The following is a 72,089-nucleotide window of genomic DNA, read 5'->3' as shown; positions in this document are numbered from 1 at the left end:
GACCATTCAGTCATCATGTTTCAGAACTCGCCCTAGCAGGTCCCAACATTTCAAATGGTTATGGTTGGGGCTAAACTTTTTTTTTTTTACTTAACTTTGCACCTCTGTGGTACATTAATTGCATGCCTGTTTTTACAGTGTAGTCAGTGTAATACATTTACCTTTGTTTTACAACAATAATATTTTTAAATAAAATATACATTCGAGAACTGCAGATTATTCAAAATTACCAACATGGTGGTTTCGTGGATGAAAAGATAAATGCTGATAGGGAGCCAGGTATATAATTTTTCAGAGACACATTGCCAGTCCCATGGCACTGAGAACTTAATGGGTCCTGTTCAATTTTCTTTCCTGTTCAGTTGGGACACAAAAAATATTATATTATTAATGCTGTTCACACCAATGAAGGTATTAATATGGACAGTGATACAGCAAAAGTAAATGATAATGTGCTTATTGTTTTATCTAATATGGTGGCCAGAAATAGAATAAATGTGTAAGATAACCATGTAGTTACACTCCTTAGTAACTTTTAAAGTATAGAAGGAATAGGATACACTCAACTAATTAATATTCTTGAAAAATAGGTTGTTTCATACTGTTAAATGACATTCACTTATATGGAAGTAGGTGCTGATCATATTTAATTATCATTTTGGTAACTATAACTCATTTTTGGAAAACCTGATGAATAATACCGAACACTTTGAAAGGTTATATAAATGATATATTTATGTCTCAATGTTTTTGGAATAAGTGAGGTACAGAAAAATTATAGCTGCAAAAGCTGTAAGCCTATCTGCCCACCAGTTGCAAGAAACAGCTGCGTAAATGAACCAGCATTACAACTACTTCATTATGCATTGTTGCCATTAATGAGACTACCAAAGCTTATATGAGTGGTATCATGGATGTTTTATGGATGCTTTATGTCAGTTAAAGGACACCAAGATTGAGTGTGCGGATTTGTTTGTTTTGGTAGACATTAATGCAAATAAATAAATGTTTATATAGATCTTCTGAAATAAGCATTATGGATCATTCCAGCATTATGCAGTAATAAAGCAAATGAATCACAATACATTATGGTTAATGTTATGGAGAAGATGTGCTTTATAGATTGAGCATGAAATCTGCATTGCTGCACTTTCTTCATCAGGAGCAAACATTGTCCCATAATATTTTACAATAAACACCACAACACTAAATGTTGATTTGCAGGATCATTTTAGAATATAGTATATTGTTTCTGTGCAGCGGTAGCATTGTTGCCTCACAGCAAGAGGTTCTCCCGTTCAGTTCTCAGCTGGAGTGCGGGGAGTGCCTTCTGTGTGGAGTCTGCATGTCCTCCCCACAGTTGGGTGGCATTCGAAAGACATGCGTAAATGGTCGTAGCTTGGTTGAGGGTTGGACGTCGAGCTGGCACCTCGGCATTCGTGAAAATCTACTGCCAATCATTAGCGGACCGGAGTTCCGCTGTGGCAACCCCTAACCGGGAAAAGCTGAAAGGCAAACAACAACATCATCATAAAATATAAACCAAAATGTCACAGCTCAGCTAGTAAAATTAGTTTTCCATTCATGTATTTATTAAGATATATTGCACAAAAGTAGTGGTACTGTTATTGTCTATTACACAAAAACAGGAAAAGAAATAAACATTCCAACACAGCTGTTGTCATTTCATACAGTCTGTGCACATGCTTTCTGCCCCTTCCAAATGAAGTATTGCAGAATAGCCCCTGCTATCAGAAAATTGTACTATGCTGTTAGGAATCATTGTCTTGCATTTTTATATTCAGCACTACAGTGCCAAATGTACTTTCTACAGTCCTTGTACAATGCTATTTGCTTAACTGAGGCTCGGGATGAAGCACATGCTTAAAACCTGTTAATATGTTATTAGATTACTTAAATAAAACAGAAATGGTTTAGTGGCAACACAAGGAGGAGATGCTGTTATCATTACAATTCCCATTTGTTGAAGCTCCCCTCTTGTTGTATGGCCCCCTCCTATCTAGTAATTGAGTTATACTGAGGAAAGAAATGGCTCTGACCTGCAGTACTATACTTGCTGGTCAAAGCTGTCTGCTCTCTCTCTGTAAAGTAAGTTTAGTGGTTTAAGTTACACTGCTCTTGAACTGATTATTATGTGTTGTGGATCTCCATATGAATTCAGATTTCAGAGTTGTCATATTAAACCCAGGCCCAGATCTGATTTTTCATTGTCCATCATTGCTATACCACCTTATTTTGTAAAGGTACTGTTTTAAAAGCTTTTTCATTACTGCAACATCAGAAACTGATCTGCACCTACTGTTTTGTTTATGAGATCACGCACTTAATAATATTGCTCAAGACCCAGAATGTTCAAAGTATGGAATTTCACAAGTAACTGGGCTTCCTTCTAAATGTATGTTCATGTAATCTAACTTATGAGAGGTAATGGAGACAGGGTGATTAATTGTCATAAAGCATCAGTATGTTTGTGTACAAAAAAATTTCAAAGCTAAAAACAGTTGCATTTATATAAGAACTATATTAAGAAATTTTATATTAAGTTTTCCAAACTTCTTTCTCTTCTGCCAATAAAATGGAAGAGAATATGCAATGGCTCTATCTTTTGCACCAGTCCAGAGTAACGGATACTGTCTGTCAGATATTGATTTCAACTCTCTTCCCATCTGCTGATGCTACGCCTGTTGTATAGCATTGCATAAGATGATTAATAATCATGTTCCAAGGTATTGTGTAACTGTTTTTTTGGTTAAACAAAACATTGCTAGAGATGAGATCACATTCCAGCTCTATTGTGGTGACTATACTTATGCAGCAAATGTTTAATTTAAGCAAAAACATACTTTTAAAATTAAATTTGCTTTCACTGTGAGACATACACTATTTCCATCTGCTTGCAATAATAGTGGAATAATCTTTTTATGATGTTAATTTGGTTGTAGATACAAAGAAACAATAGTGGGAACTGGGCAGTATCTGAAATTTACTGTAAGAGATAATATCTGCAGTATCTGCAATATTTGTGCACTGAGTTCATAGATCTTGTACTTTACCCTCATTGGGTTGCTCACTTTTCCTTGGACTGGTCCCAGATGCCTTGTGCTTTATTGTCATGGATAGACAGCTCTAATGTGTCATCACTTACCATACCTCTCATTACACTAGGATGTGCTTTCATCAGTGGATGGTTTCTGTGTATCTTTAGAATATGCATTGTGATTGATTTGTTTACATGATGTGTTTACATTTTACCACTGGTAGCCTTGGTATCTCTGATGTTTCTTAGTAACATCTCTTCACTGCAAAAAGAAGAGTGGAGCAGGCACGGTATCAGCAGTATTCCACTGCACTGCATGGCCTACCCTCCTCATAAAAAGGCAGTCCACCCATAATGACATCACTATAGCATACTTCTCAACCTCTTAATGCAAGAAATCTGGACAAAGTCTAAAATAATGTGGGAACAAAGGCCCAAAATAGGGACAGATTTTAAATCTTACGAACTTAGAACATTTCTAGAATAACCGGATTTGTATTAACTTGCATTTTCTGATTGATAAGAACTCTGAAATTAAAATGTATCTCTTTATTTACTGACTTCAGCCCGCAGTGATGTATTTATTTGTATTTTATTTATTTATTTATTTATTTGCAGTTTGTTTACTGGGAAAGTCCACTGGGCCATTCAGAACCCATTTGCAGCGGAGGCCCGGTGAGAAAAGATCCTCAGTACAATAATAATAAAAGTAGAATTCTGTACATTGGTAATATACAACTAACAAGCAATAGCTTACAATGTAAAAACATAGTTAGCAATACAGTGACAAGACAAACAGAAGTGACAATTTTTATCTTTCAAGCTAATTAGAGCATACAGGAGGGTTTTGGCAAACATGACATAAAAGTAGAAAAAGAATAACATTAGAATTTAGATATTCTAAGGAGGCTGAGTGCAAGTACAGCTTCAGATGGAAGACAGGTATTTATTTAGGGAAATTTTGAAACAGGCAAAATTCTGGGTTGTTCTAAAGGCTAAGGGTAGAGTGTTCAATTTTTGGCTAAAAAATAGGAGTAAGAATGGCCAGGAGGAAGATTTGGTTTGTAAACCTGCAGAAATTGCTGATTCTCAGATCTAAGGGGCCTCTTTAGAAGGTAGCAAGTGAATACTGAGCTAAGGGCAGGACAATCTGAAGGTTTAAAGACCAGTTTGTAAATTGTAATTAGTTGCAGATAAGTGAGGTAATATGGTAGTTCAAGGCAATTTAGGGAGTGTAGAGCAGTACAGTGGTGGGTGAAGTTTTTGGAATTTGCTGCGAATTTGGTCATTTTATTATAACCAGTCTTGATCTTGGCCTTTAGTGTAGTTTGAAGGTTGGTAAGTAGAGGGGAGCCATACATGACAGAAGGCAGTAGGTAAGTGGAGGCAAGGGTTTGTTTAGTGGGGGGACTGAGGAAGCTGTTGTGTCTATAGAGGATTCCTTGTTTGTGATGAGTTTTTCGGATGTTGTGTTGTAAGTGAATATCAAAATTTAGGTGTTCATCTAAGGTGACTCCTAGAAGTTTTGCGTGAGTGACAATTTCTATTTGTGCCTTACTTTGAGAGTAGATATTGAACTTGGTTTTATCTACCAGGGTTGATTTCTTAGGGGTGAATAACATGATCTTTGATTTGTTTTTAGTTTAAGAGCTAGATAGTTATTATAATTCCAGGATTTAGTAGTGGAGAAGGTTTTTTGAGTTTTCAGGTGAAGTTCAGAAATAGTCAGACGAACATACAATAGTTGAGTCATCTGCATATTGAATAAGAGATCTGTGGGTCACAGATGAATGGAAATTATTAATGAAAATGCTGAATAGGAGAGGAACAAGTATAGAGCCTTCAGGAACTCCACTAGAGGTGCTAAGATAAGGAGTGATAGAGTTTTGCCATTTGACAGCCTGTTGCCTGTCTTTTAAATAGCTTGAGAACCAGCTGAGTGGTGGGGAAAAGTCCAATGTTAGGGAGTTGTGATAGTAGTAAAGGGTGGGAAACAGTATCAAATGCCCTTGATAGGTCTATGAAAAGGGAGGATACTATTTCCCAGCATCATGTGCTCTGTTAACAGTATCCAAGAAAGATATGATCTACCAGAAAACCACAAATTTTGTGAGGAACAGACCAAAAAATATGAAGCAAAAATCTGGACATTCTGCAAAAATCTGGACAGTTAGAGAGGTATAAACTACACTGACAGGGATGTGCCTCACAGAAACACATCAGTCAAGCTACAAATGTTGCCAGTATAATTTATTTAAAAAGTCATTTTGTAATGTTTGCACATAAAAATTCAAATTCCATCCCTCTCAGTCATATCAAAACGCTGTCTGTTTTCATTTATTTTGTTATTTTGCTACTCTGAAGTGGAACAATGACTACATGATGTCTTCATCTACTAGATATTTACTTGGTACTCTTAGTGAAGCAGTTATTACATGTTATCCAGTTCAGAGTCTTGGGGGGGGGGGGCAAGAAGTTCTCCCAAAACTCAGCGGACTCAGGGCAGAAAAACGTAACCTGGATAGGATACAAGTATATGGTATGATGCACAAACACGCATGCAGATACTCTCTCTCTCTCACACACACACACACACACACACACACACACACACACACACACACACACACACATACAGTTTAGATTGTGGGGGTAGATACTAACAGTCATGCAGACTTTTTGACTAGCTTATCTAGATCATGGTGGGAAGTGTTCACATTTGTGTAGATTGTTCTTACTATGTGCTTTCACATATAATATTTTAGTGCATGTGCAAAAAAAATATAAAAGTATCCATCATTGTCTGCCACCTATCTTTTACGTCTTGTTCATTCTGTTGATGCAACTTTTTTATTTATTATGTCTAAGAAGTATGAATGCTCAAGGCCTATTCCTTCATCAGACAGATTTTTTTTTCCTGAGAAAGGTACATAATATTTCTAAAGTAACATTTGTGTTCCTTTCAAACACATATGTTTAAACATAGTACAGATTGGGGAGAGATTAACTGATTATGATTCTTTAAACCAATTCTGAAGGAACTGTCGTTGAGTCACAGAAAATCAATCAATTGCAGTCAACTGGAATCATTTGACTGCAACAAAAATAATAATAATAATATAATAATATAATAATAATAATAATAATAATAATAATAATAATAATAACACCCATTTGTTAACTGGGTTGTCAGATGGGACATACAGTCCTTTTTCAGGGTGGCCTGGGAGCAACTCTGAGTAACTTGCAAAAGGTCACTCAAAAAGCAAATGAGGGCAGAGGGAATCAAACCTATCGCACAGAAACTACAGCTGATCCACAGTCAAGGCTGCAAAACCATATTTCATATATATATATATATATATATATATATATATATATATTTGTATATATTTAGGGGGCAAGCCCTGGTGCCCTCACATGCCTATTACTTATATACAAACTCCAAAACTGCACTATTTTGTGCAAAAGAGGAATCTCTGCGATAGTGCAATCTTGATACTTATTGCACAGAACCCATACCTGCACACTAGTGACTAGCACTTAGTGCATCGACCACTACTGTATGGATATTAAGCCTGGTACCTATTCATTAAATATTCTGAATCTTTCCCTTCAATTTGGCCTTTTCCTATCAACTTTTTTCTGCGAGTTAAATATTTTAATATGCACATCCCTATTTTTGGTTCCCCGCTGGACCTGCTTGATGGCTGCAATACTTTCACCCATCTGGACCACTCGTTCCATCTTGAAGGTAAGAGACAGGCATCTCCAGGCTTGACCAGAGTCTTATGACATAGATGTTCCCTCCTGGGGTGCCTTATTATCCTATTCATCTCCCTCGTCATGGCAAGAGTCGGTGGTAGGGATTTGGCCAACTTACCAGTCCTGTGGGGCAGCCTGCTGTCACCCATTGGATCATTGCCCCCTTGCAGTGACTCACATGGCTTTGCTTCTGTGCTGCTGGTTGCAGGGTGTATTGATCCCACTGAACTCTCTAGGCATACAATCATGCATGCAGGCATTGCATTTTTATAGGCTAGTGTTCTGTGGGTGCTAGGTGTCACCCCAAATGGTAAGTCAGAACTGCCTCCCATCCTTTCCTGCCAGCTGCTGTAAGTGGACAAGCCACTGGTCAAACTCTGATCATCTGCATCATGGGACTTCTTTGCCACGGGGCTAAGTGAAAATCCCAGTTAATAATAGTTCTGACAGATTAAATGATGAAAAAAGGCTACTTTTAAATTGGATTCTGATAATAAATAGAAATGTTCTATTGAATCATGTGACTTTTATGTGCCTCAAGATAATGTTCAGAAGTAAGTTCTTGTTATAGGCTATTAATGACTTCTAGATTGAGAAGAGATGACTCTGAGTTTGTAGCTCTTCAACAATGAGGCACCTTTGAATAATGAATATTTTAAAATCTACTCAATTTTTATGTCACGTTTTAGGTATCAGGAGATCTGGCTCTGGAGAAAAAGACTGTATTTTTTAAATGGGAAAGCCTACTGGACAAATAAATAGTCCCTTACTCAAGGGTAACCTACTGGAAGCAATGTCTGCTTAAGAGACTTCCTCAGAATCACATAGTAGAATTTGCTTATATAGTGTAAAAAAAATCACCACTACCAGTTCTAAAGCCTATCACCTCTTGCCGGGTGTATATCACTTCATCAAAGTTTACTTACCTTGAACGGCTATTCACTGAACCGACACTATAGAACAGCCCTTCATCAAATGTTCACATCAGCGAATGTTTTTCTCATGTTAAGAAATCACTTGGCCAGCATACCCACCTACACACTTGCCACAGTAGATCAAACCCACCAATATGGTGGGCTACACTGCCCATACCCTCCAATGTGGGGGGCTGTGCCCCTCACCCCCCTACTTATATATACGAACTCTGAGATCACACTACATTGGGGAAAAGGACAAATTCTGCATGTTGGCCAAGTGACTTTCTTCCCTGGGAAAAACATTCACTGATGTGAACGTTCGATGAAGGGCTGTTCGATGATGTCAGTTCAATGAATAGCCGCTCGAGGTAAGTAAACTTCTAAGAAGTGATATAGACCCACTCTCACCTTTCTATCTCATTATTGTTAGGATCAAAGACGGCTACTCCATTTTCAGACCACAACAGGCAGTTATATTTATTTGTGTATTAGGCTGTGACATTTGGCTAGAATTGCTGTAATGAATGCAGGAAAAATTTTTCGGTACTTACATATTATCGCAACCAGATTTGCGAGGTGGCCATGTTTCAGTTCAACTGTGACTGTTAACTTTAAAAGGGTTGGCAGCACTGTTAAAAAGTCTTCTGGTATGTTGCTAATGGGTTTAGAAGAGGAATAAGGGGGCAAAATCAGGTTTTTGGATAGCGTGCTTTACTGACGTCACGTAATGAATACAGCGATCACAATGAGTACTGCTCGTTGTGACAGCAGAGATGAATGACCATTATTTTTTGGGTGTAACATCCTGGTAAATGCTTACTACTTACATTGGGAGCCAATTGTTCATACATCCAATGAAGTATGCAGACAAATGAACACACAGCAGTCCCAGTGATGGCAAGACATCATACCTTTTATTTGCTGACTGTTATCAGTAAAGCGATCACTCATTCTGTTACACTGCATCCAAAAGCCTGCAGTTCTTAGTCAGATGTTAAAAAAAGGGAAGGTCATGAGGAATAAATGTATTCAGTTTTACTCGCCAGTCATCATGACGATGAAAGTTGCAGCACTTCTGTTGTTGAGAACCTGTTCACTCTGCTTGCAGTTCCATTGACGCCCATTGTGAAGCAGCAGTCATGTATCTAATTCAGACAAGGGCACTCACTCCCTGCAAAGAGGAAATTTCAGATTATCCCTCTTCGTGTATGGCAAAAAATGGGTCCTAATAGTGTGTCACACTTCACAGTGCCCTTCTTCCATAAACACACATACTTTCCCGGAAAGCATTACACAGTACGCCACCTCACAAATCTGGTTGCGATAATACATAAGTACCCATTTTTCTTTCTTTCTTTTTTCCTGGTTGTCTTAAATTACTTTTAGGTTTGCCACCACCACATCTTCTCTCTCTTAGCTTCCAGGGTTTTGATTTTGCTTCATTTTACAAGAATATTTTAATTTAGTAAATAGACTTCCTCGAGCATTTTGGCAGTAATAGGAATAGGGCACAATCCAATCACTTACATCAGTCAAATGCTTGAACACCCATTTACCTTACAGCTTATGAGAGATCATTATGATGCAACTTCTAGTCTTTTTAGATAAAAGTTTGCTACTTTAATGAAGTTCAAAATGCCTAAAAGTTCTGCTATAACAATTGTAGTGAACTTTTACAAGAATATTTGCAAAGTGATTATCAGATAACTTAGAAAGTGTGTGGTCTTCTTCCAGAAAAATTATATAGAGTCCCTGCAGATTTTAGATTGCCATTCTGCAGCTGGTCCATTAAATACTGATGTTTTCCTTTCAAAAGGTAATAAACACCTGTTTCACTGGCTTCTAGCCATATGATCAATAGTATATATTTTTATAAATTTCCTCAAAAAAGTTCATGAGTCATCCTCCACTGATACTAAAGCAGCTACTTACTAAACTCAAATGCTCTCTTGCTTTTATGTTTTCTGCAAAGAAACTTGAGAAATGACAGTTCTCTTATGTAATACTTATTTAAGGAATAATTTGTTGTGAATACTTTGTACTGCATAAATGTCATGTCTCATGTTATAAGGCTGGCTCATCTTCTTGTGGTCTAGCTTCAACAGTCAGCAGTCATCAGAATGTATGCTTTACTATATCTCTAGCCTTTTTCTAACTATGGGATGCCAAAAGAATAGAAGTAGTATTGCTGAAGACCTCCATTATTCAGCAACACTATCATTTTTGATCAGCACACCTAACACTGCTTGATACTACTGCAATGTCTCGGATCAATGGCCTGCACTGTGTGCCAAGATGAAGTAACGAGATCTCTTTTCCTATACCTGGTATGAACTGTACTTTAATGAAAATGCTGCGTAGCTGCCAAAATCATCATAAATCAGCCTGCGCTTCAGGGCAATTAGCCTAATATTCACTTATGAACCTGTATCATGTGATAGTGCATTCGTGCATGCATTCTCATATCTGAAAATGGAAGAAGGAAAGGATGAGGGACTGCATTAATGAATCATGTCTGAAATCACACAGAAAACTATGTGCATGGAGGAGATGACTCATGAAAAACAATGGCTGTATTTATGCTCATTGGACTGCTAATCTCATGGCCTGCAGTACGTCTTGTCTGTAGGTCAGTACTGGTACTACAGACATAATACTTTAAAACAAAAAACAAAACAAAAAACATAATGCCTGCAGTACCAGTGATGGTCTATAGGTGCAGTCCTACCATTTAAATGTGCCTTACAGTTGCTAAATTTTACACCGGATGCCAGTACTACTACTTCTTTTCCCAGTTAGGGGTCACCACAGCAGATCACTTTGTCTGCTCATGATTGACAGTGGAGTTTTATAGTGTCAAGTTGCCAGCCCAGCACCCAACCTTCCACAGAAGCCACACACATCACACACTCACACCTAGGGCCAATTTAGAGTGTCCAATCAACCTACAGCATTGTCTTTGGAAGGAAACCAGAACAGCCAGAAGTAACCCATGCAACCACAGGGAGGACATGCAGACTCTGCACAGAAGGCACCACAGCTGAGGATTGAACCGGAGAACCTCTTGCTGTGAGGCAGCAACACTAACCACTGCACCACCGTGGCCATCCTACACTGAATGCCAGTACAAAATGTCTAAATCCTACTGCATAATGTGCATGACACTAGTTTTGGAAGAACCCTGTGATTTCTCACTAGGCTAAATGCTTTGAAGAATAATACACGACTAAAACAAAATAAAATAAAATGAAGAAACAATCAAAAGACCAGTAAGCCAGTAGAATCCAGAAGTATTTCATTCACTCTCTTCCCTTGAGAGTGAAGAGAGTGAATAAAATACTTCTGGATTATACTGGGTTACTGGTCTTTTGGTTGTTTCTTTAAATGCTTTGAAGAACCCTGGAACCCTTTTCTACCCATGTGTACCTTACTTTGGAGTCCAGTCTCATATCTGCATTTCTAGATTCTTCTCGGATTCCCAGTTTTAATATTTTCCTCATACAGAACATGAATATGAAGAAACAAACTAGAGCAGGAGTTAGATTATAGAAAAAATATTGTGAACACCATGTGCCCCCCTTACACAAAGTTTCTGAAGTACACAATAGCACATTTTTTTTAAATTGGGTTGCCTTATATTTGACCCTAGCTTCCCAGTATCACTGCTTATCACAGAACATAGATTTCTGAGCAGTGAAGAACATATTATCAAATGTTGCTTCCCAATAGCCTTTTTATTAGTGAAAACAGAACAAGCCATGACCTGCATATTTTTATGTCTACATATAAGAACCAAACCTGGCAAAAATATTGTGATATATTAGCAGTGGGTTAGAAAATGGAACCTAGAGTGAATTTCATCTCCTTTAAGGCTACATGGAAGTACATCGTTTGACAATTAATACACAGGAATAGTATAAAGGTTTTCAAACAAAAAATGCTGAGATGAGAATTCTCATTGATTTGGTACCAGTAACCTGCAAACTTAGTTACTTGCCATTTATTTACAGTTTTGTAATTTAATTCTTCCACTACATTATTGTTCGCTCATATAATACAACAATTTACTGAGTTTATCTGACTCTACCCTTTTTATTTTTCAAATCACCCCTAGCATTATTATGTAACCAGTAAAATCAAAATACTCCCAGATAATTCTGCATAATATGATTCATTCATTCATTCATTTATTCTCTAATTTCCTCCTTAAATGTATTTCAGAGTCTCAGAAGAGTTGGAGCCCATCCCAATACTTACTAGTTGCAAGGCATAGATGATTGCCCTGAAACAGGTGTTAAGCCATTACAGGGCACACACACACGCACGCACACACACACACAGTGTGCATATCCACAGACAATTTTGAGGAACACAGTTCATTTACTGCACATCTTCACATCTTTGGGATGTGTAAGAAATGGCAGAATACAGCAAAACTCCCACAAACCCGGAGAAGGCATCACAGTAGGAAATTAAAACTAGAAAACAAAGTACTATGAGTTAGCAATACTGTTTTACCACTGTACCACAACACACTATTATAACATTGCCTGTGCCAGGCAAGCACTTGTTTATTAAATACTGTGAATCTTTGCACTAGTTTTTTTAGGTAGTCTGACAGTCTGGGAGCATTTGGTCAACTTATAGTATTGCATAATATCCAGACAGTTGAAGAATGTGTCTGACCAGATAAATAATTTGCATAAACTCAGCTAGAACATTAAGATAGTTTTCTACATGCTCAAAGCCTTGGAAGCAACTCCAAACTGAGTATTTAGAATATTTGATAGTTGCTTACAGGATATGGAAACTTTCAAAAGGCTAAGAACCCTTAGGCTGGGAGTCAGATAATTGCTTTGTGGCTGTGCAACACTAAATAACCAGTTTCCTGTGGCACAATGTAGCCTGTAGCTATTCAGAAATATGTCAGGGCTTGTATTGTACCAGTCCTCTGAGAAAAGGACTAGACAGAACATTACTAAAAAGGCCATGACAAGGACATGTACTCTCAGTCTGGATGAAAGAAGGAATCATATTTACAAAATGCATGCAATTGCAGTGGCTAATGTCACAGGAAAGGCATGGTAACATGACTGAGTGTACTCAAGGTGATAGTTATTCATATACGCAGCAAAGTACGTCATTGTTGCCACATGCACAGTGTCCAATAATCCAAGAAGGAACAGCACAGCAAAGTATCAGATCAGCTCATCATATAACTGAGGAAAGAAATGTGAGACAGGACAAGTAGAAAATTGGGAATAGCGAGCATAGAAATACACACAAGGGTAGCTATAAGGAATGATACTTTGGGGAAGGACTGTATTTCTTTTTGTAGGAAAGTTCTCATTTGTCATAAACAGATGAAGTATAGCTGGAAAGATTGTGAGGAATGGTTGCAGGAGAGAAATAAGGAAAAGGAGAAGGTTGCAGGGTTGCTAGACTGGTCCAGAGGGTAAATCTCACAGGTCCCAGTCACCAATATATCTGATGACATTTGCAGGCTTTTCCTTAGGTGGTCCAATGGTTGGGGCCCGCTGGTCATAGAGCTCAACCAGCCATGAAAGGAGGTGTTTGATGACTATGAATCAGACATTCGGCTGATTGTGCACATCAGATAATATTGGTCTATGCAACACAAGGTAATTAACCACAAGGGATTCTTCTGGTACACTATATGCCAGGGAGAGCACCAGTGAGCCTTTCAGGTAATCTTCAGCAGAGAGGCGGATCTGGAGACCACTGAAACCCAATGCCAGATGTATTCTCAAAATGCAGGCTGATGTGAGGACTGCTATAACTGAACCTGCAGAAGGAAGAGGAAGTTTTAGTGAGCAGAAATGTCATACATAACATTACTGTAGTACACATGGAGTACTCACCATAACATTACAGTATTATACATGGAGTACTCACCATAACATTACAGTAGTACACATGGAGTACTCACCATAACATTACAGTAGTACACATGCAGTACATACCATATCATTACAGTAGTACACATGGAGTACTCACCATAACATTACAGCGGTACACAGGGAGTAATCACCCTAACATTCTTTCAGTACACATGCAGAACTCACCATAACATTACAGTAGTATACATGGTGTACTCACTATAATATTACAATGGTACACATGGAGTATTCACCATATCATTACAGTAGTACACATGGATTACTCATCATAACATTACAGTAGTACACATGGAGTACTCGCCATAACATTACAGTAGTACACATGGTATACTACCTGTAACGTTACAGTAGTACAAATGGAGTACTCACCATAACATTACAGTAGAATACATGGAGTACTCACCATAACATTACAGTAGTACACATGGAGTACTCACCATAACATTATAGCAATACACATGGAGTACTGACTGTAACCTTATAGTAGTACACATGGTGTACTCAGCATAACATTAAAGTAGTACTCATGGCGTGTATACCATATCATTATAGTACTACACATGGAGTGCTCAGCATAACATTACAATAGTACTCATGTAGTACTCACCATAGCATTACAATAGTACACATGGAGTACTCACCATAACATTACAGTATTACACACGCAGTACATACCATATCATTACAGTAGTACACATGGAGTACTCACCATAACATTGCAGTAGTACACATAGAGTACTCACCATAACATTACAGTAGTACACATGGAGTACTCACCATACATTACAGTAATATGCATGGAGTACTGACTGTAACCTTATAGTAGTACACATGGTGTAGTCACCATAAAATTACAGTAGGACACAGAGTGCATAGCATATCATTACAGTACTACACATGGAGTATTCATCATATCATTACAGTAGTACGCATGGAGTACATACCATATCATTACAGTAGTGCACATGGATTACTCACTATAACATTACAGTAGTACACATGGAGTGCTCACCATAACATTACAGTAATGCACATGGAGTATTGACTGTATCCTTATAGTAGTACACATAGTGTATTCTCCATAACATTACAGTAGTGCACATGGAGTGCATACCATATCATTACAGTACTACACATGGAGTACTCAGCAAAACATTATAATAGTACACATGTAGTACTAACCATAACATTGCAGTAGTTCACATGGATTACTCATCATAACATTACAGTAGTACACATGGAGTACTCGCCATAACATTACAGTAGTACACATGGTATACTACCTGTAACGTTACAGTAGTACAAATGGAGTACTAACCATAACATTACAGTAGTATACATGGAGTACTCACGATAACGTTACAGTAATACACGTGGAGTACTGACTGTGACCTTATAGAAGTACACATGGTGCACTCACCATAACATTACAGTGGTACACATGGAGTGCATACCATATGATTACAGTACTACACATGGAGTATTCACCATATCACTACAGAAGTACATATGGAGTACTTACCATATCATTATAGTAGGACATATGGATTACTCATCATAACATTACAGTAGTATACATGGAGTATTCACCATAAAATTACAGAAGTTCATATGGAGTACTCACCATTACATTACTTTAGTACACATGGAGTACTCACCCCACTGCCTGGTGAGATGTTGACTCCTTCAACATTCCTCATGTTCAAATGGCATGCTTCAGTTGATGTAAGGGCTATGAAAGAAGAGCTCACTGCAATAGTGGACATGTTAAATGATTGATACAACTCTTACAGTAAAGCTGTGGCTCTTTGCATCTTCCTTTTACTTCCCAATGGCTAAGCAGGTCAGGGTGGTGCCACTGCAGGCGAGTTTAATGATGTCTGCATTCCTGACAAGAATGGGTGATACCAGTGGTAGCAGTGGTATCACTCACTGTAACGGCAAATTCTTACCAGGTAGTCACATTGTATAAAGGGTCATCATATTGGTGTAACAGGTGTTTCTGAAAGTTCCTATGGAGGAAAAAAAATCCTGCTCTTCCTTGGACATCAGGTATTATTCCTGTTCTTCCCAGCACAAGAAGCAGCCAGGCATGCATGAGGAGCAAAATGGCAGCTATGTACATACAGACACAGATCTGGGCATCACATGATGCACTTTGTAGTGCAGCAATGAGATGCTACCAAAAGCCTCAGTAAAGCAAACCATGCTATAAGCTTCACTGACACCATACATGAGTATAGTGTGCACGTGTCCTCAGATGTTGTACCAGAAGGAGTGAGCAGGTTGGTGCCACTTACTGTCAATAATGTGGTGATTTAAAGTATTTTGTGGGAGACCACATTAACACAAGCAACTGTATAATCAAAGGTTTACTGGATTATGATGACAGACTTTGAAGCAGGCATACTGAAAGAAGACAAAATACCTGGTAATGTACTCATGCATTGCAGTTAACACCCTTGGCGGATGGCAGCAACAGTGCATAGACAAAGTGTTGCATGTGGGTGTGAGAACACATGACAATGACATAACACTGTCAAGTCCAGCTGTGGATAATGGCACACTGGGGACAACATTCACTTAGCATGACATGCCACACAGGACACAATGGTCCCCTGTACATAGGGCAAGGTAGGGTGATGCACATTGTGGTAGAGGGGGATTAGAGAGATCAATAACTTGCTGCATACTCTAATTGTATAAGAAAGGACAGAATGGTCACAGTACAACAGGATGGAAGCAAATGGCCATCATATATATATATATATAGACAGCCATGCATAAATACTGACTGCCACGTAATCCAAAGGTATACATATCTTGTCATTGGCTCACAGGAGAAGCAGTGACTGGAAAAGTTTGGTCACCCAGAAGAGTGAAATATCACTTCAAAACCTCCATGCACATGATATACACATTCTTGTTAAATTCTTTTGGGAGCAGGAGTAACTGGGTGTGGTGCCAGATATCAGTGATGTGAGTGGTCATAATAATATGGTGTAACTGATATAACATTGCATGACAAAAACAAGGCTCAGGACATTGCTGAGGGCATGTTCATCATAATAGGTGGACCACCAACATAGAAGCAGTTCATAGAGGTGGAGGAGTTACTGGTATCCCTGCTTGGGTATAGAAGTGGACCCGTATACTCATAGGTGGTCTAGATGTAGGAGTCTGGCTGGTGATGACTGCTTGAATGTGTGTAGAGGATGCATCAAGATAGTATTAGCTTTAACAATTCCATGCTGTATAGTGTGCTGTATATGAGGCAGGGCTTATTCTACATGAAACTTTGCATATTTGTTCTGCAGATACTAAGAGTCTACAACTGCAGCATCCTGCACAACAAGGGATGCATGAGTCGACATGCTGTTCACTTACTGAGTAACCACCAGCTTGTCTGCCAATGGGGGAGTAGGTATTAGAACTGTTACAGGTATCTTGTCTTTATACCTTTAAAGGTTCTACTAGTAGATGATCTAATGCAATGGGATAGCACATGACTGATGTCAGTAGGACACCTATGACTGCTGCTGCTGCTGTTGTTGATGATGAAGGCAATGATGACTATGATGGCAATGTGCACGTGGCAGAGTCTAATAACACAGTGGCACTCTTAGTAACACTAACTTTGCAGTTGGGGGATTTCTGTGAACCCTCCAAAAAGCCAGTCGAGAGAATGACTCATCCGTCAGCTTCAACACTGTTTGACAGACATTCTGTAAATCTAAGCCTCAACAAGGCTACATGGACTCCCCAGCCCAGGTGGCATCTGTGATCTGCATAGCCTCTGCCATTATTACTCATTTATTTTTCACATTTGGTAACTGTGCAAGTGCACTAGTTTAACGACAGTGAGCTGCAGTGCTGCCATGATTCCAGCTCTATCTAACCCCTTCATGTTGATATATCTGACATCCTGTGGCTCAGGTGGGGCCGTGGTGACAATGTGTTTGCATCAGTGAGTCCCAGAAGTTCAGAGAAACAGGCGATGATGTAAAATGTCTGCACACTACTGGTTCTTTTCTTTACAGTCAATGGGTAACATATCTGTTTCTCTGCATTCTGCAGCATGCTGTCAGGAGGCATTTGCTGACTACACAAGGCTGTCACATGCAATATCCCTAGCATGTCACCCATAGGTTGCTGAAAGGTCCCTGTAGCTCAAACAATTAAAGCTTCACATACTTTAGTGTACACTGAGATGAATAATCCATGCATCACCCCCCCCCCTTGATTCCATATATGGGCAACATAGTTCAGCAAATTTGCATATGGTATCCCTAATAACATAGAGGTGGTCTGTAAACTGCTGACTGGCCATGTTCTGGTAGGTTCTGTTCTGATGGTACTGAATGCATAGGTATGGAGGGCTGCATTACACAATGTCATGAGCACTAACTCCAAGAGTGGCCACAAACACTCTGCTATAGCTGTTATCTCAGACATAGTAGTAGCCTATACACTGGCAATTCCTGGCATTCAGAACTGGTGAATGCCATGATGCACACTTGCACAGTACATGTTTTATAGACCTTTGCCTGATTCATTTGCATAACCACTGCTTTGCATTCCCATCAGAAGCCTACATTCTATGCCAGTATGCAATCATTTGCAAACAGATTTTTACCCTAGTGCAGCTGTGCAATGTTTGTCTCTGAATCACCTCCACCGTGAGCATTGCCAGTTCCCATACTCTTCATGCAGTGTTAAACACTGTCTTTGATTAGTGATCTTAGATAATTTGTTTAACTGATCTATGCATTTACATAATTAAAGCCTAGAACATTTGAAATGTTTGTGCTAAAAGTGACAGCCTTCAAAACTATTACCTGAACTCTCTGAAAATGTTGTGCATTTCTGCAGCCACTCAGAAGATCTGGAGTATTTGTCTATTTGAGCAGAGCATTTTGAATATTTTTTTTTACCTGATTTTAGCGCTATAGGGGGTCAAATGGGGTGGCTGGCATTAGTTGTCAGGGGGTGCAATTGGAAGGTACTGGTGATGCAAGCATGCAGTACTTGCATTGATTTAAGAAGCTGCCAAAATATCACAGCTTCATGAATGAATGCTGATACTCCATTTGCATTTATGGCTTAAGCACTGAAGTTAGTATGTGACTGTGCCATAGTAACTGTAGCAAGCTATAGGGAAACGTTTTTAACTCTGAGAAGATCACTTGAGGTTGAGGGGTGTGCCAGTTTGGGGTCCTATGCAGGGCAACAGATGACCTAACTATTGTTCTACCTGATTTATTTATGTTCATAAACAGTGTTATAATAAAACACTAACCATACTGAACACTTTATGTGCAGGGATTCTATTTCATTTTTTTCTTTTTCTTTTTTCAAATTGTTATATTTTAAACAATATGGATTTTAGTTTATTTATAATATACATTTGGATATTTTCTATGATTACTGGCAGTATCTGTGCATTTGCACAGATTCTGTGCAATGATGAACAAGAACTGTGAAAGGATAAATGTGTAATCCAGATTGAGAAATCCCAGTACGTTCTGCTGCAGCTTTGCTTGGATTCAATGATAATATATAGACCTCAGCACTACACACAAAGATCTGCATCTGCTGCTGTTCTACACAGAGACCCCTGCTGGTGGGTTTCTTCTCTTTTCCTTCCTTTCTTCTTCTTTTCCAGCTTCAAAAGCAAGGAGTATCTCTTCAAAGAGGTCACTACCTGATCACTGTCATGGTGCCATTCAGACTGGCCGATGATCATTTTCATCCAGCACATGGGGTTCACATCTGTTTTTTAATAAGAATCACAGAGTCTCTTTTGACTATTCAGGAAATCTAGCCTGGAAAGAGATGAGGATACAGAATTTGATTTGGGAGCTGAGAGTTAGGCATCCAAACACAGCATGAATTCCAGCACATCTAATATCTAAGAATGATTGTCTTGGTGATCAATATATTTTTTCTGGGCACACCATTGACAGCACCTGTTTAGACCCCTTAGATGACATTGATAACTAACCTAAATTTCATATTCATAAGGAAAGGTAGTATAGCTGTATTTGGGTGCCCTTCTGTAGGGTACAATAAGTAAAGGTGCACCAAAGTTGTTCTCCAGAACAAGTAAGAAAACATTGCATCCTGTTCTGACTTCTGTATATATCATCACTGTTAGCAAGATTGACCCACGTTTGTAGAGAAAGTTCTTCACAGACACCTAGGAGAACATTCTGAGCATTTGTGTACCTTACACATTTATCCTTTATCCTTTCACAATTCTTGTTCATCATTACATAATAGGATCTGAATGGACAGATGAAAAGTCAGCAAGCAAAGGACAGTAGTAGTGTTGAAAATGAATTCATCCTCAAGTCTTGGTGAGTACCTTCATGAGGTGGACCCTGTTTTCACAAAATCTCACCAAGACGACACTGATATATCGACTGTATTTATATAACCTATATCATGGACAGAAGTAGGTGAAAATTTAAAAATGATAGCTGGGTTCATAAGACCCAGGATAATAAAAGTGCCCAATCCTGGTAAGTACACTGGTGCCAGGACTGGAAAAAATGACAGTGTAGAATCCTCAAAATATGTAAACATTCCTACAATGGGGCCAGGCCAGGCCCAGGGGGAGTATGTCCCCCCCCCTGTTGTAGAAGGAAGTAGCAGTCCATAAAAATCACAAAAACTGATAGGCCAAAGAAGAGCCATAAAGATGATAGAGTGGACTATTGAGGATAAGAAATAAATTATGTATTGTTACTATTATGCAAAAAGCCCAGAATTTCCAGACACAAGTCATACAAAATGATTAAGAGAGAAATTAGAGGAAAGAAAAACACTTCCGCAAGAAAAACTGTCAGAAGCTTCAAATGAAAATTTGCATTTATTAATACAACAGATTTGTGAAAAAAACAGTATATAGATCAAGAAACTTTGATCTGTTTGGAAAAAGAAGCATCTGAGGAAGTGCGAAAATATAAACAACAAAACCGAGACATATTTGAAAAATATAAAAAAGAAATATGGACATGGGAAAGAAAGAGAAATTTGATATGGTGCAATATTTATGCAAAGGAGAAAGTCAAATTAATCAATGTAAAGAAGGCAGCCCAAAGATATTCAAATAGAAATACAGGCAAAGGCATATGGATATGGAAAATTTTACAATAAAAAAATAATATCACAACGATGGAACATAGAAAAGAGTAGTAAAGTAGAAGTTAAAAAAATAGAAGCTGAAGTTAAGGAGTGCCTGCAAAGTGAAGGATTTGGTGTAGAAGGTATAACATAGGTTACATCACAGCATGATGGAACAAGTCCCCAAAGTAAGGAGAAATAGGAAGATCAAGAGACATCTGAAGAAGAAATATGGACATGGGAAAGAAAAAGAGATTTAATATGGTGTAATATTCATGCAAAAGAGAAAGCAAAACTAATCAGTACAAAAAGAGCAGCACCAAATATATTTGAAGAGAAATACAGGCAAAGGAATTCAGACATGGAAAACTTTACAAAACAAAAAATAAGAAGACAGAGGAAAAGAAGAAAAGGAGATTACTACAGCAGAAGTTAAAGAAATCGAAACTGAGGTTATGGAGTACCTGCAAAGTGAAGGATTCAGTGTAGAAAATCGAATGAAGAAAGCACCACAACAGGATGCAGCAATGGATATCCAAATTAAGGGGAGACCAATGGAATGGGAAGCAATTGGTCAGGTGCCATATGAAGATATTTTGGAGATTTACATAGGAAACCAGTATAAATGTTCACTTGAAGCTGGACAGCAAGGGAAGGAACAGGAAACTGTGGAAGCTCTGATGCAGTCAATGCTGAGGAGTGATAGGCCAGTGAGTTCCCATATGACAGAGCAACAGATGACACAGGATGAAACTGAAGATAAGGTGCCACAGGAAGATGCTATAGAACTTTCTATAGAATGCCCACAGGAAACGGAAAACAACGGATGTGCCCTCATGTGCCCTCAGTTTGGAAGAAAATGAGCTAAGAGAAGAGTTGCTTGATTTAATAGATATGGATAGATGGATAGATAGAATTAAAATAAAATAAATATTTCTTATATATTTTTTATTCTTCAGTTTTATTACATTTACATACATACTTAGTCATTGTATATACAATGGATTTACATAAATGCGTAATGATAGTAGAAATTAAAATCAAATACATATCTTTTATGCATTTTATATATATTTTTTGATTTTACATGATGCACATACATTAATTGTTATATTATATGTGCTGCTATGGAAGTATAACATTATCATAGATAACCATATATATATGTTTTAAATTTCAATAGTATATTTTATGTTTTATATAATAATTTTGTTTCCTATATGGTTAATAATGATGGAACTGAATAAACTCATAGTTATTAATGTTAAGTTTATTGATATATTTGATATGCTTTAGCTAGCAGAACCATATAAGCATCTTTATTAAGTATGTATACATTTTAAATTTATAAATCTTATGAATGTTATGAATTATATATATAAATCAAGATGATATTTGTATATATGTTTCTTATTTATAGATTTATTATATATTTTTTAATCATGTATATAACAGCATAAATGTGCTTCTTGCAACACAACTGTATACAATAGCTTGAGTTGTGATTTAGTAAGAGCACTCAAATGGTTAAAATTTTTACTGCTTAGTTTTAAAGGCTTCAGAGTGATTAAATGTTAATTAATTGATTAATGAGCAGACTTTCCCGCCTTGAGCGGTTGTATATATAATCTTCACCTAAGTTTAAATGATTTATCTGAAGAAGCGTGGATGGACCACGCGAAAGCGCTCATTTTTATTTCCAATAAACTGTTTGCCTCATCTTAAGGATCGTTTGTGGAATTTGTTCCTGTAATAGCAGCATCTTGTGAATACTGGTTGTTCCATATGTGTCTTGGTACTATACTTTTTCTATACAGATATGGATAGATATATAAAGATCAATGCGAGAAACAGACTGCAGAAGGTCAATAAAATCCAAAAAGTCAGAAGTCTGATAAAACAAATGAATGCAATAATTAGGACTGTCCATAGAGACCCACGTGATATAACAGAAGTAAGAAATAAAGTAAAAGGAATTGAAAGACCACCAAAAAAAGTGGAAGTAGATACATTTTGGAGAAATATTTATGAAGATCCTGTGGAACATAACAAAGATGCTAAATGGATAGAAGAAGTAAAAGAAAGAATAATAAGTTTAAAGTTACAGGATATGAAATGGGATGAAGTAACAGCCAGAGAGACTGAAAAAAAGTTAAGAAAAGCCTCTAACTGGAAAACCCCAGGCCCCGATGCAGTACCTAACGTCTGGTTAAAAGTATTAACATCCTTGCACTAGGACTTAGCCATGAGTAAGAACTATTTATATGTGCACCCTGAACAGACACCGACCTGGCTAACAACAGGCAAAACAATGCTTCTACTTAAGAGCATGTCTGCAAGATACTGTACCTTAAAAATTATAGACCAAAAACTAGCCGTCCAATGACGTATAAACTATACATGGGAATTGATGCTGACACAGTTTATAATCATTTAGAAGAAAACACAATTATGGCAGTAGAACAAAAGGGCAATAAAAGAAAGTCATATGAAACAAAGGATCATTTGTTGTTAAATAAAGTCATACTGGAGAACTGTAAAAAGGGGAAGAATTTAAGTATGGCATGGACTGACAATAAAAAAAGCATTTGATAGTATCCCACATTCATGGATAAAAGAGTGCTTAAAAATGTATAAGATACATCTTACAGTGATTGACTACATTACAGTGACCATGAAACAGTGGTAGACCACCTTGCAATTAACCCAATATTAAAGGACAGATTATTATCCCAGGGATAAAAATTCAAAGGGGGATATTCCAGGGTGACTCTCTGTCATCGTTGCTATTCTGCCTTGCCATTAACCCATTAAGCTGTTTAGTTAACAGTTTAGGCCATGGCTATAATTTGGCTCCTAAGAAACAACAAAGTGTAAAGACTTTTCATCTTCTCTTTGTCGATGATTTAAAACTGTATAACTCATCAGATGAGGAACTGAAACTGTTTTCACCCAATATTTTAGACATAGTCTAAAATGAGTGCACCGTTCAAGATTACTAATTCAAATTAGATTTGAGAAGCATGTACCTAGCCACTGAATTAGCAAACAGTTTTAGATGAAGAATTAACATATGGAGTCTATCACTTGAGATGTGTTGAACCTTCATTAGAGGTATATTTGGTTAAATTTTATTTAATGAACATCAATGACTTGGGGGAGTAGTGTAGCTTATAACCCAATAACAGAGACTTAAAGCCAAAACTAAAAAGTTCAAGCAACATGCAATGGTCCAGCAACTGTTAGTACAGACAGAAAGGAGGAAAGCAAAAGAGTGAACGCATTTCCAAACAGCATGTAAGTTCACATAACAAACAAACAACTTGGTAAAGGTTACTTTGATGAAATCCTATGTTTTGCGACTGCCATTTACAATGTTTTTGTTTTTATATTGTTAAAAGCTTTGTATTGTTTAATCACTATGTTTGTTTTTACTCTGTCCATTTTCATCATCTTTCTTTACTGCTTTTTATTATGAGTTTTGTTAACTAAAACACATACCAGTTTACTGTTACTGTCAAAGTTCCAGTTGTAATGCCATATTTTCATATACAGTTATATATTGCTTACTGTTAATTTGATAATCTGTTTGTAATTTTTTTGTGTCAGACATATGTCACTGGAAATTACAAAAAAACTGTCATATAGCAGCCCATTCACCCGCTTAATGATTAAACAAACCAAATAAACTATAGAAAAAAATACATATATACATAAATATTGCCCATTTTGAATACATTTCTGTGTCTCTGTACTAAAGAACTGGCTCCAGTATAAGGGACATAGGTAAAAGATAAGCAGTGTTCCCATTAGGTTTGTACGTTTAGTAAAGAAATTGCAATGCATGTCTTCATTTTTATAATAATGTTTCCAAATAGCATAATATCAGCAAATGCAATGAAAGGGAAGAAAAATGCATTGAATGCAATGCAAATGATGAAACAACGGCAGATCTGCTGACATTATTTACAGGGGTGCAAATTAATTTATGAATTACTATTTATCAATAGACTAAAAGTTATGTGCATGGCATTCATATGGTGTTGGTGAATACATAAAGCCCCAATCCTGTTCATTGTGAAACAATTGGTAAACATGCGCATATGCATCCCTACTCCTGTAAAGATCATTATAATTTGTAATGTTGTTTACACAAAGACTGTAGCTAAAATGTTTATAGAGTCCATTCTGTCTTTTGCTCCAAAAAACCACGCCAAAACAAAGTTTCAGTTGTTGGAAACCAAACATGACAAGCATAAAAAAAGCTAAATCTAAGGTGTGAATTACATTCTGATTACATTCTGTCTTAAGTAGTCAAGAAAAACTAGGATTTAAAAAGTTAAGCAAATACAGCAGTTTCCTTAACAAACAGTACACTTGCACAACATCAACCTCACCAAGCTCTTTCAATCTGTTTTGCTTTCATGTTCCTCTATGTCATGAAAAAACAGGATGAAATTTGACAAAAGTCAAAGCAAATAGTTACCTAACTGTAGATTTACAAGTTGTTAAGAGGAGTTTATAAACTCTCCATGTAAATATATAGGCTATTTCATTTAATGAAAAAATGAAAATGACTTCTCATCGAGAGAAGTCCTTATTCAGCTCAACACTGTATATATAGACATTAGAAAAGTACAGTTTTGTACCTACCATAAATGTAGATGTTGAGTGTATTCACTGTTGCAGTCATTACTCTTGGGTTATCCTGCTGGCAGGCTACCCGCAGTCGGCCTGAATTCCAAAGTCCTGGTCTGGCGTCGGTTGCTGTTGCCTCTTCCCTGACGTCAGTGCGCCAGGGGTATAAAAGATGCAGCCGATGCCATTTTCTTCAGTTTTTCTTCCCCAGATGTCAGGTGCTCCCAAAAGGGTAGGCTAGAAAAAATACTGATCATAAAAAAGCATGCACATAACCTTCATCTTTAAGCAAATACACCACATAGGTTGTATAGCAAAGAGAAGTACAGATAAGTCCCAGCAATGAAAGGGGGATGGAGGGAGGGTAACCTGGACTGCAACAGTGAAAACACTCAAACAACTACATTTATGGTAGGTACAAAACTGTACTATGTTCATTGTGTTTCACTGTTGCAGTCATGACTCTTGGGTTGAATCCCAAAGCTGAGGTTGGGTGGCTAGGCCTAAATAGAATTAGGAGTGGCTATGAGGCCCTGCAGAACTCTAGTGGCAAAGCCTGCTTTGGATTTAGAGTAAAGAGATAAGTGGTAGTGCTTTGTAAAAGTGTGCACTGAAGTCCAGGTTGCAGCCTCCAAAATGTCCTTGGTTGGTACTCCTCTGAGGAAGGCTGCTGAAGTGGCTGCTGCTCTGGTGGAATGTGGCCTAATGCCCTTAGGCACTGATTTGCCATGTTGTGAATAGCAGAAACGAATGCAGTGGCCTATCCATTTTGAAATAGTCTGTTTTGAAATAGCCTTTCCTTGTGATCCTGCAGCATATGCCACTAAGAGTTGCTCAGTCTTTCTGAAAGCTTTAGTTTTGTCCAAGAAAAAGCGTAGCTGTCTGTGTATGTCCAATGAATGCAGAAGTCTCTCCCCCTTATTCTGCGGGTTTGGATAAAAGGTAGGCAAATGTATGGTTTGGTTCAGATCCACACTGGAGGCTACCTTAGGCATAAATGTTGGGTTTGTCCTCAGAGAAACCCTGTCTGGATGGAAAATAATAAAAGGTTCCACAACCATTAGTGCCTGTAACTCTGACACTCTTCTTGCTGAAGTAATTGCTAGGAGAAGAGCTGTTTTCCATGATAAGTATTTTATCTCAGCTGTATTGGCTGGCTCAAATGTAGGCAGTGTGAGTTTTTCCAAGACAAAATTGAGATCCCATGCAGGTATTGGTGCTCTCCTTTGAGGTCTTATGTTTTTGGCCCCTCTGAGATACTGCCTTAGCAGTGGATGAGAAAAAATAGGTGGTTTCATATTGTAGTGAGCTGAAATGGCAGAGGCATGGATCTTAATTTTTGAGAAGGATAGGCCTTTGTCCAGCATCTCAGTTAGGTATTGTAAAATCTGAGGAATATTTGGTACAAGCTTGTCAATTCCCTGTGTCTGGTTCCAAGCACAGAATCTCTTCCATTTTTCTGCATACGATTTTCTGGTGCTGGGCCTCCTGGCCTCCAAAATAACATCCATAACTGCCTTAGAGAGAGGTGTGTTCTGAAGGTTTACATTATCCGCCATGCAGCCAGATTTAGGGTTCTGAGTTGGCTGTGTAGGATCTGATTGTTTTGTTGGGTCAGCAAATGAGGAATCTGAGGCAATGTCTAGGTTGGGCCTTGAGACAAGCTCTTTAGGATTGGGTACCAGTTCTGGCGTGGCCAGTCTGGGGCAATCAGGATAATTTTTGGCTTCTCTTGTCTGACCTTTAGGAGTACCTTGGGCAGGAGAGGCAGAGGAGGGAAGGCATATACTGTGAGGGCTTTCCAGCTGAATGAAAGGGCATCCACTTTCCATGCTTGTTTGTGATACGTCTGTTAGAAAAATATGTATTAATATGTGTATGCTTAAATGCCAAAGTAATAATCAAGTGTTTTTTAATACGCTTTTCATTCTATTTCTCATGCACTGTGATTTATATAAATTGAGTTTCATATGAGACTGAAAATATGCTTTATTGAAACTGCAGCATGCTTACTGAAACTTGCAAGTTGCCCTCTGACCTAGTAACTGCTAGCACAGCAATATTCTTGTTTATGCCTTGTGAAAATGTACTTGAGAAGCAGGTGATAATCTGCTAGGTCAGAAGCATATGAATAGACAATATACCATTTAATAAATATAATGATTCTAGACAAACAGCCTTGTTCAGAGGATGGGAACCTCTGCAGCTGCAGTAGTTTAGAGATAAGGTAGACAAAGGTTTATTAGAGAAATGAACTGCTAGCATTGTGTTCGATTTAGCTATAGTATCTTGAATGTAACATAACAAGTATCTAACTGAAAGTAACCAAGGCCATGTTGTTTTCCTCAGGAAGTTTCACATAAAAATTGTTTAAATCAGCAGAAAATCATGGGAAAGATGGTCAGCAGATGATGACCAAGAGGTGGTAATTCATTACGTCAGCATGGTAGGACAGGATTAATTTGACAACCTATAAAAATGAATGCATTTCCTGTTTCTGGTTAGACAAACTCTGCATTAGCACGTTTTTGCCTCCTTGCTGCAAGATTAAAGTGCCTTAACCTGAACCTACCGTGTTTTGATCATTTTTAAAGTATATTTTTCCTTTGACAGATTGGTCCTTCGGACCGGAAATCGTATCTCTCGCTCTGGACCTAGGTCAGAATTGGGCCCAGGTCAGAATTGGGCCCAGTGGCATGCATCCGTACGGAGAAGAGGCCAAATTGGCTCTTCTGTTTTGAAAGACCTCCGACTGAATTGTCGTTCGAAAGAGGCCAGCCACTGTTTCTGATCTGGGATTGGAGGACGAGTCAACGATCCGGTGGATCAACTCACGGAGGGTCAGGTAAGGAGGAATTACCTTATTTCTGTTTCAAGATCAGGGACTAGTTACAGAACTGTTTTTGTTTTTTTGTCAGGTAAATTTGCTTATGCAAATTAGGGACAGAAGAAGGGGTTACTGTTTTTTGTCATAGATCAGGGAAACAGAATAGGTAGACAGCTATTTTAGATAAACTGTGAAAAAGGTGTAGACTTGTGGTACCACGTGATAGAAAGGGTTACATAATTTACAGCTTAGCTAAGACATCAATGGGAAATCAGTGCACGCCCCTAACTGAAGACGCGAAGTATATGCAATTACAGCGTGCCAATAATATTAAATATTATACCAAATTGGTTGATAAGTATAAATTCGAGGGTAATTTAGATAAACTTGCACTCATGAAACTTGTAAAACAGTTAAAAATAGATGCGAAAGGTCAATTGAAAAAGCAGAGACAATTAGGAGTCCCTCAGACGCACAGGTGGCTTGAGGAAGCAAATCGAAGGGAGCAAAGAATTAAAAATTTAAAAACAATGTTTTTAGACAAGGAAGATAATAATTTAGTAATAGCAACGGCCCCTCCTTTGCCCCCTCCACTTCCGTTACCAGAATATGAAGTGAGTGGATGAGCTGATCCACATCCACTATATTCAGCTGTCCCTACAAAAGCACAACCGTTTGTCATGGATCCCATCGAGACCAGGTCTCGAACACGTGACTTGAGAAGGGAAATTGAATTAAATGGATTAAATAGAGCATCACAAGCTATGAGTGAAGAGGAGATATGTCCGCTCATAGAAGTACCGAATCCTCAGGCAGGACAGGCAGGACAAGATCTGACTCTTAATTTATAGACCGTGGACACCGGAAGATATCCGGAAAGCCACAAAAGGTATTCCCCACCCAAAGGTCAATTTTAGAAAGTTTTTAGAAGACTTACAGGGTATGAGATTAAGTTACCATTTGAATGGAGAGGAAGTAGAAAAAGTAGTTAGACAAATTGTAGGTCCAGATTGGCACATGATTTGTGGCAGCTGGAATCCTCGTGACTCACAACTTAGACGACTCCCACATACTGATGCAGAACTGGATGGCAGAGTAAACGGTCTAACAGACTGAATCTCTGAAAAGTGGAAGCCTAGGGCTGATTGGACTTGTATTAATCAATGCATACAGCAAGAAAAAGAAACAGTAGATGGGTACTATGCCAGATTATTAGAATGCTTTAACAATCATAGTGGCATGACAGTTCCTGAAAATCAAACAAATGATTCCCCGTATGAACAACAATTGAAAAATGCATTTTTAAAAGGTTGTATTGCACCTATTAGTAGCTTCATTACGAAGCATATGATAGATCATCGAACAAGTAGGTTACAAGCCTTACTTGAATATGCTAGACATGCAGAAAGACATTTTAATAGTAAAAAGAAAACCCATAACCCAAGTATTTTTAGCAGAAGATGGGTCAGAAGTATTTGTAGTACAAACTGGCAAAAAGGGTAAGAAAAATGCCCAGAGAAATAAACAATCTGACAAACGATCAGAAGATTTCGAGGAAAGAAAGAAAAAGGGTGAGTGTTTTAAGTGCGGGAAAAAAGGACATTTAGCAAGGGATTGCAGACTAAACAAGAAGGCAACTACAGAAAATAAGGAGGATGAGGAATGACTATATGATAGTCAGGAATCATTAGATGAGAGTAGGCAGGGAAAGGTAAGTGTAAATGTGATAGCAGGAGAAGAGGATGTGACACAAGGGGTAGAGGATGTATATGAATACACAGATGTAGAAGAAAATGAAATTTTAGACCTAGCTCTTTTGAGCTTAGACCTTTACTTAGCAGACATGAAACCGGAAGTGACGCTTCTGGTGGAGGGGAGGGAAGTTACATTTTTGTGTGACCCAGGGGCTTCACGCACCCTGATACACCCTTCCAAACTACCAGAAGATACAGAATCACCAGATTATATACTAGTGAAAGCAGCTAATGGACAGCTATATCGGGAGCCACTTTCCCGTAACATTACAATAATAGACCCTATTTCAGGGATGACTCAGAAAAGTAAAACTGTAGTTTCTGCAAAATGCCCAGTGAATCTTTTGGGTAGAGATTTAATGCAGATATTTGGCATAGCCGTAGTTCCAACCATGCAAGGTATGGAAGCACAGTGACAAATGGACACTTGTGGTGCGACTGGAGGGTGAAATGTATTATTGGTACAGCCAGGACTTGGTTACGACTGGTCCAGGGGCAGTAACCGAAGAACTAATGAACGTAGCCATCAGCAAGTTCCCCTCCCTTGACATTGACAAACAGCATTTGTTGCATTGTACTCTATATTACTGTAATAGACCAGGTCCTGATAAAGATTATGAACAAGAATTGTTTCAAAACCATGCAAACAGGCTATGTACTGGGATGCAAAAGGGAACAGTGCAGCAAGCTGTTCATTGCCCCAGGAATTTTTAGCACTCTACAAATGTAATCAACTGCCCCATGTTAGTTTGACTAAGAATAAAACCTTAAAATGGGCAGACTTAGGTGAAAAAGTCACGAGGTGGGAAAAACAGACAGAATTAGAACTCTCAGAACAGGGAGTACAGAAACAGAAATTGAATTGGATAACACAGACACACCCAGCTGTACCCTCACAGGCTAGTGAGAATAGCTGAGTATTACTCTTATTGGAAGAAGAGGAAAAAGCCTTGCGAGATATACCAGATATTCTCTGGTCAGCAGGGAAATCGGATGTAGGACTAATACGAACAGCGGGACCAGTTACCATAATGCCAAAGTCAGCTTTTAGACCCCAGAAAAGACAGTATCCCTTGAGAAAGGTTTGATTCCTACCTCTGCATCCTATCATAGCAGCCTTACTTAAGGAAGGAGTCTTAATAGAATCTCCTGATTCACCATGTAACACACCTTTATTTCCTGTCAAGAAAGCAAACGGGGAATGGCGTATGGTCCAAGACTTACAAGCAGTAAACAATGCAGTTATACCCAGAGCACCAACGGTGCCAGATCCACACACCTTACTGAATGATTTAAAGCCAGAACAGAAATATTTTTCAGTGGTAGACATAGGTAATGCATTTTTCTCGATACCAATACACCCTGACAGCCAATATTGGTTTGCGTTTACATTTCAGGGAAAGCGATACACATATACCAGATTACCACAGGGGTATTGTGAAAGTCCAGCAATATTTGCACAGGAAATGGCAAGCAACCTGGCGGGATTTATCCCACCGAAAGGTAGTCAGATTCTACTTTATGTAGACGACATTCTGCTAGCAGCCCCCACCCAGCAAGAATGCAGAGAAGACACGATAGCTTTGTTACAATTTTTAGCTACTCAAGGTCACAAAGTAAACAAAGACAAGTTACAGCTTTGGAGAAAACAAGTTAAATACTTAGGATATGTAATATCCAAAGAAGGTAGAATATTAGATGAAGACAGAAAATCAGCGATTTTACAAGCACCTAGACCAACTACCAAGAAGGAAATGATGTCCTTCCTGGGAACTACTAATTTTTGTTGGAGTTGGATACCAAACTATGCTTTGGAATCTGCCCCACTGGCTGATTTAATATTTAAAAAAACGATGGCTGCACAGGATTTATTACAATGGACACCTGAAGCAGAAGCAGCTTTCTGTAAGCTGAAACAATTGATAGCATCATCCTTAGTTTTAGGATTACCAAACTATAACAAGCAGTTTATCCGAACTGTAGATTGTAAGCAAGGTTATATAACATCAGTATTGACACAGCAACATGGAGACAAACAACGCCCCATAGCTTATTATTCATCACAGTTAGATCCAGTGGTGCGGTCTTTGCCCCACTGTGTACAAGCAGCAGTTGCAGCTGCAATGGCAGTGCAGGCTTCGGCCTCAGTAGTATTATTCCACCCTCTCACATTGAGAGTGCCTCATGATGTCGCAATTATTTTACTGCAAGAAAAAGTAGCATATCTTTCTCCAGCTAGGCATCTTTCCTGTATGACCATTCTGTTGAGCCAACCTCATATGACAATTGAATGATGCACAACTTTGAATCCGTCAACTTTGCTTCCAACCCCTCCAGATGGCAAACCGCACTGCTGCCTGCAGGAGGTTGAGCAAAAGTCATTACCTAGACAAGACCTTACAGATGTTCCCTTGGATGATGCCGAGGTGACATGCTATGTGGATGGCTCGTGCAGGAGGGGTCCTATGGAACAGAACCTAGTGAGTTATGCAGTCGTTTCTGATACTGAAACTTTAGAAGCAAAATCTTTACCACACAACTTATCTGCACAAGCAGCAGAATTGATTGCCTTAACAAGGGCATGTACCTTAGCAAAAGGTAAGAAAGTGAACATTTATACTGATAGTCAGTATGCTTTTTCTACTGTACATGTTTTTGCGCAACAGTGGAAAAATAGAGGAATGATAACATCTACTGGTAAACCGATTAATCATGCGCAACTTATTAGATTCAATTCAGTTACCTAAGAAAGTAGCTATTTGCAAATGCGTAGCTCATACAAAACAACAGGATAGAATTTCAAAAGGTAATGCATGGGCTGATACAGCTGCAAAGCAGGCAGCTTCAGCCACAGAAACTTTTCTTTTGAGTGAAGAATTACAACCCTTAGAGACTTTAGATTTAGAAATGTTAAAAACAATGCAGACACTTACTACAAATCTTGAGAAACGTAAGTGGATAAAACGAGGAGCAATCCTCGAAAAGGGACTGCACATCTCCAAGGAAAAGAAACCGATTTTGCCATCTAATTTGTTTAGATATGCAGCGTTGTTGAGCCATGGGCAGAGCCATGTCTCAACAGGGGGGGATGGTACAGTTAGTGAATCGAGTATTTACAACCTATGGGTTTACAAACTATACAAAAAAATTTTGTGCAGTATGCCATGTTTGTAACAGGCATCATCCACAAGGGGCATTGAAGCCTAAGCGAGGGAATTTTCCTACACCACCATATCCATTCCATACTATCTGTATGGACTTCATAGAATTGAATAAATGTGAGAATAAGAAATACTGCCTAATTATTATAGACATGTTTTCCAAATGGGTAGAAGCATTTCCAACTAAAAATCCAGATGCAGCTACGGTTGCAAAGGTCCTTGTTAAAGAAATTATACCCAGATTTGGGATACCGGAAAATATTTATAGTGATAACGGGACACATTTCGTGAACCAAACAATCCAACAACTTAGTCGTTATTTCGGAATATCGTTAAAGAACCACTGCGTGTATCATCCTCAATCTGCAGGGCTAGTAGAGCGACACAATGGGGTACTGAAAAATAGACTTAGGAAATTGATAGAAGAAACACATAAAAATTGGGTGCACTGTTTGCGTTTAGCACTGTTGAGTATGAGAACTGTTCCAAATGCAAAGGGATTAACTCCTTTTGAAACTTTGTTTGGGAGTGCATATTATACACCTCAGTGGAAACCTTTCATGTCTACAGAGCAGGAGGCTGACAGTTCACTTGCAGGATATATGAGGAGATTTTTGAATAACAAACTTTTGCAGTTAAATTCTGTTTCAGATAAAGAGCAACCGAAATTGGAAGCACCAGTAGCCCCCGGCACCTGGGTGTGGGTGAAGATTACGAAATGGAAGAATTGGAGCTCTCCGAAGTGGGAAGGTCCGTACCAGGTATTGCTGTCAACACCCACTGCAGTCAAAATCGCGGAGCGAGCTTCCTGGATTCATTTGACACACTGTAAACTGGTCAAAAACTTTGAACTGGACAAAAACTTTGTTACTGTTGCACAACAAGAACAAAATGGCCAGATACAGAGTGAGTAGAGACACTGAGCAATTTCAAAAAACTTGTATGATTGTTTTTGTTGCATTATTGATCACACTGTTCTTTTTGCTGTGGCTGTACCTTTTTCCTGCCACAAAGGTTGAACTGATTAGACGTAATGAACCAAACATAGACTGGCATCCGAACTTCAACACTTATCAGGCAATTGCATGTGTATACGCAGAGACTTTTAATGTTTTGAACTGCTGGGTCTGTACGGCCATACCAACAGCATACGGGGGTTTGTTAATGACTGCTATCCCCCTAGGGGTCAATGAGACCTGGGAAAATCTGTTTTTTGATACAGTCGCTATTAAAGCACAAGATAAGGTAGCACTGTATTTGCCTGTAACACAAAAAGGAATTGTATGCTTTTATAAAATTGACTCCATCCAAGTTGGATGGAGTAAATGTAATGTTACTGTACAGTACAAATGTTATAAAAAACCAAATGATTTGAGTGGATCTTGTAGTACAGATTATGACTCATTTTTGAAATCTATGCATAAAACTCTTGATCAGGTACAGCATAATCCTGTACTTTTCAAACAGTTATCAGTGATAGATAGGAAAATGTTTCATGCAGGGCAGTCATTTTGTAACAAAGTAATGACAAAGGTAGAGGACTGTTATTTTGTATGTGGAAAAAAGGCATATAAATGGTTACTTGAGAATTGGTCTGGCAGTTGTTTGTTGGGATACCTGGTTCCGGCCATCCGACACACTGCAGCTTTGCCTCAGGGGAGTATTCGAAATACTCGAGACGTAACCAAAAAGACTGTTAAGAAATCGGAGAATCCAGTGGGATGAATCGAAGCAGGGTGGAAAGACCATCGTAATGTGGGAACCAAACTTGTGCACATGGACTTGAGTGATGCTGTTATATCCTGGGCAGGTATATCACCCATGTATGGCGGAGTCAAATCAATATGGGAACTGCAAAAACTGTCTAAACTTCTCGAAATAATGAGTAATGCAACTTTTTCTGCCCTTGAACTGATAACTGATGAAATGAATGCCATGAGAACTGTAGTGCTTCAAAACCGAATGGCTCTTGACTTCACCCTAGCGGCGAGAGGCGGAACTTGCGCTTTAATCAAAGAAGAGTGCTGTGCATTCATTCCTGACCATCAACATGAGATCAACGACCATCTCGAGGTGATTCAGCAAGTGTCGGCCATGACCAAACTAGGCCCAAACCCTCTGACAGAGTTTTTTCAGAATGCCTTTGGGGGGTGGGGCTCCATCTTTATGAACATATTGATTACAATTGGGGTAGGGTTACTCCTAATAGGAGCTTGTATTTGTTGCGGAATCCCCTGCATGAAGAAATTAATTAAGGAATTCATAGATATATCCATATCTGAAACTATGTATCAAAGTACTGAATTTGAAGAGCTGCTAGAATGCGAGACACTTTCATAAAAGTTTAAACTGAATGACTTTCTTAACTGCAAATCCTAAATGGAAGAGGTTAGGAAAAGAAGCAAGCCGTTTATCCTTTTTTTTGAGAATAGAATAAAAAGTATTAACAGGAGGGAGATGTTAGAAAAATATGTATTAATATGTGTATGCTTAAATGCCAAAGTAATAATCAAGTGTTTTTAATACGCTTTTCATTCTATTTCTCATGCACTGTGATTTATATAAATTGAGTTTCATATGAGACTGAAAATATGCTTTATTGAAACTGCAGCATGCTTACTGCAACTTGCAAGTTGCCCTCTGACCTAGTAACTGCTAGCACAGCAATATTCTTGTTCATGCCTTGTGGAAATGTACTTGAGAAGCAGGTGTTAATCTGCTAGGTCAGAAGCATATGAATAGACAATATACATTTAATAAATATAATGATTCTAGACAAACAGCCTTGTTCAGAGGATGGGAACCTCTGCAGCTGCAGTAGTTTAGAGATAAGGTAGACAAAGGTTTATTAGAGAAATGAACTGCTAGCATTGTGTTCGATTTAGCTATAGTATCTTGAATGTATATATATACAATATATCTTGAATGTAACATAACAAGTATCTAACTGAAAGTAACCAAGGCCATGTTGTTTTCCTCAGGAAGTTTCACATAAAAATTGTTTAAATCAGCAGAAAATAATGGGAAAGATGGTCAGCAGATGATGACCAAGAGGTGGTAATTCGTTACGTCAGCATGGTAGGACAGGATTGATTTGATAACCTATAAAAATGAATGCATTTCCTGTTTCTGGTTAGACAAACTTTGTATTAGCACGTTTTTGTCTCCTTGCTGCAAGATTAAAGTGCCTTAACCTGAACCTACTGTGTTTTGATCATTTTTAAAGTATATTTTTCCTTTGACAACGTCCGAGTGCAGAATTTCTGTAGTTGGCAGTTGTGAGGGGAAGCAAATAGATCTATGTCTGGGCATCCCCGTTTCCCTGTTATCATGCTGAAGATTTATGGATTTAGTTTCCACTCGTGAGGATACACGAGGTTTCTGCTTAGTTCGTCTGCCAAAGTATTTTTCTTTCCTGGCAGGAATTGTGCCTGCAGGTGTACTTGATAAGTCAGTGCTGTGTTCCACAAAGTCATGGTTTGTCTGCAGAGGGGGTAGGAATGTGTGCCTCCTTGCTTATGTACCACATGACTGTAGTATTGTCTGTCTTTATCAGCAGTTGTCCTGGATGAAGTAGGTCCTTGAAGGCTGTTAGGGCATTCTGTACAGCTAGCATATATTTTTGATTGATATGAAGATGCATTTGGCTTGTGGGCCATGTGCTCTGAATACATTTTCCTGCCATGTGTGCCCCCAGGCATAATCTGAAGCATCTGTTATTAGTGCCTGCCTGGCTGTGGGCAAAGTGAATGGCTGTCCCTTGTTGTGGTGACAGGCCTGTGCCCACCATCGAAACTCCTGTTGCAGGCAGGGAATGAGAGTAATCAATGTTTCCAGGCTGTGGCAATGTTGTGTCCAAACACTTTTTAGATACCATTGTAGTTTCCTCATATGCAGTCTTGCATATGGAATTAGTAGAATGCAGGACGCCATGTAGCCCAGAGCCAACAGAATTTTTCTTGCAGATAACTGGGTCTTTGTTGCCATGTTTGAAGTAAGAAGTCAGTTGCCTTTGTTTGTCTGGCGTGAGATAAGCCATCTGGGCAGTTGTATTTAAGGTTACACCCAGGAATATTATCTCTTGAGATGGTACTAGTTTTGATTTCTTTTCGTTTACTGTGTACCCTAGGCAAATTAATAATCTTTTTACGAACGCCAGATGCTTTAGTAGAATGTCTTTGGTCTCTGCTTGAATAAGGCAGTCGTCCAAGTAGGGATATATTTGAATTCATCTTTGTCTGCAAAAAGCAATTACTCGTGCTAGGCATTTTGTGAAGACCCTGGGTGCAGTAGATAAGCCAAAGGGTAGTGCAGAGAATTGGTATTGCATTGTGCCAGCTATGAATCTGAGGTATCTTCTGCAAGATTTTCTGATTGGTACATGCAGGTATGCCTCTTTGAGGTCCAAAGTTACAAGCCAAGTCTTCGTGCCCAACATGGGCAGAAGTTGCTGCAGAGTCAACATTTTGAATTTTGGAACGTCCAGAAAAGTATTTAGAATAGAAAGGTCCAGAATTGGTCTCCAGGCTTTGTCCTTTCTTGGCACTAAGAAAAGTCTTGAGTAAAGTCCTTGTCCCTGCTCTTGTTGTGGCACTGGCTGAATAGCCCTCATGTCCATGAGAGATGAAATTTGTTTTTGTGCCTCTGCCCATTGATTGTGTGGCAGGTCTGGCATACCTTTTGCCTTTGGAAGTGTGTGAAAGTGGAACCTGTAACCCTGAGAGACTATATTTAAGACCCATTTGTTCGGGGTGATCCTGTGCTAGTTTTGTGAAAAAAGTGCTAACTTTCCCCCTAATGGTGCTGCCAAAAGGTAAGTGCTTGGCATTGGCAGAGGGAAGTCATTGGGACTGTTTCCTATAAAGCTGTGATTTGTTTTCTCCACTTTTGGAGGTAGAATCACCCCATTGTTTGGGCCTGTATGAGCCCTGGGGCTGTTGCCTGCCTCTAGGGCATCTGAATCTGACTCTTTGTGGCCTGTCTGATGCTGGAAAGGACCAATTCTTAGAAGGCCAGTTCCTGCTAAATCTGGGTGGTTGTACCTGTAAGAAATCCTTTACTGTCTGCATAGATTTAGCTTTATCCTCCATTTTCTTTAGCACCTCTTCTGCCTTAACACCAAACAAAGTATCATGCTGTAATGGAGCATCCAATAATTTTGCCTTAACATGATCAGGCAGATTCTGTTCTTTTAACCAAGCATGCCTCCTAATAACAGAACCTGTAACAGCGGCCCTGCACGAGGCCTCCAGTGAATCATAACCACATTGCAAAGTATGTTTTCCTACTTGTTCAGCTGCATGCAACAAATCCTGCAAATCTTTGTTCTCGGAACATTCAGAATTTGTCAACATTTTTTGTTTTAACAAAGACATTAAATATTGCTGATATTTGAGCATATGAAATTGACAATTTAAAGCCCTTACAGCCAAGGTAGCAGAAGTGCAGACTTTTTTCCCCCATCTGTCCAGAGCCCTAGAATCTCTATCTGAGGGGACAGGGTTTTTAGCAGTAGCAGCCTTCACCCCTTTGGGACCCTGTGAGATAGTTTTTGGGTCCGCAGCAGGGTTTTTATATAGAAATTTATGGGAATCTGGGACCCTGTAGTATCTGTCAGGCTTAACAGGTGCAGGAGGTAATGAATCTGGAGACAGGCCGGACTCTGAAAATACATCATCTACTATGTCTAAAACAGGAGGAATTGCAAGAGGTTTGTGCTGAGGTAGTAAAAGAAAGTCTCTAAGCCTTTTCTTAGAATCTGAATAATCTTGGCTCTCCCAGTGGAAATGCTCCCTCATGGTATGCAGGGTTTTCCCAAATGAATAATCCTCAGGAGGAGAGGCTGAAGGAATAGAATCTTCAGCATCAGAATCCTCATAGGGAGGAATAGAATATCCCTGTTCTGAAGAGGAATCAGAGGAAATGGAAACCTGATCAGAGGAATCATATTCAGTATCTTGCCTAGGCCTCTTATCAGGAGGGGAATGGGAACCCCTGATCAAAGTAATTAGGTCTTCGGCCATTTTGAGCATCTGTTTCTTAGGCATAGAAGTCTGTCCTGGAGAATGCTGTACTTGTTTCCTTGTCTTTAAAACTGTTTTAGACTTTGTCTTGGATGCTGACGTAGGTTTGATATAAAGTTGTGTAGATCTGAAGCCAATGCCTGCTCAGCGGCTTTGGACCCATCTGAGGGATTAGTTTCCGAAGGGCCAATACCTTGAGTATCCAGAGGCCTACTTGTCTCCCCTGGGAGTCGAAGCGGCCTGTGGCTCTATATGGTAGCGGGAGTCAGGGGCTGTGAAAGCGCCTCACTGAGCACCGGCGAACCGGCGACTGGTCTAGAAGAGGCTTCGTCGTCGGTTTTGGACCTTGGATGGCTGTCCTTTTCTTTATCCTTGCACTTTTTATGAATTCCGGTCGTCAGTTGTTCTGATGGCATTATATAGTTAAACCTTCGGCCAAAGTAATGGAAAGCAAAATCGTACCGATGCTTTATTGTGCGTTGGTTAAATCTAGCACAAAACCGACAACTAGCAACATCGTGGTCAGGGCCTAGGCAAGGAATACAGTAAGAATGAAAATCCTTATGAGGTATTTGCTTCCCACAAGAAATACAATTGTTAACTTTTTCTGACATCGGTCTGGAGCAAGAAAAAAGTTTCCCCAATGGGGTACTTAGCTTTATTGAAGACTTCGGATCTGAAATTCAATTTTGAAAATCTCAGGAGTCGGCTGACCGGCACTTGCAAACTGCTTTTGCTTCGGGCACTGCGCGGCAAGAAAGACTGAAGAAAATGGCGTCGGCTGCAACCTTTATACCCCTGGCGCACTGACGTCAGGGAAGAGGCGACAGCAACCGACGCCGGACCAAGACTTTGGAATTCAGGCCGACTGAGGGTAGCCTGCCAGCAGGATAACCCAAGAGTAATGACTGCAACAGTGAAACACAATGAACGTCTTATGAGTTTGATGCCAAAGGCAGTCCATGTTTTCCTCTGTTCATTTTGTGTCCGCTTGTAGCTCTACAGATGCAAAGCAAAAACGGAAGACACAGTTTCACAGGTTGTTTTATCCATGGGACAGCAGAGGTATTGAACTGAATTAAGTTCTCACTTAGTCACTTAATGTTAAACTACAGTTGTGTAAGTTCAACTTACTACAACAGTAGATGTTTGAATGATCACTGCTACAGTAGCCTTAGCTATATGGGTTATATCCTGCCAAGGATATAACAGCCGGCCAGCTTCCAAAGCCTTAGGGCACCTTCCATGTGCCAGAGTGTCAAGCAGCTGAAGCTGAGATGAAGAACGGACAACCTGCATCAAAACTGACCATTTCCAAATAGTTGTCTAAGGCTATTACCTCTTATTATACTCATTGCCGAAAAACTATTCCAAGCAGGGTCAAGGCCCACTTGGCTTCTTCTGTGGCTTTTTGGGAAGGCTTGGATTCTAGAAGTTTTCTAGAAGCTGGTGCTTGGTCCTCTGTAGATACTTTTACAAAACACTATAAGCTTAATTCCTTCTCTAGGTCCAGGTCAGACTTTGCTAGGCATTCTCCGAGGCCTCCTGGACTATCGTCTTTCCACTTCCCAACTGTAGTTAGCTAGTGTAATCTACCCATACAACTAAGGATACTGCAGCAGTGCTCAATATGATAAACACAGTACTGTTGTATAAGTAGGCTTACCATACCTCTCAACCTCTTAGAGCAAGAAATCTGGACAAAGTCATAAATAAAAGTAGGACAAAGGCCTAAAAAGAGTGACTCTTTTTAAATATTGCTCTTACAAACTTAGAAATTCGATAGAATAACAGGTTTTGCATTAGCATGAATTTTCTGAAGTGTTTGACGTCTGAAACTCAAATGTCTGTCATTATTTTCTAACTTCAGTCTTTAATGATTTGCCACTAATTTGTCTGAAAACAATAGTTTTGTGAAAAACAGACCAAAAATCTTCCTTCCACACTTAATCCTTTGCTCTATGTTTAATGTTTCATGATATCTCTGAATAGATATTGTATAACTCAAAATAGTCTCTTTACTGTTCTGTTGTCTTTGTATGTGGAGCTTTTCTCTCCGGGCCTCCACTGAAAACGGGCTCCCGAGCCCAGTGGACCTCCCCGGTCATCAAACTGAAATAAATAAATAAATAAAATAAAATATTAGGCAAAAATCTGGACATTCCGCGAAAATCTGTACAGCTGAGAGGTATGAGGTTTATCATAACAGCAGATGTTTGAATAATCACTGATGCTGTAGCCACTCCTTACCTCCAGCTCCTTTGATTTTGGTGTGCATTTTATGCCAGTGTATGGACATTTATTTATTTATTTTTCCCTAACTTTGTCCTTTCAAGGCTCAGTCTCCCTCTCTTTGTTGGCAGGAAAGCCCTGAAGGACTACATCACTGCTGGCATGTTTTATTCAGTAGCATAAGTAGTCCTAGAAATAGGGGAGATTTCTTATTTCTTGTAGACATGCATCTATGCAATTCAATATGTAGCTGCTGGTTTTAGAAACCAGTTCCCTGAAACAGTCTATCTATCAAAAACAATAACTACACTTTTGTTACAGAAAAAATTATATTTACTTAGCTGATATTCATTCCTGTTTATAATGTTCACTGAACCTTTTATTCTGAACATTTTATATAGCTCTTTTGAAAAGTAAAGTACATTTTAGTGGACTTTTTCCAAAATATGGTAATTGTTAATGAGATTCAACTCTTTAACTGGTATACTGTCCTACAGCTGCATATTGTGCTTCTCAGAATGTCCTTTAATACCTGAACAGTCTTTTAAGTTTGACATATCGGTCATGGATTCTTAACACATCATCATCATCGTCAATCTGTATTTATTGTACTGAAGATATTTAAGTTTGAAACACTGAATTTTAAGAAAGTTTTCCCTGGAGAATGCCTAGTGGTGGAATGAGATGTAGCTCCGCATTGCTTGGAAATATATAGACAAGCACAAACACATGTATGTGTATGGATATGTATGCATGTATGTCTGTATGTATGTATGCATCTCTCTCTCTTATATATAAATCTCTCTCTCTCTCTCTCTATATATATATATATATATATATATATATATATATATATATACATATATATACACACACACACACACACACACATACACACGTGTGAGTGTGTGTGTGTGTATATATATATATATATATATATATATATATATATATATATATAGAGAGAGAGAGAGAGGGAGAGCAAGAGAGAGAGTTAAATAGATATACATTAATATACAATTATATTTCTCTACATCTCCCACTCACTAAATCGGCATACACTACATCCACCACAAATGGTCCAAACTCAGTTTATCAAAAAAAAGAAACAATATTTTATGCAGGGGATAGGATCCCCTAGATCATCATACTCCATGCTAATTATATATACCAAGTTTGAGGTTAGAAGTCAGTGGAGAAAGGGCAAAATCCCACTCCCCACTCTGTATTGAAACCAATAAACAAATGCAGGCATCCTGTAATGAACCAGCAGTTTGACAAAACAATCTTCCTAACATGGCATTTGTTGTAAAGGAAGTTCAATCAATCACATTGCACCCATGTACATACATGGGTCTACTTGAAATCACCGAAATTCCAAATTACTGAAAGTGAAATTGCTGAAATCACAATACCGAAATGTACTACATCGAAACCTTACTCTACCGGAACTCACTACAAAGAACTCCAAAACTAAACAAATTTAAACTCAAAAACAAACCTTTATAGACATTTTTGCAGGGGAGCAAGACCCCCTGCACCCCCACACCCCCTGCAAATTATATATAACAACTCTGAGATTGCACTATAGTGGAGAAAAGGGTAAAGTTCCTGATCCTCACTGTACTGCGATCTCCATTCTGAAGTTCAGAGTGCTGTACAACATCCACAGTTGGTAATTCTTCAAAGGAAAAAAACACTGCAGCTGTTTTTGTCTAGGGTGTCAGAAGTGGTGATCGCTGTTCATTGTAGTGAGTTTCGGTAGACTAAGGTTTCGATGTGGTGCACTTTCGGTATTGTGGTCTCGTTGATTTAAATTTCAGTAATCTGAAATTTCAGTGATGCCAGGTACACCCATGTGTGTGTGTGTGTGTGGGTATATATATATGTATGTATATATATATATATATATATATATATATATATATATATATATATATATATATATATATATGGTTTACTTTCAAAATATCGACGTTTGTATACACGAACGGTCGATATTCCAAAAATGACTTCATCCTGCATGAATACTAATGAGTGAAAATGTTGACTCAGTTGATCGACATCAACAGATTCGACATTTATATCATGGATCACAATGACAGTGTAGGTGCAAACGTATGTTAAACACCTACACTGTCATTCATGTTTTAGCATGGGGCAAGCCCCTCTGCACCCTCCCATGGGGGCTGCGCCCCCCACACCACCAGCAAATTATTCTAACTCCAAGATCACACGACAGTGAGGAAAGGGATACATTTCCCAGTCCACACTGTACCGTGACTCTGCTCATAACATTGTGTTCATATCAGTGTATACACACTTGCAATCGTTGATTTGTAATCTCGCTCTCCTAACATTCGATGACATGGAAAGTCAAATAACTAACGTTTGACTTTCCTCATTTGCTGAACTAACGTTCAACATTTTGATAGTAAACCATATATATATGTATATGGACCCCTATCACATGGTCGACAGGCCAAATGATCGACTTTCATTTGGTCGACAGTTCATTTGGTCGACAAGCAGTTTTATGTGGGGGGCTTCGCCCCCCACACCCCCAATGTGGGGGGCTGTGCCCACCACACCCCCCTAACTATATATATCAACTCCAGGGTTGCACAACATTGGGGAGGGGGGCAAATCTGCCTGTCGACCAAATGAATTGTCGACCAAATAAAAGTCGATCAAATGGCTTGTCGACCATCTCAGGTAGACCCATATATATATATATATATATATATATATATATATATATATATATATATATATACATATACATATATATATATATATATATATATATATATATATATATATATATATATATATATATATATATATATATACATAGATGAATAATGTCATTTGAGTCACAATTTTTTGAAAAAAATTCCCTATACAACAAAGATAATATAAAAATATTTTTGCAGTGAGCAGCAAGCCTCCTGCACCCCTCTATTTGAGGAGCTTTGCCCCAAACACCCACCTCCCTTACTTATACATATACTAATTTCATGGTTGCACAACCACAGAGGAAAAAAACAGCACACACACACATACACACACACACACACACACACACACACACACACACACACACAGTGAAACAGTATTGGCACACGAAAAACAAAAAATGCACTTTAGTACCTTTTGGGAAATTGGTCACCCAGGCAAATACACCAGCTGACCTGGTGGATAGGGATCTGGGAATATATCTAGATAGTAATCTGACCTTTGACCAACATGTGACTAATGTATTGAGGAAATCATTGTCTGTTACGCAACTTGTGAGTAACAGTATGGCATCCAGATTCAAGAAAGTCATAGTGACACTTTATTTGGCCCGCATCAGACCCACTAATGAGTATAATTCCCCCTTCAACATGAACCTGAACAGACATAAACAGCAGCTGGAATGCCCACAAAGGTTCCCTCCTAGGGGAATACAGGGCATAAACACATTGCCCAAAACAGATTGCCTTAAAGACATGTCTCTATATTCAGTCTTCTACAGATTACCGACATGAGATTTATATCTGGCATACAAAGCATCCTTTGATCCAGCTCTGATGGACCTTTTGCACATCTCCAAAACAAACAGTATCAAAACTACTAGAGCTAAGGATTTAAATTTTGCTTGAGAGATAAATAGGACATGTTTGCAAGAGAGATGTGTGTCTCAGAGGATCCCCATTTCCTGGAATAGGCCCACCATCAATGTGAAGCAGAGTCCTTCCCTAATCCTATCCAAGCATACCCTTGACCAACAGATGGGAAATCAGAAATACATGAGTAGAACATATGTCCTGATAATCCCTTGTTGCCTTTCATGTACTAATTCCAAAAATGCCATCTGTAAAGCTGACTATGGAGTTGTGTTACCCTCAAAGCAAATGTGCCATTAGGTGATACAGTTAAGTTATGCTGACAACTGGCATGGTTTTGTAAAAATGATACATAAGTTGTGACATTAACTTTATACCATTTGACATTTTGGCACAGTTCTTTGATTTTCTGTACTACATGATCTTAATAAGTCTCTATCCAAATTTTATTTTGGTGTTAAATATTTAAGTACAGCATATTATTGGACAATAACATTTTATAGAAGGTTCTCATACCTTTGAGTTTGTAGTGTGTCCTTGATTACTTTGATGTTTAACATTCTTTGGTATATAGTCAACCAGGTTTATTAATCATTTTTAATAAATCGAGCTAGAACCCTGGGCAACATATTTCAGTTCTAGCTGGAAGTTTTGACTTCAGGGGATTCCAAAAGATTTCTAAAGGGTTAGCATCAGGGAAACTGTGACTTGACATTCTATACAAATAAAAGTGCTCATGCCTGCACTTTTTCTCTACTTAGAACTTTGAGAATATCTCTATTCATTCTCTAGCAGTACTCTGGTTACATAAGCATTTGTTCATACTGACCATAGTGTTTCGGTTTTAATATTGCTTGGTAATGGTATATTCTCTGTCAGGAGTCTGAACCTGCTGCAGTTTTCATACTTTTTGCTAGGGGTAGGCACTGGGGCATATTCCTCCCTACATCCACAAAAAACATCCTAGAGTCAAATATATTCATTTTTGGGATGGAAGGAGTCATTCTCTGGAATGCTGAGGAGGACTTTGTTCATGGAAAAAAAAAAAAACAAACAAAAAGAAAAAAAAATATTTCCTACAATTATATTAACTGCACTTTTGTTAAATAGTTTGCATTGCAATTCTCACTAAGTAACGTCTCCATCAGTAAGATGTCCGGGAGCTTATTTACTGTTATCCCTTTTGGACTGTCATCTGCTAACTACTCTGTATGTTTGGCTCAGATCAAATCACAATGTCTTCAGGTGCCAAACAGCAATATCTTTTGATTGGATGAATATGGAACTCTGTACATATTTATGGAATGTATTTCTTAGCAAGGTTCTTAAAGGGAACCCTACTGTTTGTCACCAGCCTGTTGATGAGTGTTCAGAACACTGTCACAGGAAGGTCACTGGTGTCTTGCAGTGGTGGTTAGACTTAGAACAGAGTGAGAAGGTGAGTGCTCATTTTTGTATTTTTCTCACTTTATTCCCCTCTTCTGAGTTTGTGTGATCTTGAAGATGGTATAGATATAGGCATATTAAATATGGGGGCTGAGGGTTGACATAATGGTTAAAGTGCTTACCTCACAGAAAAGAGGTATTCTGTTTTGAGTCTCACCAAGGGAAATTGGCTAGACTTAAAATAATCCACAAGGGCAGATAACCTAGTACTTACCTATAAACCTATATTTATCCCAAGGATAGTTTTAAACACACACACACACACACACACACACACACACACACACACACACACACACACCATAGATATATATGAAATGTAGTTTGGGTGTGTGAGAGCTTATTCTCATATTGAGGGTTGCAGGAGGGGTAATATCTGGTGACTTGACTTGCCTAGAGTTACAAAGCAGGTAAATGGCTACTGTGGGAATCAAATGGTGGCTGAAAAAACAACAACAACAAAAAAATAAATAAAACCTGAGTTTGTTTTTATTAAATCACAATGCTAGTATTTTTAAAGTAGACCACTGTGCTTTCTATATTGCATGCCGCTCTTGCCATGATGTCTATGTTTGTCAAAAACCATGTAACAACAAGAATGGCTTCACTAAACATGGATTGCATTCTTGATCAGATAACTTTAGTAAAGACGAGCTGCTTCATCAGATCTAATACAACTGAATTCAAACACTACAGTTTAAACGTTTTCAGGGTCACATGTCCAGATGACATCACACTCATACTTAAAGACATAACATCATTTACACTTCTGTTGTAGTAGTTTCATAGGTTCATAGATTAGTACTAAGCTAACTGCCCTTGTGAGCCATTTTAAGCCTAGCCAGGTATCCCTTGTGAGACTCAAATGCTGCACCTTGTGTTTGTAAGGCAAACACCTTAACCATTAGGCCACCCTCCCACCTGATCAGGTGAAAAACAAAAAAAAAGTAAAATCTGAGTTTGTTTTTATTAAATCACAATGCTAGTATTTTTAAAGTAGACTACTGTGCTTTCTATATTGCATGTCGCTCTTGCCATGATATCTATGTTTGTCAAAAACTTTCAACTTTTTTGTCAAAAAATTTCAAATCAGTTTTCAAATTCACTGCTTCATTTAAAACAGATAATGCATTAGAGTGTAATTCATTAATTCACTTATATTCCAATTTTTCTGTTTTAGCTTCCAAATCATCTCCTCTATCCAGCTGATGTACTCTCTCAATACTCATAAAAATAAAAGAGTACCTTTGACCCACAACAGTTAGATGTTTAAATAAGGCATTAGTTTGGAACATCTCCTTATATCAGATATGTTGTTACATTCCTCAGTTATATGTTGTTACATTCCTTGTGTTTCTGTTTGGCTACTCATTTATCTGCTTGAGTTCTTCTTCTGTGGGCTGTTTGTCAAAAATTATGCTGTCATCACTGAAGCTCTTTTCTCCAGTTATACCCTATAAATCTGTTGATTGTGTTTTAAAACAGCTATGTTGCTAAACAGACACGACATACTGTATGGGTCTGCAACATTTCTCAGGCCTGCATGAGCTGCAATAATTGTTATACTTCTATAATCTGAGAAGATTCGCCAATTGATATTGACCAGCTCAGACATCTACTCTGGAAATTATATGGTTCATGTAATGGTAACAGTGCTGTCCACTTTATGCTGTTTTGGCTATACCCCAGCAGCTGCCATAGTTGTCTTTTAGCAGTATAAAATTCCACTTCCTTTAAGGTGTTAGGCTTGGAGGAATGACTATTAGAGTCTCCCACCTTTATAATGTTTATTTCTTGTGTCTTTCTTAAAACTTGTGCCACCTTTGTTTGCACAAAACGTGGCACTGCTGTAATATTTACCTACAGGTCACTGCTCCTAACTTTCACATACCTTCACTTCATCTCACCCCAGCTCACTCTGTCGTAAGCGTACTGCTCCTTTCCTTGTATCTGCCTTCCACCTCTTTATCTTTCTTAATACCTCCTTCTATTACATACTCATCCCTCTCTTCCCCCCTCACTGACAAGCTCTTACTCCACTCACACCATACCTTACTCTCTTTTTAAAGTCATTACATCCCATGAAAACAAGCTGTTTGTACCAGCATCCTTACAGTTGTATATTTCATGTATTAATTCATTGTAATTATATATATGCATGACTTGTATTATGTAAACAGCTTCTTCATTTAGTCTGTATAAATGTACTACTTACTGAAACTGTTAATTTCAATATGTTGTATTTCTATAACATTGATTTATTTTATGTTTCATACCTGGGCTGAGAATGACATAGGTCTTCAGTGGATCATTGCTCTACTACAGATAACAAATCTATACAGACAAATAAGTAACTAAACTTGAACGGTGTAGTCCATGTGAAGTTTAGTTTGGTAATTTATCTATCCTATGTGCTGAAGTAATTCTGCCTACTTGTATTACATCTGATCATGTACTTTTCTGGAACTGGAGCTGAGATGGAATATACAATTTCTTTTAGTCCTAAACTTACTGCAGTGCTGTAAATAAGAAGTAACTTGGCAGTTACACAAGCAACCTGTGCTTCCACCTGTAGTTTTCTTTTTTTTTTTTTTACATTGGACTGAAAATGAAGTTTGTGGTGCGAGTGACAATGGATATTTACTCTCGAAAGGAAATGCTTATGCTGTGTCCTTTTATAATTCCAGTTATGGCTCTAGCAGCACAAGGATATTTCAGTGATTATGTTTCCTGTGCTCCAGGATCACTTGGCACTAAAAGTACAATATTTAAAGTTATAGCAACAACTTCTGGTTCTTCTTTGTCTACAGTACTTAATGTATACATATAATTATCAGAGCTCCCAACAGTAGAATGATAACTGAAAGGATTGTTTTCATGTGCTGGTTGTTTATGTTTGCATTGTTTTAATGATTCCTTAAATGTGTTTCTTTTCAGCTTGTTTTTTCATTTTTAATATTTATTTTACAATTTGGCAAAATGGTTATCCATCTCTCAAGATACACATTAATTTCTCTTGGAAGAAAGTCTGCATTATAGGGTACCTGCAGTCATAGTTCCTTAACACTGAAATATTTATATATTTTTTTCTGGAGTTCATGTTACTGAGGTTCTGCAAACATCTTGCAGAGGTATAAGAGATGAGGGGTGGATATTGAGTGATGATCTTGTTAATATTTTTATTCAGAATATGTTATGTATAATCCTGATATTTCTATTTAGTTTCTTACACTTCTAGTTCAGCTACCCCCTATCAGAATTGTAAAACCAGATTCAGTGAGTACATATACATTAAAAATTAATAGTGAAAAATAAGCTATGATTCATACCCAAAGCAGCATCTAAAACTCAGTGTTAAACCTTTTAAAGATATTTATGCAGGAGGGTTTCCCCCTCTGCACCCCTATACCTCTAATATATACTAACTCTAAGATCACTGTACCTCAGAGTAGGTACCACAACTTCAGATGTGGTGTATATAAGCCCATAATCACACCTGAAGTTATGCTGTGTGAAAAATTGCACTGGTGGTCCATAGAATTTCAAAAAGAAAAGTTCCCATTTCAAGTAGAATAGACTTCACCACTCTTATTTATGTATGTATGTATGTATGTATGTATGTATGTATGTATGTATATATGCATTCAGAAAACTGATGCTTAAGCCTAAGCATTTACAAAATTGAGCAACAGTGATAGTGAGTGATTTAAAGCATATGCAAGTCATTAAAAGTGTAGCAAAATATTTAAAATCAAGCTAAAAACCTCAGAAACTGCAAATTCTAAAATACATGTAAATACCCCAGGCCCAAAATAGACTGTGCCAATGAGATGGAACCTATGGGACCTGCTGAAGAAAAGAGTCCGCCTTACAAGCCTAACACAGAGAGAGCAGCTGGCTATAATGATCTGGAGCAAGATAAGAAAAACACAATCCTACCAATGTCTACAGCTAAGGTCTTGGAACAGGCAGCATTCCTGCACCTGATGACAGGAGCTACCACCCAGGGGAAATAAGGCCTCAGCATCTCTTTCAGCTAAGTAAAACCCAGATGATCTAGGGCATAGAACATGATTGTAAGAATCATTCAAACACTTCCAGACCCAATCGTCATTCAGTAGAAATCCCATAGCACAGGTATAATATGACACATTGTTGGCATTCCAGTTAGCAACGTGGCTGCAGAATTCTGCACTTCCTCCAGACGACCAAGCTCACCAACCAAATACTCAATGTAAAGACCATTGCAGTAGTTAGGTTGGAACAACGCCAGTGTATTTCTTACTATTATTTACTCTAAGATAGAATATAAGCAGTTTTCTAAGTATGATAAAACATATACATTCTCTGGAAAAAGGAGATGAAAAGCTGAATATAACTGCCATATGACTGAAACGAAATAATCCTCTTTACCTCAGTTTGACAGAGCTGCTCTGAGTTTGGTGACTTAGCCAAAGACCTGGAGTGAATATGAACTAAATCCAAGGCATCTACTGTGATCAGCAAAAATAATTATATTTTAACCTTGCACTGCACTTTTATGAATGTATTTTACTTAATTGCTGTTTCATGTTTGCTGTTTTTACTGCTGTGACCCTTTTTTCTGCACTTTGAATTTCTAGTACTTCTGTATTTCATAGCATTTCATTTCATCTGAATCTAGGCTGTTTGGTATTACTTGAGCACTAAAACCATTCATCCTACATTAATAAGACCCTCCTACACTCTTGTGGTAGAAGTGTGTAGCCCAAAGGATCCATCTGAGTTGGGGATTTTTGGAATGAGACTCAGTTTTGAGCTCTCCCATTGACTGGTTTGTGTTAAAACTGTTTAAATTTGCTTGTATTTAAGCACCTTGTTTGCGCGTAGTTGTCCACTGAGCAATGGGGTTTAGCACTGCGGTGTATAGACTCTAATGTTTAGAAACAACAATTTCCATTGGTATCTGCTAGAGAACCTTCCTTAGCTCCACTGCCTCTCAATTGCTCATTGATGCCCAGCAGAGCAACTCAGCTGCACATTCTGAAGTGTTGACCTAGTCTTCCACCCTTAGCTTTCCACAGAATAGCTGCCCTTATTAGTCTCACATGCAAATTCTGGTACATCTAGCCCATCTCCACCAATCATTACAATATATACCTGCCATAATGGATGGACAGTTTACCGACATTTCTCCAGCCAACCTGATTTTCATGGGAATTGTGAGGAAATGTAGCAATTGCCTCATGTATATTGGCAACCACATGCTCCTAAAGCAAACCAGTACAGTATACAAGAGATGTAACTATACCATGAAATTAGAATCAGTCCTTCACACAACAGCAAACAGGACATATGACAGGTTGTCAGCACACACACCTTCCTTCTCACACAAGAGAAGGTCAAGACACATAAATCCAAATAAGTGAAGGTACTCACTAAGTGCCTATTTAAAGACAAGAGACCTCCCAAACACAAGCAACATACACATACTGGTACACAAAGAGAATCCACCACCACACATAACACATATATCAATGTCCCACCAATCAAGCCCTTAAGGCAGTGATTCTGAAACTTTGCAAGCTGGAGGACCTCTTTTATAAAGGCAATATTTTGGCAGACCCCTATAGGTGGTGGTACACAAATGTTACATTTGGATCAACCCTCCCAACCCCCGCCCCCCACCCCCACCCCCGCCTCACAGCCATTTCAGTGTCCCTTGACTTGGCTATTTCTCCCCAGTTGCCATGAACTCTGTTAAAAATTCACAATGTGCATACTGTTTTCTGCTTTGCTTCTACAATGATTACAGATATTTGGATTTTAATTTGAATCACTGATAGACATTTGCTAAAACTAAACAGACATTTGCTGAAGTTAAACAAAGCAATGTATTCTCACAATGAAAACAGACTTAGCATTAAAACTTCTTTGTCTTTGAAACTCACATTTACCAAAACAGCATTGAAACCCACATTCAAAGAAAATGCATCTGGCCAGTAGTGAGCTACATTTACCTTTGGACTGTTTTCAAAGCATAGGTCCCTTGCAAACATTTTTAGGACCATGCAAAAGTTCTTTCACTCACCTTCCTGACTGTATAATTAAATTTTAATATACAAAAATTAAATTGTATCCCTTGTATAATACAGCACCACTTGGTAGCGCATGTTTTAAATTTATAGTTTTGAACATTTTTTCCAGTAAGCAATGAAACAAAACATATGAACCAATAATGACAAAACTGCCCAGTTCAGAACATTTCAACCATAAAAGGCCACTCAAACTTCTGCCATTACACTCCACCAATATCAGTCAATATGCACAATCTCTACAGAAGTAAAAGTCATCTGAATAATTCCATATTAAAGAGATCTGTAACTAATGAAAAGGTTGCTACTAGCAAACAACTTTATTATTTCAGTGTTTCATCTACAAATTCAGTGACTGCTGCCCTTGAAGAATAAATTGCCTACTTAATGGTAAGCTAGTAATATTGCATGGATATGAAAATGAAAACAGGTTCATGGTTACTAGTCATCTTATCGAAAGGAGGATGTATTCAGGACTTCAGCATCCCACTACCTGAAAATGGAACACAGTATCAGCAATCCATCAATATGCTGTAGGAGTAGAACCCACAACCTTCTGCATTAAAATGCAGATATGCCATATGTTGTGCTACTAACCCTGCTTAAAAAAATATGTGCCACAATAGTGATACCATTTGATAGCTAGCTAAACAAAACAGTTGCATATTGTAAACAGACTTAGCATGAGCAGCAGTAAACTTCTCTTCCCTTGAAGCTCACAATTCCTTGAAAATGCACTTGAAACTAAATTCCTTGAAAAATGCACCTGTCATAATGGGGTAGACAGAGGGCCAAAACTAAGGACATATTTTAATTATTGCTCTTATAAACTTAGAAAGTTAATAGAACAACAAGTTTTCCATTAGTAATTTTCTGAAGGATATGAAATCTAAAGCTCAAATGTCTGCCATTATTTTCTGACTTCAGCCCTCATTGATTTGCCAGGGATTTTCCAGAAAAACACAAGTTTATTAGAAACAGACTAAAAATATGAGGCAAAAATCTGGACATTCTGGGAAAACCTGGACAGCTGAAGAGTATTCTGTCTACCTCTTATGCACACAAACATGCACCCCTACCCACCTGCCTCCCTCCCTCTTACACAAACACACACACACACACCTACCTGCCTCCCTCCCTCTTACACACTCACACACACACACATACACACACACACAAAATACCTCTCAACCTCTTCAGCGCAACAAATGTGAACAAAGCCTGTCATAATGGGGGGGGGGGGGGGCAAAGGTCCAAAACTAAGGACACATTTTAAATATTGCTCTTATAAACTTAGAATGTTGATAGAACAAGTTTTGCATTAGTCAGAATTTTCTGAAGCATTTGAAATCTAAAGCTCAAATGTCTGTCATTATTTTCTGACTTCAGTCCTCAATGAATTGCCAGAGATTTGCCAGAAAAGCACAATTTTATAAGAAATAGACCAAAAATATGAGACAAAAATCTGGATATTCTGCAAAAACCTGTACAGTTGAGGGGCATACTACTGACCTGTTACACACACAGACACACCTCTCTCCTTCTTACACATACACACACACACGCACACACACACACACACCTCTCTCCTTCTAACATATGCATACACACACACACACACACACACACACACACACACACACACACACACACACACACACAGCAACAAGTTTTGCATTACTATAAATTTTCTTTCTGAAGGATATGAAGTCTAAAGCACAGTCCTCAATGAATTGTCAGGGGTTTGCCAGAAAAACTCAATTTTATGAGAAACAGACCAAAACTATGATGCAAAAATCTGGACAGTGGACAGATACGTTTTATATTTATGCATAAAACAACTATGTTAACTGTCTGACTGGAAGGAAAGTAACATTTTGTTTAAATTTCTCTCCAAGTTCCAGTGGCCAGACAGAAAACATAGGGCAAGCAAGCAGTTGTTCCATGTCAGCCACAAAAGCAGAAGTTATTATTCATTATTCCTCTGTAAAAATGCAGGGAAGCAGCTAGTTAGCCACAAATGTGGAAGACAAAGAAGTCTGTTTGTTTTCTTTATTTCTTTGTTAATACAAGTGGTTGGTAGTTGCAGAAGTGAGAAACGGAACTCCGCAGACCCCTAGAATTAATCATATGAACCCATAGGGGTCTGCGGACCACAGTTTTAGAATCACTGCCTTAAGGCAAAACACCTGAAAACCAAATATTCTGGTTATAGGCAATTCAATATTGAGACACACAGATGTCCCCCTCATCAGATTGATCAAGGAGAAGGTCATGGTCAGCTGTCTGTCAGGTGCCAGGATCCATCAAATCATGCACACACTCAAGTTGTTCAGCAACAATTACCGTTATGACTCTGTCATAGTACATGTTGATGTGAATGACCTGAGATGTACCCCTCTGGACTATATGAAGAAAGACATGAACAAAGTCTCAGATTATGTGTCCCAGGTAGGTATGCCCCTAATCCTAAGCAGCATTCTACCTTCACCAAAGATGATGCTACAATACAGACATAAAATGACTGAGTTCAATAATTGGCTTAGCTTCTGGTGTCAATCCAGGGGGGTCCAGTATCTGCCTGCCTGGGAAGACATGGTCAACAGTCCATGCTGCTTTGCCAGAAATGGCCTTCACCTGACTCCTCAAGGCTTTTGGATACTGGCAAAAACACTTGCCTCCCCTATAGTGACTTTTTTAGGCAATATCCAAACAGCAAAACTTCTGATGTAAAGAAATCCACTAAAGACAAACTCAAGGTCATGCTGCTTAATGCTAGAACCTTAAACAGTAAACTGCACTCCTGACCTTGGAAGATGCTGACATTTGTGGAGTCACAGAGAATTGGTTCAAGGCCACTGAGAGCACCCTGGACATACAAGGCTACAACGCCTTTCACACGTTCAGACCCCAAAATGAGCGTGAAAAAAACAAAGTTGGAGGTGTATCCATCTTCATTAAATCTAAATACACCTCGAGACTGGTGAAACAGTACAACTGTCTTATGCTACTCCAAGTCCAATTAACTATAGGAAAAATGTCCCTCCATGACATTGCCTACTGCAGATTCCCCTAACATGAGCCTGGAGAAGCACACTGCCTACCTGGACTTACTAGAGTCACTCAGCATACAGCCAAACACCTTGGGCATGGGAGATTTCAACTATCCTTCTATCAGTTAGGTGACGTACATGAGCACAACCATAATCGCTAAAAGGTTCCTGGACTTTGTTTATTCAAATGCCCTAGAGCAGTTGGTCTGCACCCCCAAAAGGGCTCAAATGTTCAGGACCTAGTGCTCAACAACATGGGGGGGGGGTCACTGCACTACCCCTGTGTGTTGCCCTTCCTGGTAAGGTCAGACCATAAATCTGTCTCTTTTGAAGTGAAGATCAAACCTGACACCCCGAAAGGAGTAAAAAACTGAAAAATTTCTCCAGAGCAAACTGTTGCCTATTAAATAATGGTATAAAAAGTTTCAAAGCCCCTGCCAACATAAACAACAAAGACTCCTATGCAGAGGAATATACAATTGCCCTATATATAGAAATTTAAACAGATGCATTGACTTAGCTGTACCTACCAGGAACAAAACCAGGTCTTTCCGAAAAAACAAGCCACCCTGGTGGACTGCAAGTATAAATAAATTGTACAACAAAAGAAAGAAACTGATATCTAAGAGCAGGAGGGAACTAACCCCACAAAGGAAGAATATCATTCACAGCTAGAACAAGCAAATCAGATATCTTGTTAAGTCCTCTAAGGCTAACTATGAGTTTAAATTATTATCCCTAGCTAAAGACAATAACAAGGCATTCTTTATCTATGTCCATAACATAAGAGGGAATGCCTAGCTGTGTGGTGAACTTATAATGGATGGTACCATTCACACTGGACCTGAGGAAATTGCCAACCTGCTAGCTAACAGATTTAGCAATAATTTTACCCCCCTGTTCCCACCTAACATATCCCAAAGCATTCCCAACATCAGTCCTCTATCGAGTATCTACAAAGAACAGGTCAGACAAGTACTCTTCAAGGCCAAAAACACAGCCACTATGGGACCAGAAAACCATAGCCTGAGATCTGGCTTTGTTCTGGCAGAGTGGAGAAAAGCAAAAAATTAATCCCTTTGCACAAAGGGGGTCCACCAACTGACCCTGGGAACTTATCGACCCATAAGCCTAACCAGTCTTATTTGCAAGGCCATGGAAAGAATCATCATGGACCTTACCCACAAGGGCATAGACACCTTCATATTCTTGACCTGACCCAGTTTGGCTTCGTCAAGGGTAGATCTTGCTTATTAAACCTGGTGGACTTCTTTAAGAATGTCACCAAAGCCCTGAATGAGGGCAAAATAGTACATACCACCTATCTTGATTTAGCCAAGGCTTTTGACACAATCCCTATTCAGATATCATAGATAAACTCTCCCATCTGGGGGCTAACCCATACATTACTAGATGGGTAGCAAACTGGTTCACTGACAGAATGCACAATGTTAAAGTTGGGGAATCCACCTCCACCAGCAGACCAGTTACCAGTGGGGTACCTCAAGGATCTGTGCTGGGCCATCTATTGTTTGGAATCTATTTCTCTGAAGTCCAGGTGAAGGTGGATAGCCTGTGGCTTACCAAGTTTGCAGATGAATGTCAACTGGGCGCAATCATAGAGTCCCCCAACGAGGTTAACATATTACAGAAAGGGCTGATGCAGACAACTGATTGGTGCAAAACTCACGGACTAAACTTAGATGCAAAAAAAAAAAAAAGCCTCATTATCCCCTTTGGCAAAGAAATAGCCCCTGATAATTATGATATAGCTAGCTCATCTCTAATCTCAAACTCAGGAGTGTGAGACTTGGGAACACAGGTTGATAGCAATCTAAACTTCGATCATCATGTGTCCATAGCAGTAAGAAAAGCAATCTACATTACGCATCTCATAAATAAGGGCATTGCATCCACGACCAGGGAGTTTATAGCTACCCTGTACTCAACTCTTATCAGACCACTAATTGAGTACAATGCTCCCTTCTGTATGTATCTCACCAGATATCTGCAGCAACAGGACAGACCACTGAGGTTTCTTACCTAGAGAATCAAGGGCCACCAAAACATATCATACATGGAAAGAGTGAAGGCCCTGTCACTGTACTCTGTATTACACATGCTGCTGAGAAGTGATCTGTGCCTGGCCTACAGAGCAGTCTTAGACCCTGCCATAATGGAATTGCTGCACATCCGCAACTCAAATGTGACAAGAATAACTCACTCAAGGGATTTTATCCTAGCCTGTTAAATTAACAGAAAATGCTGGAGACAGATATATCTACCAGCAACTACAGCTACTCTGGAATAAGTGCCCACTCAATGTGAAGCAGTGCTCCTCAATGACCCTATTCAAGCGCAACCTTGACAACTGAATGGGTGACTATAAATTCATCCTGGGAGTGGCACTTATGTCACTTATGGGCAGGGCCAGTTGGTACCGATCTGCTAACAACAGCAACCTAAATTTGGTCAATAAGGGTACTCATGTTTTTATATGGGTAGGCTTGTAAATGACCTAAGGCCATTAGACTAGTAACCTACTACGAACCTACGGAACCTTTGAACCTTGTCCTCCTTTAGCTGCAGCATATATACTGTGAATAACAACTGAGCCAAAATCAAACCATGGGGAACACCACAGTTGAATGGACAGGAGGTGGAAGAAAGTAACCATGATGCCACATGCTGAGAATGACCTGAAAGATAAAACACACATCATTTCAAGACCATGCGGTGGTGGTGCTGCAGTAGCATTGTCGCCTCATAGCAAGACGCTGTGCCGTTCGATTCTAAGCTAGAGCGTCTTCTGTGTGGAGACATGCGTGAATAGGCATACCTTCGTTGAAGGTTTGCGTCAGGGCTGGCAAACTCGACATGTAAAAAATATACTGCCAATCATTAGCGGACTGGAGTTCCGCTGTGGTGACCCCTAACCGGGAAAAGCCGAAAGACACAAAAAATTACATAACCCATAGTACATCTGCAAATGTTTGACAGGAGCTCATGATCCACAGTGTCAAAGCCACAGAGATGTCTGACACACAATAATTTATTTGAGTCTTCATGATCAGGAGGTCATTAGCCATTCAAATGAGTGTTGTCACTGCTTTGTGCCTTGATCTAAACCAAGACAAACATGCAATCATTGATCTAACAAGTCATGCGATGCTAGATGAGAATACAGCTGCATGCAGACAACCTTATTAAAATCTGTCTAACAAAGGAAGCATTAGATGCATGATGATGATTCCTCACTAAGTATATTTCCTTGAAAATTTTGAGAATTAGGGTAACCAGAGCCTGTTATAATGAGACTGGAAACATCCCAGCTCTCAGTGAGGATTGAAAAATATGGAGAATAACCAGTCATAGGAAATCAAGACAAATTCTAGTTCATCTGAAAGCACCAGGACACAGTGCATGATATTACAGTATCCATGAGCTTGTTTTTATCATTATATTCAAACTCTGTCCAGCTGTAAAACATTTTGCATTGCTTACTTCCAGTACTTTTTTTTATTACTGGTAGTACATTTACAACCTCATGCACTACAAAGCATAATGCTTTGGTCTCTCTGATCATATCTCTTATTATGTGTTCTTAACATCAAGATTCATCTCTTCATGTTCACTTCACACTGCTCTCAATGTGAATTCCTTGTCATCTATGTCTGAAACACATAAGAAAGGCCCACTATCTGCAGTGCAGTACTAGATGGTTTATGGATTTTAAAGCTGTAAAGCACTTTGCACTTCCAACATCCATACCCCCCTCCCCCCCGGGAACTGGCAGTACCTGGAGCATATAAAGCTCTGTGCACTACAAATAATTATGATTGAGTGTCTCTCTGATCATAACAGTTATTATTTGTTCTTGATATGAATGTCAAGATTTACTTCTTAAGTTTCCTTTCACTCTGGTCTTCAGGTGAATGTCTTTTTTTCTTTTTAACTTCTTTATTAAATCACCAAATTTTCACTTGTAACATGTATATACACAGTAATAGAAAAAGATAAACTGTAATAAGCTTCCATTGTTATTATCATGCAATATGCATATACATTTTTTTCTTAACAAATTCATTTACTCCATCATCACAAACTTCCCAGTTCCTGCCTTCCTTTAACCTTAGTGCACCACTTGGACATTAGCCTGCACAGAAGCATAACGGGTTCAGCTAGTGCCCTCTGCTGGTTCCATGAACTGGCGCCTCATCCCCTTAGCTCATCAAGTGAAGACCAAACAAAAAAAAAAAAACAGACTTCTGCAAAACTGCAGGAAGCTCCAGTAATGTGAGTAGTTTCCAAGAGGTTTGTAGGTCCCTGTATTTTAGTTCATGTTTTACAGATAACAGTTTCCCCACAACTAGTACTTTATTTATAATTTTGGTTATAGTCTTCTGTATTGCAGATTTGTCATTGTAAATTTTACTACAGTACTGTTGTTTATTTGCTCATACTTAACTTGGCTAGATATTCATTAGTATAGTTTTTTAATGCTTTTCTGTCAGCCTGTTTTTCCCTCTTTATTACTCACTTGATCTTCTTCAGCTTCTTCTTGTTTAGGAGGATGGTATCAAGTCAGAATATACTAAATGATGGTGGGTAACTGCCCAGGCCCAGGCATTCTTTGAACAATTTCCTGCTAGAATCCCTGAGCTCCCCAAAGGGGTTCCTCAATATAGTTTGAAGAGGAGATCTCAACAAATATCTAAATCAACAACATTGCAGAAGAGACCTGCATCCAAGAGAGGGAGGCATAAGAAGAGATTCAGTGGTCCCACTACCAGAAGACCTGCCCAGTTATTCCTCGACTGGTAATAAGCCTCAGATAAGTTAGCATATCTTCAGTGAGGTGCAAAGCCATTGGGTAGTTGAATATTTACAAAGTTTATTGAAGCTCTTAATCTGGAAGCGAGGTCCAGGTTATTTCAGTTAGTTTTGGCAGGGATTTGCCCGTTGTGTCAGAGATCAGTCCAGAGTCTAGAGGAAGACATTGATGTTACCAGCCCTGGCAGTCTCAAATTTCCTTAGTTATATTAACCAGTGAGTCTTCAAATAGCATTACTGCTGGTTAGTTATGTGCTGAGGCAGCTTGCAGGGATCATTAGCAACCCCCAATTCTTGTGCCATCCAGCAGATTTTTGTAATCACCTCATACATTCCCTTGTCAATTAAAGAAACAATTGGTGAGGGTATTATGCTGATATTTCTAACCTGGTCAATGTAGATGGGATCCAGTGTGTATGGGATGCTGAAGGATTTGGGGATAAAGGCTTGTTATCTGCATTAGCAGCCCTAGGAAAGCAACAGTTTAATAAATATTAGGACAAAATCTTAGGACAATTGGGTGGTTGGCTTTGTGAACCTCATGACTGAAATGGAAACATTACAGGCTTTGGCGTAATTTAATTATTTTTAATCATCACTTGAGAAGAGGAAAACAGTGAGACAGGTTAACAGCTTCATGTATCTGGGAGTGCTGGTTGAGTAGAAGGGAGTCTGAATGAGGAGGTCAGGCTAGAATCAGAGGGTCTGCAACCAACTGGCACAGACTGTCAGGGGCAGTGTGTGACAGAAGAATGCCAAACAAGCTGAAATGTAAGGTGTACAAAACAGTGGTGTAACCAGTACTACTGTATGGTACAGAAATCTAGGCAGTAAAGGTAGAGCTGATGAGGAAGCTAGAGGTGATGGAGATGAAGTGCCTGTGATGGGTGGTAGGATGCCTTTTGGAACAGACAAAGAAATGAGGACATCGGAGCAGAAGCCCAAGTAGCTCCAATTGCAGAGAACGTCAAAGAGAACAGATTACAGTGGTTTGGACATGTGCAGAAAAGCAGAAGACAATCTGTTGAAGAAGATTTGGGACAGACAGGAAGAAGATAAGAAGAAACAAGGACATCCAGCAAAGAGATAGATGGATTATGAGAAAAGACCTGTGACAGTCAGGCATGACTGTCAAAGAAGGTAGGAGAGTGGCACTGAATCAAGAGAGGGCAGCAGTTGATATGACACTCTGACTCCATGTGGAAAATGGGAAAAAAGGGGTTGATGATGATGGCTTGAGAGGAGGTCTGGCATGGCTCTTGTACTACCAGATTTTCTGAAACTCAAGATGGGTAACAGGCATTTGAAGTGGGATACGCAGCACATTGGCACCTAGCTTTGGGATCATGTTCAACAAACCAAGACTATCCGCCCCCTGCCCTCTTCAGTAATGGGTGCTAAACCCTAACCCTAACACTGCCCCTTCCCCCAAGCCTAACCATTCACCTTAAAGTCATTAAAACCTTCCCGTAAGACTGCCACTATGCAGACAAATTTGAGGCTAGTGTTATGGGGGAGTTTGTTTTAATATTATGAGAGGAAATGATTTTCCTCACTCAATGTTATTGTTTTCATTTTGTCCCCACTGCTGTGTATGATCACACTTATTTTGTTGTTGATTTGCATTCGCCATTAGGGTGGTCCAGTCATACACAAGAGATCTGCCCACACACATACACACAAACACACACACAAACATACATATATGTACTTTTCATGATTTTAGTTTTACTGGAGTTTGAATATTCCTTTGTTCATGTACCACTTTCCCTTGATTTGTTGAAATTCACTGTTTTAAACCAAAATATGGTTCCTAAATCTATTGAGCAGAGGGTTCAGGCTTTGACTGTTACCCTGGGGTCAACTGATGACAATAGGCACTGGAGGATGGAAGGGTAGGGGTGAGCAGCTAATGCCAGCTCATCCATACTGGGCAGATGGCAGATAGCCCAGATCACTGCACTACTGACACCTCATGAAGGTATGGTTGTAAGACAGACAATAACATAGTCTGAGAATAATTCCCTGGTTCTACAAGGTTGTATACTTACCTGGTAGCTTTACAGGCATGGTTGTAGAAGTATTCATATACACAAGAGGAGTATGACAGTGTGGAGGTGTGCATGTGCATAAGATACGTATGCCTGTGTGATAGTATGCATATGCACAAGACAGACATGGTGGTGTGGAAGTGTGCACATGCCTAAGACAGAAATGGTCTCTCCCAATCTAATTTCTCTGAGTCTTTTGGGTTTCTAATACCATGACAGGAACTGATCCCATTTTAAGTCATGGTAATATTAGAGTTTATAAAATTAGTATTATTAAAGTCTTTGATGTTAGCCAAGAGAGCTCTTCTCAGCAGATATGGCAGTGTGGAAACATGTATATGCACAAGACGGATATGGCAGTGTGGAAGTGTGCACGTACACAAAACAGATATGGCAGTGTGCAAGTGCACACATTCACAAGAAGGGTATTGTAGGTTCTGCCATAGTGTGAGCATGTATATCAGCTTCCAGAGAAGAGGTTACACCCTAAAAACATCATTTTTCCATTGAATGACAGTCACATGGACCTCAAAGACTTACCCCCCATTCTTGACCATGAAGCAGCTACTATAATGCCTGCATGAAAAAGTAATTGCAGAATTTTTCCTTATATATACTTATCCAGGATAGAGCCTTGGGAGATGCCTGTCAGAGTGTCAAGGTAAGAAGAGGTACAGTTATTCCACTTGACAGCTTGCTGCCTATTTGAGAGGTAATTGGAGAACCAGTTTGTGGAAGAAGAGGAGAGATTAGGTTGGGAGGATTTAGACAAAAGTAGGCTATGGGAAATGGTATTGAAGGCCTTAGATAAGTCTAGGAGAAGGGTGGCTACAATATTTCCAGAGTTGCAAGCATGGTTGATGTTAAGGAAGGATAGAAGGGCTGTGGTGGTACTTTGATCGGGTCTGAAACCATGCTGAGTTGGAGTTAGCAGGTGGTAGTCTAAGAGGTAAGGTAATAGCTGCTGATGGATACATTTTTCAAGAATTTTGGAGATAGGGGAGAGAATGGCTATGTGGTAGAAATTGGAGATATTAGTATTGTTGCCCCCTTTGTGTAAGGGAATGATGAAGGCCTTTTTCCAGAAGAGGGGTATGTAGGATTCTTGGGTAGAACAATTGATTGAAATACAGATAGGGAGAGCTATACCATCAGCAGCTAACTTGAGAAAGTTAGATGGTAAGTTGTATGGGGCATTAGAACATGGTTTTAGTTTTTGGAGGAGTTCTTTTATAGTATTGACAGGAATGGGTTTGAGGGTGAAATGAGGGGTGGTGCTGGAGCTGGAGGCCAAAGGAGATGAGTTATATGTCAGAGTAGTGGATAGAGGTAATGAGTTGTTGGGAAAGATGTGGTAAGCTTGGCTATGGAGTCTATGAAGAAGGAGTTACATTTAGAGGCTATGATATGATCAGGGGAGCTAGAGTCAGGGCAAGGATTGTCTTTTCTGCAGGGACTAAGGATGGCAAAGATACTACTCCAAGATTTCTTGGGGTTGGATTTGTGATTGTTTTGAAGCTTAGAATAGTAAGATTTGCAAGCGGAAGCAATTTGTTTTTTAACTCTGTTATGGAGTTGTTTGAATTCTGTAAGGAAGCTAGGTATTTTGTTTTTTTGGTAGAGTTTTCATGATTTATCACGGGTATGCATGAGGGTTATTGTTTCTTTAAAAAGCCAGGGGGCAGTTTTGGATTTCATTCTTAGTTCTAGGTGGAGCTGAGCTATTAAGTATGCTAATGAATGAAGTATTAAAGTGAGTCACAGTGTGATCTAGTGGAACAGTTCTTAGAGGATTCCAGTTCATTTGTTTCAAGCAGTCAGAGAGGGATTCAGGTGTAAAATTTGTGAGGTTACGGCTTAAGATATAATTATGTTGTAGGTGAAGGGAGGAAGGTCAGTGGCGTATGAAGTTGGGGAGGTGATCACTAAGGGAATCAGGCAGGTTGCCAGTATCATAGATATTGTTGGGATGGGAAACTAATATTCAATCTAGGATGCTGCCAGAGGAGTTATGTTTGTTAAGCCTAGCAGGAGAGTTTTAGTTGCGAAAAATTGTAAAGGTTTATGTTCTGGGAGTTGTTGCCCGAGTGAGCAGACGTCCAGTTGATGCTAACGTCCCCAAGTATGACTGTTTCATTACTTATAGTAGATGAAAACTAAGAGAGGATATCTTCAAGTATGGGGATGTTGTTACCAGGTGGAATATATAGGGCAGCTATGACTATGCTTTTGTGGTTGTTGATTTTTTTTGTAGGGCCAGAGTTAATTCGGCTGTAGAGAACTGAGGTATAGGGTTGGTGTAGGATGTCAAAATTAGTGAGGAAGAAAAAAGTAGAGCCACTCCACCTCCTTTCTTTTGTATTCTGCCGTGTCTAATGATTTGATAGTTGGGGGGCTGATTTCAGAGTCTTTAAGGTGAGGTTTGATCCATGTTTGGGCAGTTATTTCCTAAAGCATCACATTACTGAAGTTCTATTGATAAATCAGATAAAGGTCTTTCATATACTGTCTTCCAACAACACTTCCCAGTTAATCATTGCACTGTCTTCTCTACTAAAATATTTACACATGATGTATTCTTATTCTGAGTTTTATTCTTATCTTCACACTAGTTATTTTTCAGCTATAGTCAGCTATCCTTACACCACTTCCATTATATAACACTAAATATTTCTTCAACATCGCTTCTCTTACTACAGTCACATTCCTTCCTTTCTCATCTTTGTAGTCATCATACCTCTTAGCTGTCTAGGTTTTCACAGCATGTCCAGATTTTTGCCACATATTTTTGGTTTGTTCCTCATAAAATGTCCAGTTTTCTGGCAAATCACTGGAGACTGAAGTAATTAAATAATGGCATACATTTGGGTTTCAGACTTCATTTGCTTCAGAAAATGCTAACACAAATCCTGTTATTCTAGCAACTTTCTATGTTGATAAGGACAGTATTTGTCTAGCCATTATTTTAGGCATTATCCAGATTTTTTACATAAGAGGTTGAGAGTTATGGTATTCATACACAAACTAATCCAGGTCCTGTCAACAAACACTTTACTCCTGATGCTAGACATATCAAAACTGTTTGTAATCCCTACTTTCTGGCATTATTTTTACCTTATACAAATTTCCATTCTACAATTCCCATTTATTAAACTGGGAAACTTAACATTATACACTTCAGTTGAAGATGAGCTGAATGCCCAAATTAATGTTGATAGCTATCATTTTATTGCTTCTTTCCAAGCCTGGGTAAAAGCACATTATTTGTTCTAAAACTATTTGAGAACCAAGTACACTTAGTATTGCTGGCCTGGAAACAGATAATATGGAGTTTTATGAGTATGGCCAAAAACATCTTGCCTGTGAAAATATCAATAAAATCTCTACTCCCAATCTCCCAAAGCAAAATTGACTTCTAGCTAAGCTTAATACTTTGAGATAATTTTGAAGTTCATATTAATATATGCTACATTCTTTACTGAGTCTCCGGCAACTCCTTATCCCACAAGCCTTCACACAGCGGTGAAGTAATGTTAATATTACACTTTGCAGGAAACTGAATAACCTCTTTATATCCACTCTTTATACCCACTGTTTTTTTACAAAACTTCTTTGAGAATTTAAAAAGTGTGTAACTTGTTGCTGAATCCACAAAGTAGAATACTAGGTAGAAAATCCTTCCCTGCTAGATACTGGAGTTATCCATCAGTCCAACAGGATTTTTAGCTTTATTACTTATTTATTATTTACTTATTTATTTACTTGCTTATTTGGTTAGTGATTCACAAGTCTTATCACATCTGTTAATGACCACTGTCCAATTATCCCTCAGTGGTGAGCCAGAATTTTTAATTTCAAGACCGACGTCTTCAGCTAAGTCAGACTAGAGTCTAGTTCCTGACATTAACAGTGTCAAATCTTAAACTTTATTGATGCTTCCAGGCATTTCTCTAAGATGATCATAACGACAACTCTATGCATCTAATATTGCGTATTCATATTTACATAAAAAAACTGCAAATGCATTCTGCTTACAAGCTTTTGAAAGATTTCATCTTACAGCTTACATGAAGGTCAACACACCTGTAGTAATACAACTTCTGTCTACTACTCGAGCGATATTTAAGTAATAATCTGTGAATGAGTATTGGTATATCATGATTTACCTATGGCTGGTGTGGTTTGATCACAAGGGTGAAGCCTAAGTGATTAAACAAAGCCAACCACAGGTACATTTTTATATACCCACAAACATGAGTAGATTATTGCTTGTAAACAATGACATTATTAAGAACGAAATAAATTGCTTACCTTTCTTAAATACTGTCTTTGTATAACGGCACGTTGGTGTTCTTCTGCATTGTCTAATGTGTAGTGATGTGCTACCCATTCATATGGAACTTGCTTTCTCACACTTGCACAGTACATCAGAGCAGAGCAGGAGAAACAGAAAAAAAGAGAACTTCCTTTGATGATGTTTAAAAAGTTAGGATTTTTACGAGGGACAAGAGGAGAAACACAAGGAAAATCAGGTATGTTTCTGTTTCCTTAGTTTTGTAGAACGTACCTGATTTTTCTCATATTTTGTAGTCCCCAGCAGATGCTAATATAAATTTTGGCTGTTCAATGGCTGGACTTTTCTCTTTTGGTATATGCTCAATTTACAATGGGCATGTTGGTTGGGCAGTCCAATCAGGTGATTATTTTTGAATAGTAAAGAACAGCCATTGTATAATAAACATTGTTCGTATACTATTTATATTTCAAAATTTCTTATTTCTCCAAATATCTCAAGAAACAATCAACACACAGGCAGAACTGCTTAACCTCATATAAAAGTTCTCATTTGAATGGAAATGCTGCTGACAGTATGTGTGTAGTCTGAGTGATTTATAAAATCCAGATGAAGACCTAGTATCTAATAAACATGATCATTGTAAAGGACTAGTTTGTATTGAATAGATTGCCATTTACAATTTTAGTAACATGGATGCATTCTAGAGGTAATGAACTTGTTTAAAATGGGAGGCTATAACTAGGTTTTGTCAAAAGGCTCAGGTTGCAGCCTTTGAAAATATAGTATGAGCTACTAGAGCTCCATTTAAAATAGTGGCTTAAGTTTTACAACCTAATTTTCCCACTGCAAGACAAATATTCTCCTTGCATTGTCTCACAGATTTCATGGTCACTGGTTACCATGGATGGCAGCTAAAATGAAGTTTCTTCTTACAAGTTGCTATACCACATGGAAAGATTGGTAACCCACTGGTGACATTTGGTTATATGACTCATTCATGGCTGTTCATAACTTATATAAGAAAGCTCTTAGTAAATAAAGTTTCTGCATCTCAGAGTAAAAGTAAGCTGGATGACTTGGGCAGCTTGAGTAATGGTCATGATCTTGATATGTTTTTGTTTAGAAGCTTGGTTAAAACCACATTGTTTCATCTTAAATTGCAGAGAAAATACTCTTTCTAAAGGTGTGACAAGCCTAGGTACAGATAGGTTTGCTGAAACTGAATTGTACAATAGCAACGGAACATCCATTTTGCTACACAGCTAATTTATTTCCTGTACTGTTTTGCTATTTTTTATTGATAGTCTGACAATTAGGACAGAGGATTAAGGCTCTGATCTATTAATGAACTACTTCCTGTAGTCAAGGGTACAGGGCTTGATTCCTTACATCTCTGGTTTCTTACTGTGTGACTCACAGCAATACACTTTTCAGACAATACTCCTGATATGCCCCTGAAAAGAGGCACTGTTCAGTGGGCTAACTTGTTAAAAAATAGAATAAATGAAAAAAAAGTATTTCTAAGGATTCGGCAGCATTTGCTAACTATATATTACAAGAATGCTCTGTGGTCACAAACCACAACTTAATTTCTATTTCCCTGGTTCCTTTCCAGGCATGTTTCAGTTCCAGCTTGTAAAAGCTTCCTTGGAACTCCTGTTATGTCTATTCCTGTTGCATCTAGTCCACATCTTAACATTTTTTATTTTTCGTACTCTTTGCACACACTACCTGTTGACACATTTGTTCTTCTTCTCTGGGGAGAGGGGGGTCATCTGGGAGGAGTCATCATTTATATGGCTATTGGGGATGATTGCAGATCTTTATTCTTAGATCTATGGTCTACACAGATGCCTTTGTGAAGCCAGAGGCGGAACGTGCAATGCAATGTCCACACTGGTCATCCCTCACTTCTGCAGGGATGTTACCATTAAACAGCCCTGTGCATCCCTGGAGACACAGGAAGTAATTTCCTTGGCCTCCTCCAGAAAGATCCCATTTTTTATATGTATGCCCAAGCACCTGCTACCTCTCAAACTTGGCAGAGGTGAGCAGGCCATGCCTCTTCACTCCTCTTCATCCCTGCCTGACAGGGCCACTAACTGAACCTCTGTCACCTTGGTTGCAGTATAGGCTCACATCTTATTTAATATGCCCTTTTTGATGTACGCCCTTCTCTCCTTCTCATCTCAATCTGGCTATCAGTCATTTTCCTCTTGGTCATTGTCTTTTTCTGCAGATTTACTTGGTCCTTTTAGGGGGTGGCATTCGCATTGTGCCACATTATTGGTTCCCTCCAGCCTGCCTCGCTAATGCCCATTATTAACTTACCACGCTTATTTTCAGTTTTCTCCCTCTATTTAATCAAGTTTCTCTTAACTGCTCAAATGGTGCAACAATATATTTTATGAACTGGGTTCTATTTTATCATTGTGAAGCTTGCATTGCCTTTTTCTTGGTCTAGTTTTAGTTTACTTTGGACTATAGTTGTTCCTCTTTCACTACTGTATAATTTTTCTTTCTTCCTATTTAAATTTGAGTCACTTCTTCACTGGTGAAGTCGGATCAAAAAGATGTCTCCTTCATAATAAAAATCAACATGGAAAAAAATCAGCAAAACCCATAACAGTAAGGAACCCTTCTAAGGCAAACTACATTATATTAAGTGACAGTTTGTCAGAATTCAATGTCCTTCCAAACCCTGAGTTCACAGCAACCTATGTAAAATTGTTCACAGAAAGCCTGAACAACCAGTGTAAATGGCTGCATAGAGACTGCTGTGCCTACCAGACATAAGCCCAAAACAAACCACACTGGTGGAATCATAACCTTAACAGAGTATATAACAAAAGGAAGTAAGTCATGGTCAAAATAAAAAAGAGCAACTCTCATACCTAGAACTCACTAATTAAATTAAACAGGAAACTAAGAGGACTAATTAAATGCAACAAGGACAATTACAAGGTCAAGATAGCCATTCAGGCTAAAAACAACAAGGCTTTCTACAGCTGTGTCCAAAACCTTAAGGATAACATGCAGCAGTGTGCTGAACTAGTGGTAAATGTTGCCACCTTCACCAAGCAGAGTGAAACAGTGAATCTGCTGGCTGACAAATTCAGCTCTAACTTCACCTCCTCACTCACCCCTGCTTCCTGCCAAAATTCCCTATTAGCAGACAGAAGGCCATGGTGGCACTCACTAAGATCAAAAACACAGCCTCAATATGCCCAGACAGTATTCTGGGTTGCCTCCTAAATAGCTTGAAACATGAACTATCAGGGCCACTTGAGTCACTTTTTAACTACACCCTCAAAACAGGCTATGTACCATGTGAATGGAGGACTGCAAGTGTTATCCATCTTCACAAAGGTGGACCATCAAGCTACCCTGGAAACTACAGACCCATTAGTCTGACTAATGTAATATGCAAAGCCATGGAATGGCTGGTCAAGAGGAGAAGGTCAACACTTGCCACCACACCACATGGAACACACAGCCCTCCAAAACACACACCAGCACTGCCCTCACATAAAAACACAAACCACACACCCTCCTTCGCGGAGGCTCACAATAAAAATCTACCCAAATAGCAGAGACCTGCAAGGCAGAATGCACTTGACCACCACAACACAACACTAATCATGAGACACATAACTCTCCTAAACAGTGTGCCACTCAAACAAAGCCCCTAAGGCAAAACAGCATGCCCAGCACACTAGTCATAGGGACTCGATAATGAGGCACACTGATGTCCCACTCACTAGGTTAAATAAGGAGAAAGTAACAGTCAGCTGCCTGTCAGATGCCAGGATACACCACATAACGCATGCACTCAGGTCCCTCAATAACAGGTACAAATATGACTCTGTCATTGTACATGTGGGTGTGAATGACCCGAGACGTACCTCCTTGGACTATATGAAAAAGAGACATGGAGGAACTCTCTGATTATGAAGCCCAGGCGGGTATGACCCTAGCCCTGAGCAGCAGCCTACTATCACCCAAAATTATACCACAGTACAAGCAGAAAATGATTGATTCCAACAACTGGCTAAGTTTCTGGTGTCATTCTAAGGGGATCCAGGGTGTTTTCAGATACTGGCCAAGGCTCTTGCCATCCCTATAGTGCCTTTTTTAGGTGGTGTTCCAAAGACCAAATTACCACACAGCTACAAACAAACGCAATCTGAGGGTCATGCTGCTCAACGCTAGAAGTCTAAATCTCAAAATGCACTCGCTGGAAGCACTCCTTAAAATGGAGAACATTGGCATTTGTGCTGTAACAGAGACCAGGTTCAAGGCAGCAGAAAGCACTCCTGCACTACCAGGCTATAACTCATTCCACACCTTTCAGCCCCAGAACTTGGACTGAAGCTCCAAAGGCAGTGGTGTTTCCATATTCATAAAGGATGTGCACACCGCCAGACTGGTAGCCCAACATAACGCATCAAAGATATTTTAGGTGCAGCTAAGATTGGGTAAGACAGCGATTCAGGTCATAGCCTGTTATAGGTCCCCAACCATGTCCCAAGGCTCACACTCTGTGTTCCTAAGTACCCTGGAGAATATTAGGGTCCAACCTAACACTCTCATACTGGGTGACTTCAACTACCCTCCATTAACTGGGAAAACTACTGATGTACCAATACACTTGCCCAATGTTTTCTGGAATTCATTAATTCCAATGCCCTGGAAGAGATTGTTCTTACTCCCACTAGAGGTAGCATCATCCTTGACCTGGTCATTACTAACATGGGCGACCATTGTTCTACACCAATAGTCAACTCCTCCCTGGTTAGATCTGACCACAAACTAATCACCTCGGAAATCCACATCCCTCCCACCCCCACCCCTCCCGCAAAAGTAACCCCCATGAAAAACTTCTCCAGAGCTAACTTTGGGCTCATAAAAACAGAGATGGCTAACTTCACTGCATCCATGGAAATGGAATATAGTTGCATGTCTGCAGAATCATACAGCAATGCACTGTACGAACACGTACACAAATGCATGGATCTCGCCATACCCAATAGAACCAAGACTCTCTCCTCCAGAAAAAGGAAGCCAATCTGGTGGTCCCCTGCCATAAACAAACTCTACAATAGAAGGAGGAAACTGATGTGGAATAAGGTGAAGTCCCAACACTGGAAAAACTCCCTTATCAGCCTCAACAAAAAGTTGAGATCCCTTATCAAATCCTCTAAAGCTAGCTATGAAAACAGAATTGCAGCAGATAGTAAAGACAACCACAAGGCCTTCTATAGTTATGTAAAGAATCTCCATGTCAATATCCAGATTTG

Source organism: Protopterus annectens, chromosome 1.part0 (genome assembly GCF_019279795.1).
Source record: "Protopterus annectens isolate FY-2018-M chromosome 1.part0, PAN1.0, whole genome shotgun sequence".
Classification (NCBI taxonomy): Eukaryota; Metazoa; Chordata; order Ceratodontiformes; family Protopteridae; genus Protopterus; species Protopterus annectens.
The sequence above is the reverse complement of the archived record's forward strand: the minus strand, read 5'-3'. Positions refer to the sequence as shown.